Here is a 72,089-nt window from a genome sequence, read left to right as displayed (position 1 = left end):
GCGTGGAGCAAATCGTGGGTGGCGATCGGCTCTGCGCCCACTCCCGACTGCCCGCCTGACAAGGAGAAAATTCTCCCCCTGGTGTTTGGGGTCAGTCTCATGCCGTCGTAGGCTTTGATGAATATGTCAACTATCTGTTGTACTTCTCCAGAGTGTGTCATCAACATACTGTAGTTCTACAGTATTACAGGAATGGTTGTTGTCTTGATTTTGGCCTACAGCTGGTTGAAGTTGAAGAGTTTACCATTCGTGCTGTACATTGTTAGCACACCTGGGGGGAGCCAGTCAGTAATAAAACGCAGCTTTGCTGTAAGAAAGATTGAGAATAGTGTGGTGCAATGACTCAGCTCTGTTTGACACCTGTTTTGACAGGGAAGGGGTCTGTGAGGGAGCCATTACATTGTGCCATTATTAGTGTATTGTCATATTGGAGACAGATGATGTTTGTGAACCTAGCTGGGCATCCACATCTCTGTGGCACCTTTCAAAGAGTAGTTCAGTTCATCGGGTTTAAGACTTTCGTGAAAGTGAAGAAAGTCATGTACAAAGGGACATTATGCTCTCTGCACTTTTCCTGAAATTGCTGTGCTGTGAAAATCATGCCGGTTATTCCTCTGACTATGAAATGATTAGCTTATGCAGAGTTGATATTCAACAACAATGTCCCCTTCTTAAAAATGAATGTGCATGGAGTTCAGCTGAGGATGATCCAGATGTGACCTATATCACTGGTGTATAGCCCACATAAAGCTCAGATATAAGGAATGCCACTTATGCAATTTACCAGAGGGTTGCCCCTATGAAGATGTCACCAGCATTAGCCTGAACCTCCAGAGAAGGAAGATGGAAATTGGAGGGCAATAAAATAGCAAGCCTAATATTTTCCCCTTCTTAGCTGACAGACACTGAAGCCTTACTGTTGATCTGGCTGTAATATCCAGTACAACACAGATTAGGGATTAAAATTGGGACATCCCAGTCAGTTTGGCGTGATATCAAATCATGCAGTTCACTTATCCACTAAGCCATTGGAAGTGCCAAAGAATGTTGTTTTATCGCCTTTGGCCCATTTCAGTCAATTGTGAGGACTTATCTAAAATCCATGTTGTGTCCTGTCTCCCAGGCAGACAATGCTGAAGTAGGTAAATTGGTTCTGATATCTGATCCCCTCAATCAGCTCAGTAGCAACAGCAGGTCAAACATGCTAGACTTTTAAAATATCCTCAAAGTGATCCCACTCATGGGCTCTCAGATACCTTTCAGTTAGTGAAGTTGTTCTGCAGTGGCAAACACCATTTTAAAGGCAATACTTTCAAAAGATGAGAAAAATTACTATGTCAATAATTGTAATGCAACTTAACAGGAAGTGCAGAGAACGAATGTACTGGATAATATTAACAGCTGGATAGGGAGTTTGCCTTTAAATTTCTAGCTACCAGATGGGTAGGTTTTGTCCTGAACATTAATCATGACCTGTGTAGAACACAGAAAGGAAAATCTAGCCAAGAGAATTAAATGCCAGGAACAGAACATGATTTCTTACACTGAACTGCAAGGAAAACCTGGAAGCTTCTGTAAGGCATGGTGCAACTCTCCCCACTAGGTTTTCCTTTCCATGTTTTGCTCAAGCGGTGCTTAATGCCCAAGAGGTAAAGATGAAAAGCTGAATATTTGCTTTCAAGGCGGGTCAAGAAATTTCCATGAGACCGTAAGACATAGGAGCAGAAGTAGGCCATTCAGCCCATCGAGTCTGCTCCACCATTCAATGAGATCATGGCTGATCTGATAATCCTCAACTCCACTTTCCTGCCTTTTCCCCATAACCCTTGATTCCTTTGCTGATTAAAAATCTGTCCATCTCAGCTTTGAATATACTGAACAACCCAGTCTCTACAACACAGATCAACTACCCTCTGAGAGAAGAAATTCCTCCTCATCCCTGTCTTAAATGGGTGACCCCTTACTCTGAGATTGTGCCCTCTGGTCCTAGACTCTCCCAAAAGGGTAAACAATCTCTCGGCATCTACCTTGTCAAGCCCCCTAAAAATCATATATGTTTCAATAAGGTCGCCTCTCATTCTTCTGAACTCCAATGAGTACGGGCCCAACCAACTCAACCTCTCCTCAAAAGAAAATCCCTCCATACCCGGAATCAACCTAGTGAACCTTCTCTGGACTGCCTCCAAGGCTGGCATATCTTTCCTTAGATAAGGGGACCAAAACTGTTCACAGTATTCTAAGTGTGATCTAACAAGTACCTTGTATAGTTTTAGCAAGGCTACTCCATTTTTAACAAAAACAGAAAATGCTGGAAAAACTCAGCAGGTCTGACAGTATCTGCGGAGAGACAAACAGAGTTGATGCTTTGAGTCCGTATGACCTTTCTTCAGAGCTACTGAGAAGTAGAAATGTGATTAAATTTATACTGTTTAAGGGGGGTGGGGCAGGTGAATCTGGACAGAAGGCCAGCGATAGGTGGAAGCAAAGGAGAGATTGACAATGATGTCATGGACAAAAGGACAAAAGGAGTGTTAATGATTCTGGTAAGGGCCAAAAAAAAGGTGCTGGTTGTGGCATTAAGGGGAGAAAGCAGAATGTGATAATAACAGGACAATTGTTAGCACTGAAAAGAACAACATGAACAAGTAACAGGAGGCACTTGTTGGGATGGGGTGGGGGGAGGGGGTGGTGTTGGGGAAAAAAGGGATCAAAAATGGGATAAGAAGGAGGGATGAAGAAGGTGGATAAAACAATGAATAAATGAATGAAAATAAAAATAAATAAAAATAGGTGAATAAAAAATGAAAATGAATTTTGAAAAAAGGATTAAAAAAGGGGCATCGATACAAGAGAGAGCTCCTGGTCTGAAGTTGTTGAACTTAATGTTAAGTCTGGAAGGCAGTAAAGTGCCTAATCGGAAGATGAGGTGCGTGTTCCTTCAGTTTGCTTTGGGCTTCACTGGAACATTACAGCAGGCCAAGGACGGACATGTGGTCAGGAAAGCAGGGTGGCATGTTGAAATGGCAAGTGACAGGAAGATCTAGTCCATGCTTGCGGACAGACCGAAGGTGTTCCGCAAAAGCGGTTACCCAGTCTGCGTTTGGTCTCACCAGTGTAGAGGAGACAGCATTGGGAGCAGCAAATGTAATAGACCAAATTGAAGGAAGTGCAAGTGAAGCACTGCTTCACCTGAAAGGAGTGTTTGGGGCCTTGGATGATGAGGAAGAAGGAGGCAAAGGGGTGGGTGTTGCACATTCTGTGATTGCATAGGAAGGTGCTGTGGGAAGGGAATGACGTGGTGGGGGTGATGGAGGAGTGGACCAGGGTGTCCCAGAGGGAATGGTCCCTACAGAATGCTGACAGTGGGGGTGAGGGGAAGATGTGTTTGGTGATGGCATCATGCTGGAGTTGGCGGAAATGGCAGAGGATGATCCTTTGAATGTCTATTTTTATACTCCCTTCCCTTTGAAGTAAAGGCCAACATTCCATTTGCCTTCCCTATTACCTGCTGAACTCGTATGCTAGCTTTCAGTGAGTCATGCATGAGGACCCCCAAATTCCTCTGTGTTGCAACTTTCTGCAGTCTTTCTCCATTTAAATAATATTCAGCTCCTCGATTCTTCCTGCCAAAGTGCACAACCTCAGATTTTCCCACATTATTTTCTATCTTCCAATTTTTGCCCACTCACTTAACCTGTCTATACCCCTCCGCAGACTCTTTGTGTCATCTTTACTGCTTGCCTTCCCACCTATTTTTGGCTCTAGTACATTCACTTCCGTCATCTAAGTCATTAATATGAGTTATAAATAACTGTGGCCCCAGCACTGATCCCTGTGGCACTCCACTAGTTACAGGTTGCCATCCTGAAAATGCCCCCCTTAACCCAACTCTCTGTCTTCTATTAGTTAGCCAATCCTCCATCCATGCTAATATACTATCCCAACACCATGGGCTCTTATCTTATTAAGTTGTCTTATGTGTGGTACCTTAACGACCACCTTTTGGAAATCCAAATATATTCCAGAGTATGGAAAACTGCATGGGAGAACACAAACACAAACAATTAGGTCTCTGGCCCTTTCACTCACTCCTATCAATGCCTGCCGTGTGCTTCCTTTTTGCCCGGAGGTGGACACCAAGTTATAGGTCTCCTAACCCCAAATTTCCCATCACTCCGATCTCTCCATCACCGATAGTCTGATCGCCCTGCTCTCCAGCCAGGTCGTGAGCCTCCATCTCAGCGGTTGGCAGGGCTCTCAGGTCTGGCACACCTCTACCCGTCTTTGCCCTTTCCATGATGTGTGGGCCCTTTTCTGCTGCAGTGAGACATGGAGGAGCTAGACATCTCCTTGGACAAGGAGGACTTGGAAGGGGATGAATCTGAAAAGGGCAGGGATTCAGACAAACCACTTAGAATGCTAGTACACAGGCATGATGTGGCAGACTTGCCTATGACAACCTCATAGCTACAAGATTTCAAGAGGAATAAGGTGAAGACAAGTTTTCACAATCGACAATCTCTTCAGTCTTTGATTCTGGGGGCACAACAAAACCATTCTCAGTGTCAACATATCAGGAAAGATCATCAATCTCACAATGATCATGGAGGCGGCAAATTCTCCTTCATCCCTAAAGGTGGGGGTCATCTTTGGAAGGCACAGTAATCTAGGGAACAATGGAATATGATCAGAGCTCCATTAATGCACCTCCTTAAGCAACTGCACATAGTACAGTCCTCTCAACCATGCTGTCAACAAGTCAGTAGCATGGCAGTCTTCAAGCGGCTGAAACACGATGGCACAGACAAATGCACTCATGCTAATATATCAGCAGGAAAAACATTTGTCCATGGTTAGTGCTTGACTATCTCAAGAGGGGGCCACATCCAGGCAGCAACATCTCTCTAAACGGCCGCTCTCGTGCATGAATAATGCAGAGGCCTCATCTTGATACTGAGCCCCAATATGCCATCAGACATCAGGACGCAGTGACCTGTTACAAGACAGTATGCACCCAGAGCTGCGAGTTATGTTAGCATTGTCTTCACAGAGACTGTCTCAGCAGGACCATTATTTCATTAGTTATAAACACTCATGACCCTGTATTCATCGGAAGCCTGCAAAGTCTACACCCTGCATTGCCTCGGCATTTGGAAGAGATATGACACAGTCAATATTGACGCAGCAGTCAATGATAACTTATTCCCTTCAAAGATTCCGCTGAGCACTCAGGAGACGTGCCAGAGCATCGCTTTCATAGCATTTCAGTTGTCAACACAGTCCATCTCACAAAGGCCAATGTTTTCTATCTATTCTAAGTCAATGAGTGCACAGTCATGCAATGTATTGAATATTGATTTGCATACTGTGCCTTTGCGAGAGGATTCCGGAAAGCACTGCTAAACTGCCATTCAGGAGCAAATTAAGATCCTCACAGGTAAGTAGACAGCTTCATCAGGATGAGCATACACCTCTGACACTCATTCCCCTTTAGCAGACATTTCTAATGTCACCGAGTGGCACCAACTTCCATCGCTCAGCATCATGCATGGGAAAAGTGGGAACTAAGAAAGGAATAATATTCAGCCTTAAATGCAGAGACGAAAAATGCTGCAAAGAGGGATGAAAGGCTATGGTGCTGTTCGGAGAAAACTACTTTTCCCAAAAACTCACAGTCATAAAATAAATGCCATCGCCAAGTACACTTGGGAGGAAAAACTCTAACATTTGTCATGACAAATACATGCCACATTCACAAACTACAGACTTCAGTGTGACAGCATCAGGATAAGCACTAACCTTGATAAGCAACTGAGGCCAAACAATGTCTGCCTGACTTGCAAGGGTCACATGAGTATTGTCCAGCCATCATTTTCACAAATGAAGTTCCTTTGTTCATGTTGCAGATGTGGAAATAAAGACGAATCAAAGTGATGAGATTGGGTGAGACTTAATGGAGCTAAGCTACTAGATGGTAGATAATTGGGAGGAGGGGGAAGGGGGGTTTATTTTGACCCTTGAATGAACACAGGACCTTGCATCACACCAATTAACCATTTAATACCTGACACTTGGAAAGGGATAAATATGACCTATATTTACAAGAGTGCAGATTATATATAGTGAATGAACTCCAATGCCACCATTGTGTATTCAAAATTTCTTAATTTTTCTAACCCTACCGCTACATCTGTCTGCTGCCTCTACATCTGCAGCAGAGCTGGGGTCAGCCTGCTGACTGCTATGCCTTTCTGCCTGAGATGACTTTAGAGGGCAGCCTCTGTTGGCCCGAGGCCAGGAGGGACCCGACCTGCCAAGGGTCTCCTGCTTTGGGGCAGGTGCACCCTCCTTGGCCTGACCTGCTGCAGATGGTGGGGTCACAGAAAGAGGATTTGGAGCAGCAGGGCACACTTGGAATGCCCTGGGTGGATGCCTCCAGGGTGGCTGGCACTCCTGCTCTCTCTGGGTGCCTCCACCAAATCCTTGAGGAGAAGGGAAACCTGGAGGAAGGTCCAGGTGATTTGTCCCCCTCTCACCTAGCCACTGCTGGATCGCACCCATGGCTAGAGCAAAGATGTGTAGGTCCAAGGGCAACTCCAACAGAAACTGCTGGGCCTGGGTTTCCTAGGCAGCCGTCCTTCTTCCCATGGAGGCTTCAATGCAGTTGCATGATGGAGCTACAAGATCAGACAGAACATGGATGGGCTCCTCCATCCTTTGTCTGATGATAGCCTCTGACAGCTTTGCCATATGGTCTCTCGCCTGTCTCTGCATCTCCAACATTTCCCTCAGGTCCGATTCCAAAGGCTCACCATTGGACTTAGCAGGGGCCTGGTCTCTAGCAGTCCTCCAAGTGTCAGAGACCTCGGCTGTCACTGCCTCCTCCAGCTGTGGAAATTCGTTGGTGAGGTGATCACCAGATTGTGAACCCGAGCCTATTCGAGAACTAGGACCTACCATTGTGCACGTACTGCACTGGTGGAGGTGAATGCAGTGATGAGGCTTCCTCTGAAGAAAGAGCACTCCCTCCTCACCTGAGGTGGTCTGGGGGATGGCACTGAGGCGCTGGCTGGAGCTCTTCCTCCTCTCCTTGCCGGTAGCTGGAAAAGAGAGGAGAGGTAATTAGTGATTGACTAGGCAGGCTCCAACATAATAGTCAATCACAGTCATTGCACGCGAATGGCCAATATATATTGGATGGACCCTCACTGGCTTGTTGGAGGAGGCCGAACTCACCTTCCACACAGGAGCAACCTCTGTCCTCACCAGCCACTTCTGTCAGCTACTTCTCAGGGGAGTAGATTGTTATCAGCTCTGGGGTCCCTCTCTGGTCTTTGCTCATTCCCTTCTGTTGTGGGAGATCTTGCCCTGTGTAAAAACAGAGGAATTGACTGTGAGCACTATGGATGAGAGAACAGTTCAGAAGCATGCATGCCTGTTGATCTTAGATGAGATGGTGATTTTAAAGTGGCTGTCAGACATGGACCAGGATTTTCAGCTAGGCCCGAGTGTGAAATAGCATGCGATGACGTTGGCCAAGCATCTCGACATCATTGTGCACTCGCGTGCTATTTCGGTCGGCGAGCATGCGCAAGAGTCAGCAGCGCGCCCGCCAACAATTAAGAGGCCTATTCAGTGAACACTCCCCCGCACATGCGCAAAGTTCAGCACTCGCGCTCCTCCTGCCCTGACCCCAGCAGCACTGAGGTTCTCAGTGCGTGTTTCACACTGCCTAGCTGTTAATTGTCCAGCAGCGTGAAATCGCGGTCGGGGCCCGGTCATGGGGGGCGGACCTTTCTGTGGCTGTTCCCAGGCCCACCCACAGGGTTCACCCGACGAGAGGAAGATCCTGCCTATGCAGTGTTGCTGATAGTGTCTGACATCCCTGTGGACTCCAACCCTTAGACTGCCTGATGCCATTATAGAAGTATGAGTTTGAAATAAGTTTCACTTTGCCTGGCGGAGCACATCAGATCATTCATCCTTTACTGTAATGCAAGGGGGTCCTTTTTTGTGCCATGGGCACTGACCACCCTGGCAACCTCCTCCTAGGCTGGCATAGTCAGGTGAGAGGAACACCTGCTCCCATCCCCAGGAAAGAGGGCCTCCCAGCTGGAAGAGAATCCCCAGAAAGGCTTCACTGAACCGTGGCGGGGAGGGCTTTGATCTTTTGGGCACCATGGTGGAGCAGAACCTAACAGCATACCTGGCCTGCAGTGAGTGAAATCTGTGTGGGTGCTATTTAAATATGGTGCCAGGACCTTCGACCTCATGAGATAACGACAGGGCAGACGAATCCCTGCCTGCCCGGCCATGAGATTCAACAAGCTCCTCATTGATACATAATTAATGAGCTGAAAAGTGGAAAATCGCATGGATTAATCCAACCTGCTGCCCAGCAGGAAACATGTGACTTTCCCGCTCATCAGCGTACATAAGCAAGAATTTTCTGGCACCATTGGCATTGGGCATCATGGCGGGCAGTAGGGGGACAATATGGTGAGAAGGCTAAAAAAAGGTTTGACGCCGGCGTGTGCACCCTGCTAATGGGATGCCAAGAAGGGCCTAGCTAGAAATATCCCATACACCTGATTAACTGTTACACCAGCGGGAAAACACGATGGCCCAGAACATGTCTGGACAAGTGTGACGTGCAGAAGTTGGGACTTAATGTTAGGGCCTTGCTCACATTGCAGACCTCAGCGGGGAAGAAGATGCTGGAACCCTACAGTTACCGGATCCTGGAGGAACCCATGCATCTCATGCTGGGTGGGTTCTCCTGGACATGGCTCTGCCGCAAAGCAACTCATGGAAGGTGGGAGGTCTCGCTGATGTCTTAGGTCTGCTTTGGAACATCACAGTCTTGGTCATGGGCTGCTATGGGTAATTGGCAAGTTGGGGGGGAGAGGGAGATCCAGCTATGAGTGGAAGAGGAAGATACACCCGGGGGAAGTGAGATCGGGGGAGGAGGGGGTGAACAAAGGTGTCGGGGGCATGTGGTTGTGGGGGGGAGAACAAAGGTGTCAGTGGGTGTGAGATTGGGAGGGGGTGACAAAGGTGTCAGGGGTTTGAGGTTGAGAGGGGAGAGGAGCGTGCAATGGGGAGAATGCAGCAACTGGGGAGGTTGGTGTAAGGGAAAGAATTCGGAGGGGGGAAGAAGTCCAGGGGCAGGAAGGAGTTTGCAGGGGGGAAGGAATAAGATTGGAGAAGGATGTAAAGAGGGGATGTCCAGATGAACATGCAGGTTGGGGGTCTGTGGAGTCAATGACTGCCTCCTCGGGAGTAAACTGTAGTTAGGCATGGTAGGAGGGAATGTTGAGTATGAGAGGGGACAGACTGAGCTAGAAGCTGAGAGGGTGTCCAACAGTAGCAGTAGAAGCGACAGCGAGGGTGGGGACTTGGAGGCAGGCATGGACCCTGGGGGTGGAAAGGAGGAGATCAGGGAGGTCAATGTGGATGAGGGTTAGATTCTTGGGAAGATAGGAAACGTGCATGTTCACCTGGATGTCCTGAAAAGAAAAGGGCTCTGGTTGGTAGGTGATGCCAGGGGAGGTCAACAGTGATAGGGGAAAGGACATGGGTGATGGGGGAGTGGTTCTTTTGCCTCTGATGACTTCGGCGTGTGTCCTCTGAATAGTTAGGGCCTTGAGGGCCCCAACTTGCTTTGGCTGTTGTCCTATGGGCCAGCTGCTCCCTCTGTGGTGACAGAGGATGAGGTTGAGGGGGTCACAGGTACAGGGGATTCGGAGGGAGAGGACAGCCTCTGAGATTCCTGAGTGGATGAGCTAGGGGTGTTCAGCTGCTGCTCCTCCTCCTCCTTTTGGGTGCCCAAGGGCCCCGGCCTGTCTCTTTGAGGGGAAGGAGCACCTGGAGGGGCATTGAGGTTCCCAGTTTCCCTCTCGCATTGCCACTGCAGGAACTCAGCCATGGCTCCCGCGATAGAGTGCAGGTCTGCACACATCTCTGCATTCTGCTGGACTGGGGTCTCCATGGAGTCTGCCATCTTTCCCATGAAGACCTCCATACACACGCATGTGGCACCACTTCATCAGCGAACAGGCGGACGCAATCCTCCTACCTATGTGCCACTCTGATGAGGGCTTCCAACAGCTCTGTGTGATGTTCCCTTCTGCTAGCTCTCCACGATGAGCTGGAAGGCCAAATCCAGAGGGTCATCATCTGACCCGGAATACACAGAAGCCTCTTCCCCAACAGTCCTCCGAGTACTGGGGAGCTCAGCTAAACATGCCTCCTTCCGCTGCGGGCACATCTTCTAGTCTTCCAGGCTGCTTATTTCCAGCTATTCAACGGAGGAGGTGTCCTCTTGGCTGGAGGTGAGGGCCTGAATGGAGCTGAGGGACTGGTTGGCTGAGGGTGTCAGTCACTTTGCAGAGCTCCCTGTGAACCAAAGTAGAGATAATTAGTGCATGGCAGCAGAGTCAAGAGCAGGAGAGAGAGCACTCACAGTAACATTGAGAGGGGTATGATTTGGTGCAGATCCTCACGTGAGGGTTCACCGCCAACCTCACCATCATCGCAGGCACGGTCCACATCCTCACCAGTCAGTGAGATGGCATGCCCCTCAAAGTGAGTGAGGGGCCTACTGTGGGCCAGTCCAACCCTGTTTGCAACCATTCCCTGCTGTTGTGAGCCAGCTTCTCCTGTATGAAAATGGATGGAGAGACTGTGAGCAGGACACATGGCACTGCATGGACTGTTTGTGTGGTGAGCGGAGCCATAGACAGAATGAGTATGCAAGTTCCAGAGCTAGATGAAAATGTGAATCTGTGTGTGAGAGTTAGTGGTGCTGTCCCTTGGGGCATCTTACACACACCTGCATGATCCATTTGTTATTGTCACAGACCAGCTGAACATAGAAAGAGTGGAAGCCTTTGCAGTTCACGCACTGGGCTGCTTGTTGCCAGAGAGATTTTAGAGCCATATGGGTGCAGTTGATGGCACCCTGCACCTGTGGTAATTCCAAAATCTCAGGAAATCCCAGCACTCTTGCTTCCTGGCTTGCCTGATCCCTGTCAAATTTGACAAAATTGTGTGCCTTGGCAAAAAGGGCATCCATGACCTCCTTGTGGGTGGAGGCTTGTAAGATCTGGTACAGGTCCCCAGTGTAGCCCTGGAAGGAGCCACTTGCGTAGAAATTGAGTGCAGCAGTAACTTTAACTGCCACTGGCAGTGGATGCCCTCCGAGTCCCCGTTGTGCCAAATCCTGCAGAAGGTGGGGATAAAACAATGAATAAAAATGAAAATAAATAAAAATAAAATTATGTGTATAAAAAATAAAAATAAATATTGAAAAAAGGGGATAAAAAAGGTAGAGGAGAGAGTTCATGGTGTGAAGTTGTTGAACTCAATTTTAAGTCCAGAAGACTTAATTGGAAGATGAGGTGCTGTTCCTCCAGTTTCCGTTGAGCTTCACTGGAACATTGCAGCAGGCCAAGGACAGACATGTGGGCATGAAGGCAGGGTGGCGTGTTGAAATGGCAAACGATAGGGAGGTCTGGGTAATGTGTGCGGACAGGCCAAAGTGTTCCGCAAAAGCGGTCACCCAATCTGTGTTTGGGTCTCTCCAATGTAGAGGAGACTGCATTGGGAGCTGCAAATGCAGTAGAGCAAATTGAAGGGGGTGCAAGTGAAGTGCTGCTTCACCTGAAAGGAGTGTTTGGGCCCTCGGTGGGAGGGGGTGAGGTGTTGGGGGTGATGGAGGAGTGGACCAAGGTGTCCCGGAGGGAACGGTCTCCAAGGAATGCTGATGAAGGGGGGTTATGGGAAGATGTATTTGGTGGTGGCATCATGCTGGAGTTGGTGGAAATGGCGGAGGATGATCCTTTGAATGCGGAGGCTGGTGGGGGAAAAGTGAGGACAAGGGGGAACCTATCATGGTTCTGGGAGGCAGAGGAAGGTGTGAAGACAGAGACATCGGAGATGGGTCAGACACGGTTGAGGGCCTATCAACCACAGAGGGTGGAAAACCTCGGTTAAAGAAAAAGGAAGAAATGTCAGAATCGCTGTTTTGGAAAGTGGCATCATCGGAACAGATTCAACGGAGACGAAGGAACTGAGAGAATGGGACAGAGCCCTTCAAGAAGCAGGGTGTGAGGAACTGTATTCGAGGTAGCTGTGGGAGTTGATGGGTTTGTAATAAATATTGGTGGACAGCATATCACCAGGAATTTAGACAGAGAGGTCAAGGAAGGGAAGGGAAATGTCAGTGATGGACCATGTGAAAGAGATGGAGGGGTGGAAATGGGAAGCAAAATTGATAATTTTTTCCAGATCCAGACGAGAGCATGAAGTGGCACCGAAACAGTCATCGATGTACCGAGAAAAAGAGTTTTGGGAGGGAGCCTGAGTAGGACTGGAATGTTCCACATACCCCATAAATAGACAGTCATAACTGAGGTGCATGCTGATACCTATAGCCACACCTTTTATTTTGAGGAAGTAAGATAAGTTTAAGGAGAAATTGTTCAGTGTGAGAACAAGTTCAGCCAGACGGAGGAGAGTAGTGGTGGATGGGGATTGTTTAGGCTTCTGTTCAAGGAAGAAACAGAAAGCCCTCAGGCCATCCTGGTGGGGGATGAAAGTGTAGAGGAATTGGACATCCATGGTAAAGAGGAGGCGGTTTGGGCCAGGGAACTGGAAATTGTTGATATGATGTAGGGCACCAGAGGAATCATGGACGTAGGTGGGAAGAGACTGGGCAAGGAGAGAGAGAACAGAGTCAAGATAGGAAGAAATGAGTTATGTGGGGCAGGAATAGGCTGACATGATCGGTCTACAGGAATAGTCCTGTTTGTGGATTTTGGGGAGGAGGTAGAAGTGGGCTGTCCAAGGTTGGGAGACTATGTGTTTGGAAGCTGTGGAGGGAAGATCTCCGGAGGTGATGAGGTCAGTGACAGTCCTGGAAACAATGGCTTGATATTCAGTGGTGGGATCATAGTCCAGTGGGAGGCAGGAGGAAGTGTCTGAGAGTTGGCGCTCAGCCTCTGCGAGGTAGAGGTCAGTGCGCCAGATAACAACAGCACCACCCTTGTCGGCAGGTTTGATGACAATGTCAGGGTTGGACCTGAGAGAATGGAGTGCGAAAAGTTCAGAAGGAGACAGATTAGAGGAGCAGAGAAGTTGAGTCAACCGATGTCACGTCGACAGTTCTCAATGAAAAGATCAAGAGCAAGTAAGAGGCCAGAGGGATGGGTCCAGGTGGAGGGAGAATACTGGAGGAGGGAGAAAGGATTCATTGAACAGGGGAGAACTCCTGCCCAAAGAAATGAGCATGAAGATGAAGGCAGCCGAAGTAGAGTTTAGCATCGTCCCGAGCCCAGAATTCATTGAGGTGAGGGTGTAAGGGTATGAAACTGAGTCCTTTACTGAGTACTGAACGTTCAGCATCAGAGAGGGGAAGGTCAGAGGATATGGTGGATACATGGCAAGGACCGGGATTAGAAGGTGGATGGGGTCAGAGTGACGGGAAGGGGTGGAGCGTCCAGGATGGGTGTTGGTATCAATGAGTTGTTGGAGCTTGCGTTCCTTAGTGCCTGAAAGGAAGAGACAAAGTTTGTTGTTAAGACGTCAGATGAGATGAAAAATAAAATGAAAAGGAGGGCAAGGGCAGCTTTGAGATAAGGTGAGTCGATGCTGCTGGAGGGAGAGCATGAGTGTGCTCAAATGGTGGTGCGTGGCACTGAGTGTGCATCTCAGGATGCAGCGAAAACAGCAGTCTGAGGAATGTTGTATATCCCAGAGATATCTGTAATCCTGTGTGGATTCGAAGCATGAGGGATGGAACTCCAGTTGGAATCCATATGGGGTAAGTCGGAGATAAAGACAATCTTGAAGGAAGGAAATATGGCTGTGAAAGTGAGTTTTAGTAAACACCTTGTCAAACACCAGGAGAGAAATGGAAAGCAATGAAGGTGAACAAGGCAAAAGAGACTAGCGGAAATCCTGTCAGAGAGAAGAGCAATACTTCTTCAAGGTAGGCATTCCTGGAAGAGAAGTGACAGTGAATTAAACACTAAGATAAAAGCAAAATATTGCGGGTGCTGCAAATCTGAAACAAAAACAGCAAAAACTCAGCAGGTCTAACAGCATCTGTGGAGAGAAAGACAGAGTTAACATTCTGAGTCCGTATGACTCTTCTTCAGAGCTAAAGAGAAGTAAAAATATGTTGAAATTTATACTGTTTAAGGGGGGTGGAGCAGGTGAAGCTGGATAAAAAGCCAATGATAGGTGAAGACAAAGGAGAGATTGACAAAGATGTCATTAACAAAAGGACAAAGGAGGTGTTAATAGTAGTGGTACTGGCTAAAGGAGGTGCTGATGGTGGCATTAAGGTCAGAAAGAGGAATGTGATAAAGCAGGACAAGGGTAAGCACTCTGAAAAGAACAACATGAACAACTGACGGATGGCCCTAGTGGGGGTAGGGGATGGGGGATGGGGTGGGGGGGTGGGGAGAAAGATCAAAAATAGGACAAAATTTGGGGATAAAACAATGAACAAAAATGAAAATAAATAAAAATGAAAATGTGGATCAAAAAATAAAAATTAGAAAGTAAAAATGAATATTGAAAAAAGAGGGATAAAAAAAGGGGTGAGTATAGAGGAGAGAGTTCATAGTCTGAAGTTGTTGAACTCAATTTTAATTCCGGAAGGCTGTAAAGTACCTAATCGGAAGATGAGGTGCTGTTCCTCCAGTTTGTCTTGAGATTCACTGGAACATTGCAGCAGGCCAAGGATGGACATGTGGGCATGTGAGCAGGATGAAATGGCAAATGACAGGAAAGTATGGGTCACGCTTGTGGACGGGCCAAAGGTGTTCAGCAAAGCAGTCACCCAGTCTGCGTTTGGGTCTCTCCAATGTAGAGGAGACGCATTGGGAGCAGCAAAGGCAGGTGTCTGGAGGTGCCTGGCTGCGCAGAGGGAGGAGCAGCACCGTCAGGAAGAAGGGATGGCTAGGGCTCCTGCACACACCACTGAAGAGCCACAGTGAGCTGTCACTGGTCGGCGCAAGCTAGAGCCAGGGTCTATAGATGCTGACTTTCATTCCTACAGAACACCATGAACCATTGTCGCTGAAGACTGTGCATGTCCAGTGAACTGGTCAGTCACATCTTCTACCTGCTGCAGGATTTGGTGCCAAGGGGACATGGAGGGCATCCACTGCCAGTGGCCGTGAAAGTAACCGCAGCACTCAATTATTACACCAGTGACTCCTTTCAGGGCTCCACAGCTGACCTCTTCAGGATAGCTCAAGCCTCCACCCACAAGTGTATCTATGAGGTCACGGATGCCATCTTCTCAAGGGCACACAACTTTATGGATCTTGCCCAGGGCAAGGAAGATCAGGATGCAAGCGCAATTGGATTTGCCCAGATCTCAGGTTTCCCATAGGTGCAGAGTGCAATCGACTGCAGTCACGAGGTGCTCAGATCTCCATTGCAACAAGCAGTCGACTATGTCAACCGCAAGTCCTCCCATTCGCTGAATGTTCAGTTGGTGTGCGACCACTACAAACACATCCTTCAGGTCTGTGTATGGTTCCCAGGGATTGCGTATAACTCCTACTCTCTCAGTCAGTCACAGATCCCTGACATCTTCCAGGATCCACATAGGCTGCAAGGTTGGCTACCCGCAGAGGATGTGGCTGATGACACCTGTGCAGCGGCCTCAGGCTGCAGCTGAGTGAAAGTATAACAGGGCTAATGCTGTGACTCATAACTTGGTGGAGCAAACCATCGGGATGCTGAAAATGAGGTTCTGGACCGGTCTGGTCCACAGAGGGTGTCATGCAACGTCATTGTCTTTGTTCTGTTGAAGGGTCATGAGGACTCGAAACGTCAACTCTTTTCTTCTCTGCTGTTGCTGCCAGACCTGCTGAGTTTTTCCAGGTAATTCTGTTTTTGTTTTGGATTTCCAGCATCCGCAGTTTTTTGTTTTTATGTCATTGTCTGTTGCGCCTGTTCCAACCTAGCGCTGCAATAGAGAGAGGAGCTGGCTGAGGAGGAGGTGGAGGAGCTGGACATCTCCGCCAATGAGGAGGATGTCAACATTGATGAGAGTGAGGAGGTTCTCAAAGGCAAGGATGACGCTGATGAGGCGATCGCACTGGCCAGACGAGGCAGGCATGCTCAGGAGGCCCTCATTTCTGCTTTGTGGAGGATGATGAAGACATGCAGTGAGTAGACACCATGATCCTTACATTGCATCTGTGAACATTTGACTCCTGTCTAGCTGATGGCAGCACACATAAACTCTGTGATAATGCTCCAGTCATGGGGATGCAGCAGGTACACTTATGGTTACTTGATTCCAGGAGGATAATGACACTTCATAGATCTTCACATTGCCTCTGTGAATGTCTGACTCCTGCCTGGCTGAGGGCAGCTCGCTTGTGCTCTGTGCCCAGGGTCATATCATGGAGACGCAGCTGTGAAACTTTAAATGCACCTGATCTTTTGTCAGCCTTCAGCCACTGACCCCTTCAGGAGCACAGCATCACCAGTCACAGATGCTGATGAGATGAGGGCCAGCCCCACCTCAAAGGTGCTTTCTCAAAGAGAATGAGAGAACTCCGTGGTGTATGCGCACTACATTCTGGCAGCAATGACAAGCACCATCGAGGTGCAGACATCAGTAATGTGTCCAGTTAGTGTGAGGTTGGACCATCACTTTGCTCTGAAGGCTGCACAGAGCACAGGGAAGAGGCCTTGGACTGGGACACCTGACTTTATCTTGTGCAGGAGACAAGGTTTCACATCTGAGTGACACGAACACTACTCATCAGAACATGGAGTCATAGGCAGGGAGACATTCTTGAGAGTTTTTTGACAATAGTGAGCATTATGTACAAATGATTTACACCCGTGCCCACGCTGCGCAACAACATCTCAATATCTTAACTTTCCTAACCTTGTTGCTACATCTTGGTGCTCCCCAGACATCCACAGCGGAGGTGGAGGCAGGCTGCTGACTGCAACACCCTGTCTGTGATGGCCTTAACGGGCAGCGTCTTGAGGGCCGAGACCTGGAGAGCCCCAGCCTGCATTCGGGGTCCTGCTGTGTGGCAATGGCACCCACCTCAGCCTGTGGACCTGGAGCTGCTGGGGTCACAGGAGAAGGGGATTTGAATGGGCCGGACACTCACCTGGGTGTCTGGCCTTAGGGCGTGCACCTACTGATCCCCCTCCCAAGGGCCCCTGGCTGACTCCTTGATGAGAAGATGTAGCTGGAGTGAGATTGTGCAGCCCCACACTCCTCTCATGTTGACACTGCTGGAAGCCAACTATGGCATCAGTGATGGAGTTCAGCCCCTGCAGCAGTGTAGGTGTGATGTCCTGGACCAAGGTCTCCATGGCGGCCGCCATCCTACCAGTGTTAACCTTGATGTGTTAGCATGCAGGAGCTATCACCTCAGGCTGAAGGAAGCTGGACTCTTCCACCATGCCTTGCAATCTGAGGGGTGCAACAGACATCCTTTCCTGATGTTCTTGAGCTTGCCTTTGCAGGTGCAGCAACTGAGGTCTGATTGAATCCAGAGACTCCTCGTCTGACTCTGACCCAGCAGATGTCTGACTTCCAGTAGTCCTGCAAGTGCTCGAAACCTAGGAAATTCCTGCCACCGCCTGCTGTGAATAACACTGAGCAATGTGCTCACCAGATTGTGATCCTGAGGCTACACTAGAACTAGGTCGCACCAAAGTTTGTGTCCCTGCGCTGGTGGAGAGTTTGGGTGAGCGCTATGACAGGATTTCAATGAGAGTGCCTTCAGATTCTTCTTCCAATATGTCTTCAGGGCTTGATTGTAGGCCCTGGGTCGTGGCTATTTCCCAGATGTGCCTGAGAAAGCGGGGAGAGATAATTAGTGCATGGCAGTGGCTTGTGAAACAGGCCGCATCACTCACAGCATGGTTGTCCGATGGGTGTTGCACTGCTGGATCCTCACTTGGTAGAGCACTGCCAACCTAACCATCCAGACAGGAATGGTCCAAATCTTCGCTGGTCGGCTGGATGGCTCTATTTTCAAAGTCCTTGAGGACCTTAATTTCAGGCATTCCTCCACCAGTCTGTGACATATGAACATACGAGCAAGGAGGAGGTGTATGCCATTCGGTACATCGCGCCTGCTCTGCTATTTAATAGGATCAGGGCTGATCTGATAGTAACCTGAAATCGGCATCACACCTACACCCAGTAACCTATCACCCCCTTGCTTACCAAGAATCTATCCAACTCTGCCTTAAAAATATTCAAAAACTCTGCTTCCACTGCCTTTTCAAGTAGAGAGTTCCAAAGACTCACTCTGAGGGAAAAAATTTCACTTCATCTCTATTTTAAATGGCAACCCCTTATTTTTAATCAGTGACCCCCTTGTTCTAGATTCTCCCACAAGAGGAAACATCCTCTCTCCATCTACCCTGTCAAGATTCCTCAGGGTCTTATTTGTTTCAATCAAATCACCCCTTACTCCACTCAGCTCATGCAGACAAGCCTAGCCTGTCCAACCTTTCCTCATAAGGCAACTTGCCCATTCCAGGTGTTAGTCTGGTAATCCTTCTCTGAACTGCTTCCAACCATTTACATCCTTCCTTAAATAAGGTGACCAATACTGTACACTATACTCCAGAAGTTGTCTCACTAGTGCCCTGTATAACTGAAGCATAACCTCCCTACTTTTGTATTCAATTCCCCTCGCAATAAATGATAACGTTCTATTAGCTTTCCTGATTACTTGTTCTCCCTCTCCCTCTTGTTGTGGCCAGCTTGTCCTGATGGAGAGAGTCCAGAGACCTGGACATCAGCCAGGCCAGGTGATAAGGATGCCTCACATGTATGGCTGGTGAGTGGTCTCATGGATCGGATAAGGACAATGAAGGTGATGTTCCTTGAACTGGCAGTGAGTGAGATCCCTGTGAATGTATGATGGGTTTGTGAGTGTGTGAGTTGAGAGCGATGAGACCTACCCTGGCGGAACAGAAGAGATAATTCATTCTCTTTTGACGCTGGGTGTATGTCCTCTTTTGTAGGGTGTTGGCACTGACCCCTGTTGCTCCCACCTCCCATGCTGGGTTGATGATGTTGCTGCCCCTCCTGCGGCCAGAGCAGGAGTAGAGGACATCATGGTGGGCCTCCATGGCACCCAAAAGTTGCTCGAGGGACGCATCACTAAACTGGGGTGCTGCAGTTTTCCTGCCCTTCAGGGCCATGTCTTCTTTGCAGCTGTCCTGGACTGGAAGCATTGAGAGGTGTGCGTGCAGCTGGACTTTAAATATGGCATCCGACATGATGAAGTGGTGAGGTGATGGCATGGCGGGCGAATTGGAGGCCGTCGGCCACCGGAATGGCGTGTTTCCCGTGAATGCATGATTAATGAGGTGGGATTGGGACAGTACGGCGTGAAAAACTGCCATTGCGGCTGGAGAATAAAACATTCTTTTTCCCACCCGTTACCATACTTAATGCAAATCAGGGACAATTCAACCCATGATCTGCTTGAAGACCTTAGTGATGAGGGGCTGTAACTGGAGGAAGTGAGAGTCAGCATTATATTGAGCGTGATAATATGGAGGTGATTGATGTCACTGTTGTGACACCAAACTGAAGTGATACTCGTGACTCATGGTAAAGTACAATGCATTTTTATTTAAAAGTTTGATAGCTCGCTCCACCTTGTCTCAGATGTGCTATTGACAATAACAGAGTTTTACTCCAATGTGAAGTAATTTTCCTCAGTATAATTCTGGATTAACAATTTTGCAATAAAATTGCATATTCTTCAGTGAAATTTTTGGACAGTTTTATTATCTTGACAAGTTAAAGGGAGCTTCAAACATTTGAACATGACTAGTTTGACAAGAAAATGATAATGCTTATGTATGGGTAGAGATTTTATGTGAAAAAACAAGTAACAATAGGCAGGAGATGACAATAATAGTTTGATTATTAAATCATAGATCTCTGATGTAAAGAGCAAAGACTAGCACATATGACTAATGATAAAAAAGTGCATCATAATTGAAAGTAGAATTCAATAAATAGAAATTATTGTGCTCCTAGTGTCCACCCTACCCGCCCCTCTCTGCCAACCCCCACTCCACGTCAACTAGAAGAGCGATAACTGGCAGGGTAATGCCATCTGTCAGAGATCCCTCAGGCACCATCTCAGTTGGCCCAATGCTAGGTATGTACTCATGATGCAGGTACACCTACATGCCAGATCAGAAGCTAGAGGAAGTGGAATCCACTTATAATCCTGATTTCCCAGTGGCAAGCACTCCATGCCTGGCCTTTGCTGTAGTTCTTTTAGAGTGCTGGATAGTAGCTATTACTATTAAGTTCCTGCAAACCATCTCAGCAGCAATGATGAAACCAAATGAATTCACTCCACTGTTGTTGGTTCTGAACTAGCCTGGCCATTTCAGTTATTTATATCTCTTTCTGTGACAAGTCACTCCTAGCATTGCATATCCAGCATTTTCTTGGTCTTCCTTGCTGTGTGTCCATGAAAGCTGTTTCCACCTTGAATATGCCCATACCATTGCAACTATCTTCCTTGATTCTCTTGTTTGAACATTGCTTCTTGTCCAATGTTCTTAAGCTTATATTTATGCTATGTTCTTATCATTCTTGATTATTTGCATCTTGGGATCTTTCTTCTCAATGAACTCATCTACACTGTTTCCCTAGTTTTCTCTGAAAAGAGAAGACTGAAGGGTGGCCTGGTGGATGTCTTCAAGATTATGAGAAAACTTGATAGGGTAAATATAGAGAAGCCCGCCAGAGTTAGGGATGGAAGTGGACAGTCCCAGAATTTCCCACTGCTGGCACAGTCCTGCCTCTAGGACACTTTTAAGGAGGCCAGGTCAGGGTGAGACACATGCCCGTTTACAAGCAAACATAGCCAATTGAGGCCATTAAGCGGCCATTAAGGTCACTCTCTCACTCCGATTAGAGTTTTCCAGTTGGCACATGGTCCCACTGCAATGCCAAAACACAGTGAGATGAGGCAGCCTCCCGGTGACAGACTGAGTGCAACAACTGCTATGGGCCTCGGACAGTTAGGCATTGGGATATCCAATGTGGAGGAGCATCTGACTGGGGGTGAGACAGCAACAGCCTGAGAGCCACCAGGGTCTTCAGTCTTTGTGGTGGTGGGGATGAGTGGGGGATAGGGAAGGACACAGGAGGAGGGTGCAGTGGGGCATGCAAACAGCCTCATGTGCAGAAGAGGTTACCCACCAGAGAAGGTCTACCAGCCAAGGCTCAGCTACTTTCCGATGTCAAAGCAGCATTCTCACCAATGACTGCACCTCTCAAGGGAGACTGTCAGAGAGCTGTGTGCCATGATAAAGGGTGAGCTGAGCCCCGAGGGAACAGGTGGCAACCCAATGCTACTGATGTTGCAGGTCACCGTGGTGTTGAATTTCTATGCCTCAGGGTCATTCCAGGGATCTACTAGAAATAAGTATAGGATCTCCTAGTTGCAGCTCATCACTGTATCAAGGTGGTCACCGTTCATGTTGAAGCAGGCCAACCAAAGCATACCCTTCCTTGCCAATCCAGGCAGTCAGGCAGAGAGGGTCATTGGATTGGGAGCTATCACTGGATTTCCCCATTTGCAGGGTGTGGTCTACACACGTGTGCCCATCAAGGCTCCGATTGACCAGGCAATAGTCTTCATCAACAGGAAAGGTTTCCACTCACTAAATATACAACAGGTCTGTGACCACAACAAACAGTTCCTGCAGCTGAGTGGAAAGCAGTCTCCAACAACTGCATACTCAGGCAGTCTGAGGTGCCAGATCTTTTTAGGCCTCACCATGCACCTTCAAAGGTGGATACTGGGTGACAGGGCTACCCATTGAAGACATGGCTTCTCACTCCTGTGAGTAACCCAAGCAGAGGTGAGGTACAATACTTGCCTGAGGGTGACTCGAGCAACTATCAAGCAGGCCTTAGGACTTCTGGAGAAGCGATTCAGATGTCTGAATCAATCCTGTGGAGCCCTTCAGTATGCCCTAGCAAGGATCTCATGTGTCATCATGGTGTATGAGTTCTGCACAGCCTGGTACTACAGAGGGAAGAGGCTTTGATCAATGAGGACATCATGGAATCCGATGATATGGATATGGGGGAAGATAATGACTAGGCACTGGCATGAGGAAGAACCATAGGGAACACTGGCAAAGCGCAATGAGATACATGCATGGGAGACTCTCATCATGCTAATACAGGTATGTTTCAGATAAGCTTTACTGACAGATCCATGCAATCCAATAAATCTACAGCATGCTGCAGCTCTATTGCTATTTCCTTAATTGCCCTTACCATGTAGCTGCACCTAGTAAGACATCAGACATCGGCATGGGAAATGCATTGATATCATGAAATGTGGTCCTTCCCTTCACACTTTTTGACAGAGCTAGGATACTCCTGAAGGCCCAACTGCTTGCAAGAAATGGAAGGATTCCTCCTGTTTTGCCACATTCCACATTTATTGGAGATTTATTGAAGAACAAAAAGATTGCAAGGCAGAATGCTTGAGCAAAATATTAACCTGTGTGCACCGAGTACAACTCAGTGCTCATCTTAAATCCCCAATGTGTGCTTCTACATTGTACACCCCTGCCCTGCCAGCTGGGGTGGAGGCAGGCTGCTGACCTTGCCGGCCTTTGTGGCCTTTGTGGCCTTTTTCTGGCTGCCTGAAGCCAGGAGGCCTCTGGAATATTGAGGGCCCCTGCACAAGTTCCAGAATCTGCTCTGTCATCATGGCTATGGGAGGCTGGTGTCACTGTCAGATGAACTGAGGAGTAGCTGTTCACATCAGGAATGCCCTGGCAGAATTCCCCCAATGCATTAGGCAGCCAGCCCCCATTTCAGGGGGCACTTGTCCTTCCCTGCACACCTGAGAAGTGTGAAGACCTGGCAGTGGTTCCAGGCACCTCACCATCCCACTCCCACTCCCACCCACCACCCCATCTTGCTCAGCCATTGCTACTCAAATCTCAATGCATCTGGTATCCTGGATCTGATTCTCATTCAGTGTTGCCAATGTCTCAGTGGAGGAAGCCAAGCATACACATGCCAGAGGCATGATGGCACTCATGGCGGGGATGGACTCCTACATCATCCATGACAGGGTGTTGTAAAGAACATTTCATTTTATTTCTGTTGGACCGTGGACTAAAATTACAATGGCTGCCGTTGAAAGACATGTCAATTGGAACAGTGTGAGGGATATATACGATGTTGCTGTCCTGAAACAGCATGTGCCATGAAAGACAGGATGGTGCTGAGGAGGAGTCCAGTCTAATGGGGAACTGCCTGGCAACAGCATTGTTAATTGATTCCTAGCCAGGTGACCAGGGTTTGTGTGAGAGCAGTGCAAGAGAATAGCTTCTAGCCTGAAAAGAAAAAGACCTAAATTCTCTCTCTCCTGTGTATGTAAGATTCCAGTAATTCTACAATAGTAGCTCGCTGACTTTTTCTCCTCATATCTCAATAACTTGTTCTCTCTCTGAAAACCCCTGTTAAGAGATAAAGGGGAAAATCACTGTTAGGGACATTGAAAGGCATGTGTTCAGCCAGTGAACTAAAGACTGAAATTGCTGGAAGACTACCTCATTTCATCAAAAAAGAACTGAAAGAGAGAAAGACATCGATCAAAATCAACTCATTGAATCCTGTACTCTGGAATTGGTGTTATTGAACTGTTTTGTCCCATCTTTAAAATCCATATTTTTTTTCAGTATGTGTGTGTATAGAGATTTAAGGCGGGTTAGAGTTTAGGTTATAGAGTTATAAATTAACAGGTTATACTTCTTTCTTTTGCCACTGGCTAAAGACAATTTTTTCAATAAACAGTTATTTACTTATTAAGTTTACAAACCTGGTGCTCATATTCTGTTCACCTAAATTAAGCAGTTAGACAGGTTGATCAAACCTTCTCACATTTGTCGTGGCTAGGGGAGCAGTGGGGCTTGATATTGCAGCCTATTATCCCCAGAGAGTTGTGACTCAGTGTGCATAGCCTATTGAAGCACTGCCAGATGTCCCCATGCCTCACACTGCAGCTCCAGCATATGCCACCATGCTAATGACTCGAGTGGCATGTCACCAGCTTGGGGTTTAGCATGGGCCTGCCTTCGCACAGCACTCTGACTATCGGTGTTGGCTGTCACTGCATTGGTCAGCTGCTCGGCCAAGTCTGTGCTGTGCTTACAGGTTGTGATCCCGATACCCACTGATGTGAGTGTATCTAAATTACTGGAGGGTACAGGGTAATTATATGGCAGTGTGCCCTCTGAGTGCTCCTCCTCAGGGGTGGAGGGATGACCCCAGTCATTGAAGTTGCCTGCTCTCCTCTTTGACCAGCGTGTGAGAGATTACTTAGAGAGACTACTACATCCTTGAGACTACTTCTAGAGTGGAGCTCCATGCAACAGTGCCTCATGTTCACCAGAGGCTCCCTTGTGTCCATCCATTACCTACTTATTCTCTCGTGTTTCCACTCTTGTTGCATCATCTATAATTAAATGGCCCCCATGCTGGGCTCCAAGTTTGAGTGGCTCCTCCTCTATCAGGGTCAGGATGGCAAGGTAGGGAACCCCACTGCCAGTCTTTGACATTGTGTGAAGTCTTCTCCTGAAAACTCATAAATGTCCATTATTAGTTATCTGACAAAGAGAAGCGCATTGCCTATGCTGGTGGCTGCCTGACTGTCCATGATGATGCCACAGGAATTTTTTTATTATTATTCATTCACGGAATGTGGGCTCGTTGGCTGGGCCAGCATTTAATGTCCATCCCTAGTTGCCCATGAGCAGGTGATGGTGAGCTGCCTTCTTGAACCGCTGCAGTCCACGTGGTGCAGTTACACCCACAGTGCTGTTTGGAAGGGAGATCCAGGATTTTGACCCAGCAACAGTAAAGGAATGACAATATATTTCCAAGTCAGGATGGTGATGACCTGGAGGGGAACTTCCAGGTGGTGGTGTTCCCATCTATCTGCTGCCCTTGCCCCTCTAGATGGTAGTGGTCATGGGTTTGGAAGGTACTGTCTAAGGAGCCTTGGTGAATTTCGGCAGTGCATCTTGTAGATGATACACACTGCTGCAATTGTGCGTCGATGGTGGAAGGAGTGAATGTTTGTGGATATATTGCCAATCAAGTGGGTTGCTTTGTCCTGGACAGTGTCAAGCTTCAAGTGTTGTGGGAGCTGCACTCATCCAGGTATTAGAGACTATTCCATCACACTCCTGACTCATGCCTTCTAAATGGTGGACAGGCTTTGGGGACTCAAAAGGTGAGTTACTTGTCACAGGATTCCCAGCCTCTGACTTGTTCATGTAGCCACAGTATTTATATGGCTAGTCCAGTTCAGTTTCTGGTCAATGGTAACCAGGATATTGATAGTGGGGAATTCAGTGATGGTAATGCCATTGAATGTCAAGGGGCAATGGTTAGATTCTCTCTTGTTGGAGATGGTCATTGCCTGGCACTTGTGTGCCATGAATGTTTCTTGCCACTTGTCAGCCCAAACCTGGAAATTGTCCAGGTCTTGCTGCATTTAGACATGGACTGCTTTAGTATCTGAGGAGTATGAATGGTACTGAACATTGTTCAATCATCAGTGAACATCCCCACTTCTGACCTTATGATGGAAGGAAGGTCGTTGAAGAAGCAGCTGAAGATGGTTGGGCTGAGAACAGTTCCTCAGTTCCCTGAGGAACACCTACAGCGATGTCCTGGAGCTGAGATGACTGACCTCCAACAACCACAACCATCTTCCTTTGTGCTGGTATGATACCAATAGGTGGAGAGTTTTCCCCCTAATTCCCATTGGCTCCAGTTTTGCTAGGGCTGCTTGATGCCACACTCTGCCAAATGCTGCCTTGATGTAAAGGGCAGTCACACTCACCTCACCTCAGGAGTTCAGCTCTTTTGCCCATGTTTGAACCAAGGCTGTGACGAGGTCAGGAGCTGAGTGGCCCTGGCGGAGCCCAATCTGAACATCAATGGGCAGGTTATTATTAAGCAAGTGCCACTTGATAGCACTGTTGATGACCCCTTCCATTACTGATGATTGAGAGTAGACTGATGGGGCCATAATTGGCCAGGTTGGATTTTTGTGTACAGGACTTACCTGGAAAATTTTCCACATAGCCGAGTAGATGCCAGTGTTATAGCTGTGCTGCAATATCTTGGCTAGGGGTGCAGAAAGTACTGCGTGCACAGGTCTTCAGTATTATTGCCGGAATATTGTCAGGCCACATAACCTTTGCAGGATCCAGTGTCTTCAGCAGTTTCTTGATATCACGTGCAGTGAATTGAATTGGCTGAAGGCTGGCACGATGATGCTGTCGTTTGTTTGAAGACAAAAGGTTTACCCATGCTTTTCAGTTTTGGCAGGCTCCCGCTGCAATGTCGCATGTGTTCAGCCTTGAAAAAAGGTTTAAACAATGGCTGCTGGATCGATTAGCTACAGACGTCTCTGTCTCAGTGCTATGCTTTAGGGTCATAAAAACATTGAATCATGTCCTTTGCTGATCTTTAAAGCTGACTCTTTACTTGTGATTTTTCCAAATTAATTAATGTATTTATTTTTCCTTTTTGGAGCAAGCTTGAACAAGTTCAGGTGCTGAGTTGGGAATATGGTTTTTCAGGTGTAGTTTTTAAATGGCAATTTATGATCACTGAACTACTTAAAAGTTTCTCAGGACTTCTCAAGTCTTCCAAGGGCGAAATATTTCACGCCCGCTGGCATCGGGCATCATATCAGGTGTGAGTGGACAATATGACTGGAAGGCCAAAAATTGGTTTCACGACTTTGTGAAACCGATTTGCAATCGTCTGCTCTGCCCTTCAATAGTGGACTGCATTTCCCCCGCTGCACAACAGGAGCTTCATTGTAATACTGCTGCATATCATTATTCGTCCAGCTTGACGGAATCATCTCCCCACACGGGATCATCCAAGCACGTTGGCATCATTGCACACCGACATGTTTCGCAACTATACATAAGCAACATGCACCTGGCGAGCTGCACTTGGCTTGGGACCTCAAGGCTTATTTGCCTACCTTGTTCCAAGCAGCACTTGTGGTCATCAGCGCCAGGCCACGCAGGCAGCACCACATCACTTTTGGGGGGTACTCATGAGCCGGTCTCTACCTACCAGCCCAGCTGTAAGGTGGGGGTAGCTTTTCAATGGCTGCAGGGCTAGGGATTGCTTGGGAGAGGGTTATCCCAGGGTGTTTGTGTGTGCGCACATGTTGATCTGTGCAAGTGGCCTCAAGAATGTGAGGGCTAAGGAAGCAGTCTCCAGATGAGTTGAGACCAGATGGAGATGTGAGGGTATGTGTGTGAGAGAGTGAGTGATGATGTCCCTTGAGCTGGCAGTGAGTGAGATGCCTGTGAATATGTGATGGGCTTGAGTGTGGGAGTTGAGAGTGATGAGACAGTGGCCTTACCATGGCTGCACGGATCAGATCATTCATCCTCTTTCTGCACTGGATGGCCAACCTCTTGTGTGCAGCATTGGCACTGACCACCACAGCCACTGGTCCCCAAGCCGGAGTGGTGAGATTGCTGGGCCTCCTGCGGCCAGAGCGGGGGTGGAGCACATCAAGGCGGGCCTCAAAAATAAATTCCAGGGATGGGTCACTGAAGTCTTCTTGGCTTTCATGGCCTTGTCTTCAGTGGAACAGTTTTGGGCTTCAAGCATAGAGAACCACGTGGGCACCTGCAGTTTAAATATAGCACCCGAAGTGAGGGAACAGTGAGGTAACGGTGTGGTGGGCAATTCAGAGGCCACCTGCCAGAGAGACGATGTGTTTCCTGTGGCTGCATAATTAATGAGGCAGAATTGGGGCGATACAGCGTGAAAAGCTGCCATTGCAGCCGGCAGGTAAAACATCCTTTTTCCTGCCCATGAATGTACTTAGTGCAAATCTGGGATGATTTGTCCCTTAGTCTTAAGTAGGTTAGCTATATGTATTTGTTACCTACAAGAACTATGTACATGTATACAGTAAAGAGTTCAAGCTAGGAGCTGTCTCTACGTTTGTTGGTACACACGGATCTCTCCAACACTAGATTGACCCCCTAGGTGTGGGTCATATGTTCTCTTACGTCACTGTGTTGTCGGTACAGTACTCAGGCCCACATTAACCCTATATGTGCCAGACCCTTATACTACAATAATCAGAATTCATTTCTGACTTTAGTCCTAAATGTAGTTTTTAATGTAAGAAGGATTATGGAATTGAAATACATAAGATCTTGACTTGCAGCTGGTTTTAACATTAACACTACTGCCTCCTGATTTTTACCATCTTCCCTTTCAGACAAAAGGTTGTTACAAGGCTTATAGCATGTTGACTAAGGCAGGGTGTGGTGCTTGGAGCCACTCATGAGAGCTGGGTCAGCTGTGAGCAACAACTACAAGTAAAACCTTCTTTCTGGATGCAGTTGTTTACCATAAGGAGGGTTACTTTTAGGGGTCACCCCATTCACCCTGCTTGATTCTAACAGTAGATGGTAAATACAGAACAGTGTTGCTGTCAGGCTTCATCTTCAAAAGGAGAAAATACAACAGGAAAATATGAATTAAAAGGATTGTGGTAAGATATAATAGCAATTCTGATTAAATTTATCAGTTAGATCACATCCTGTGTCAGGAAGGACGATTGGTACAGGAATATTATGCAGCTACTCTGCAATATATTTAATCTGCTTTCCCATTGAAATTTCTCACAGAAACATAAAACATATTTCAAAATATATACTAAGCCCTCAACAGTGTTGATACTCTTATATTCATGATAACTCAAAACATTAAAAATCATTCAGTTAAGGTCAATTTAGAGACAATTTTGTTTTCCTATTAAGAGCAAGTAAGAAATATCAGATCACGGCAAATTCAAGTTCAGAAAGGAAATGTCTCATAACAAATTAAATCCAATATTATCTGCAGACCTCTTTTTTATGCAGTGGATTTTGTACTAATAAATCAATAATATTAATTTAGTAAATTATAATCCAGTGCCCTACCTTTCAAAAGATCATCATTCATTCAGACAGCATCTCAGAAGTCTGAATGCAGCATTAAAAATGCACAAATCGTACCCTCAGAGTTATCTGTGTGCCCTAGGCAAGTCTCAAAGTACATGATATTATCACAGCCATCTACTCTGATGAAATCACCAGTTTTATGACTACATTGTAGAGACTCATGTTGAAGACCATGGTCCAAAAATGTAATACAACTCTACCCTGGAGATAAAATCTTGAAAGTGACTGGCTAAAGTGTGTTCTTAATAGTTTTAACTGAATCATGTAAAGGTGTAACAATGCTGAACATTATTGTCCTCTGACCTCGATGCAGCTATATTTTGTGTGTTCTGGAAAAAAACCTGTCAGTGATTGTCAGCTTTTCCAGCCTCCTCCATATCCTCACAGGGCTAACAAAATGGTATTATATACATATATGTAATGGCAGTTGTCCGAGAAAGGCGTTACATAAAAGTAATTGCAACTGGTGATACTTCACAGAGCTACAAAACAAAAAACACAATAAGCACTCTATTTGAGCACTTACATTTTGTGAGATATTTTGTGCATCCTCACACTGAACAGGAAGAACATGCCTTCTAAATAGATGCCATGAAGATTGATATGACAAATTAAACAGTTTGCTTTTCTTTTACAGCCATGATATGAAGCCTGAATATATATTTATTGCTCTTTATTGATTTTTGCCTTGTAAATATAAATTGCTTTATTATATTTTCTATAATGTGGAAATTACTCATACCAAATTTTTCTCTGCATTATTTCAAAACTGGTGTCAAGTCATTTAAAAGAACCAGGTTTACCTCCATTTGAACTGCAGAGAGAATAAATAGTGCAATAAGCGCCCACATCCTATAAATGAATAATGAAAAAATAATAATTTCAAACAGAGATTTATACCCTTTTGCACCAGGAAGTAAATAATTTTCTTATTGCTCATGTGCTTCTACCAAATATCACCTCTGATATCATTTGCTGAATGATAGGTCCTTGGTCAATCGACAAGGGTAGTGCTAATAGCACTCAACTTTAGTGAACAACTTTATACAAACTCAGCTGGATCTAGGGATGATGACACTGGTAAAGGAAAATAGCATTTCAAGCAAAAAAGAGATGGGGATAATTAAAGGGGACACAAATTTAGAAAGCATCTGGAGATTATTAAAGTGCTTCTCACAATCAGCAATTTTTGCCATGGCTGAAGAAATGAGCAATTAAGACGTGGCAGAAAATGAAGGGAAATAGATCCATTGGTGTAGTGATGCGTCTACAATAAGTGACATTACAGCCCAACACTTAGCCTCCTCTTTGATGGCTACTGAAGTTGAGGTTCTCCTGCATTAAATAATTACAAGGAGAATTTTCCACTGTGCTATACCACACCTCTATTCCATAATTTAATATTTCAGTGTTCCAGCAAGAGATTAAGCCATGTTTCAGGTCACAACTGACTATTACAGTCTCTATGCAAGTGCAAGTTCGATGTTGCTGAGAGCTCCTGGTATCGGTTCAGCAGATGACAGAACTCAGCATCTTCCAGTCTACTGATCAAGACATGATGAAAGCACACCAACGTAATCATTCACAGCTAGATTTGCCAGGATCTGCAAAAATGGTTGGTGTCATCCAGATAGGTGCACTCTGGCATGCCTTTTACACGCAATGCCAGTAATGGATGACATGCTGTGGTTAAGATGTTTCTGAAGAATCTTCCAGTAGTACAATCTTTGTAGAGACTAATAACTTTAAAAAGAGATTTGAACTTCCCATCATTAACTGAATGACCCGACAAGATTTCACATTTTAAAACATTTACTGTGACAAATGACGAGAAAGCACTATTGACTAAGCACTACTTTCTTTTTGTAAGCAACTTAGACTTTAACTACAGAAAGTGTCATTTCCCTTGCATACTTATCATCCATCATACTCTTCAAAAAATTATAGTCCTTTTAGTAAACAGTCCACAATTATTCCCAGCTTCCAATAGGTTTTTGTATCCCCATTTCACTGAGTAGTAACTTTGAGGGACCGTCTTCAGGCATTTTCCTCAGTTTTCAAAGAGCTTCCTTAAATCCACCACAGGCAGTAAAGGCAGAGCTGATGATTCTTCTTCCACTGGCCATGCCAGTATAAATCCCAAGAAATCCATACATGGCTGCTGGATGTGTCTCTTCAACTAGAGGCCATCTCCCTTCTGCATCCCATGGTAACTTGCAAGGTCAAACAGCCTTTTCTCTCTGAGATAAAAACAAAAAAACTGCGGATGCTGGAAATCCAAAACAAAAACAGAATTACCTGGAAAAACTCAGCCTTTTCTCTCTGCTTGACTAAACCTCTGCTGACGGTGGCATTCATTGATTTGTAGGAAAGCCTGTAACCTAACCTCAAAAATGGCTTCCTCTGCCCTCTTCCCATGGCTTAGCATTTTTGCCGAGATACATTGCTTTGTATGATCTCAGCTCCCTTTCATATTAGAAGTAAATTGATGGCTTGCAGTGCAACTGTTTACAACCCAGTACCTTCAAGTCCTTTCTGGGGCTTTGGCAGACTCAGAGTCTACTCATTGCAAGCTCCATTGTTTCTAAGCATAAATATCTTGCACCCCCTACCCAGCAAAATAATCCAAACCTTCCTTTGATCTCCAACAATCAAACCACCAGACTTCCTTGTCTGGCAGACTGCAGAACCGGTCACATGACACCTTTCATTTACCCTTAATTTAAAGCTACAGTCCCAAAATATAATAATCTTATAAAGCTCATAATTGTAATGCCAGTAAAATGGTAAGACAGGTATCTCATTGCGATTGCATCTAAGGTCTAGTAGTGCACTGGAAATGAGTCTCTACCAACAGCATCCGCCAAGGTGAAGTTTGTACTTCTCCCTGTAGATTTTGGGATAAAGGTGTGAGCATGGGTAGGTACAGGCAGGACCTCTCAGACAACCTGATAGGCCTGGCATCCTTACACTGGTCCCCTTTTCTAAACATGTCTGTGCAAGAAATTCCAGGTAGTAAAGCCTCTACTGTAAATTAAGACAATACACAGTCCTGAATACTTATGAACTGCATATGATTACATAGGATATATGGCACAGAAACCAGGTCATGTCAGTGCTTATGATCCACTCAAGCTTCCTCCTATCTTTTCTTATTTAAATCTACCATTGTAATTAACTATTCCCTTCTCCTCCATATGATTGTCTACTTTCCCCTTAAAGTTGTTTATACTACTTACTTCAACCACTCCCTATGGTACTTTGTTTATTTTAAATTCTTTCATGGGATGTGAGCATCGCTGGCCAGGCCAGTATTTGTTACTCATCCCCAGTTGCCCTTGAGAAGGTGGTGGTGAGCTGCCTTCTTGAACTGCTGCAGTCCATGTGGTGTAAGTACACCCACAGTGCTGTTGGGGGAGAGATTGGGGGGAGTTCCAGCATTTGGATCCAGCAAAAGTGAAAGAAAGGTGATATATTTCCAAGTTAGGATGGTGTGTGGCTTCGAAACATAGAAGCATAGAAAATAGGAACAGGAGTAGGTCATTTCGCCCTTTGAGCCTGCTCCACTATTCAATATGATCGTGGCTGATCCTCCATCTCAATTCCATACTCTTGCTCTCTCCCCATACCCTTTGTCACCTTTAGCATCTAGAAATCAATCTATTTCCTTCTCAAACATATGCAGTGACTTTGTCTCCACAGCCTTCTGTGGTAGAGAATTCCACAGGTTCACCACCCTCTGAGTGAAGATGTGTCTCCTCATCTCAGTCCTAAATGGCCTACCCTGTATCATGAGAAAGTGTCCCCTTCTTCCAGGCACCACGGCCAAAGGAAACATCATCCTTGCATCCAGCGTGTCCAGCCCTGTCAGAATTTTATATGTTACAATGATATCTCCTCTCATTCCTCTAAACTCCAGTGAACACAGGCCTAACCGGCCCAATCTCTCCTCATACGACAATCCTGCCATCCCAGGAATCAGCCTGCTGAACTTTCACTGCACCCCCTCTATGGCAAGTACATTCTTTCTTAGGTAAGGAGACAAAAACTACATGCAATACTCCAGGTGTGGTCTCACCCAGCTGCAGTAAGACACCCTTATTCCTGTATTCAAGTCTTCTCACAATGAAGGCCAACATACCATTTGCCTTCTTAACCACTTGCAGCACCTGCATGCGTGCTTTCAGTGATTGGTGTACAAGGACACCTAGGTCCCTTTGTACATCAACATTTCCCAACATATCACCATTTAAATAACACTCTGCCATTCTGATTTTCCTACCAAAGTGGATAACTTCACACTTATCCACATTATGCTGCATCTGCCATGTATTTGCCCACTCATTCAACCTGTCCAAATTGCCTTGAAGCCTCTTAACATCCTCCTCATTGTTCATATTCCCACTAAGTTTCGGGTTCCTCATTTGGCTCCCTCATCCAAATCATTGATATATATTGTGAATAGCTGGGGCCAAAGCACTGATCCCTGTGGTACCCCACTAGTCACCGCCTGCCATTCCGAAAAAGACCCATTTATTCCTACTCTGTTTCCAGACTGCTAACCAATTTTCAATTCATGCCAATATATTACCCTTGAATGTTAAATGGGGGATCTTTTCTGTAGTTTAGAGTATATGTTGCCTAATAGGATTTCCTCTCAATTTTTGTTTAACCATCTTTTTGGACTCCCATTCCACCCTAGCTATCACTGTCCTCCTTTTATTCTTTTTTATGTTCTCCTACTTAAATTTCTTGTAGATCGTTCCCTCCACCTCTTTACTAATTTCAAAATTTTACCACCTCTCCATTTAATCTTTCCACCAGGACACAGGTCCCATCCCAGTTCAGGTAGAGTCCATCCCATCAGTGCAGCTCCTTCCTGTCCCAGAACTAGTGCCTGTGTCCCATGAAAACAAACCCCTCTTTAACAAACCATTACTTCATGCACGTGTTAATTCTCCTGATCTGTCTGTTCATATGCCCATTTGCCAATTATTCAGAGATTTTTACACTCAATGTCCTGCATTTTAATTTAGAGCCTGACTACTTTCCAAATTCCTCTCCAGAATCTGTGAGATATTCCTTACACTGGCATTGAGCTGGCAGCACACCCTTTGGGATTTTCATTCTTGGTTGCAGAAGACACTAGCTATCCACCCTACTTATAGAGTCCCCTATTATAACCACATCTCTATTCTTTTACTTATTCATTCAGATGATGTGGCATTGCTGGCTAGGCCATCATTTATTGCCCATCTCTAATTGCCCTTCAGAAGGTGTTGGTGAGCTGCCTTCTTGAACCACTGAAGTCCATGTGGTGGAGGTACACCCACAGTGCTGTTAGGGAGGGAGTTCCAGGAATTTGACCCATCTAGAGTGAAGGAATGGCTCTTTCCCCCACTGGACATCCTTCTGAACCAATGTGCCTTGACCTGCATTGTGGCTGTCCTCCCTACAGTCTTTCTCCTGTCGTACCTGTTGAGCAAGATCAGTATCTGCAGGATGTCCTCATCAACCCCTCCTAAGTCCCCAGTTCCCCTGTCGGCCCCACCCTCACTTTTCCTGAACCTGTGTTTTCCCCTGTGGTGCGGCTACATTCTGGATGATATTGTCCAGCAACTTATCCCCTTCCCTGATGTTTCGGAGCTTCTCCAACTCACTGTCCAGCTCAATCTCTCTGAGCCAGCGATTCAAGTTGGAGGCATCTCTCACAGATGTGTTTGCTTGGGGCAATTTTGCCATCCACAAATTCCCACATTCTGCAATCCAGATACACAACCCACGCTGCCATATCTTAGACTAGCCTTATTTTATTTAATTAACCTAAGCATTATTCAACGACTATTTGAAATGATATCAAGTAGCTTAACTAGTTAAGCTATAAATTTTATACAGAGCTTAATCCTAGTTTAAGCTGCTGCCCTAGTTTAGAGAAATAAATGAAAATCTTAAAAACTTGCCAACCAAACAACTACTGCTTATCGGTTTAATACCTCTGGACTTCAGCTCTCAGGTCTTGCTACCTCGCTTCTTCTCTCAGACCACTCCCTTGTAGAAGACCAGAACAGTACTAATCCCTTGCTGCACAGAATTCCCTCACTCACCAAATTCCCCAAGTTAAGTAAATACTCTCACCCAGGTTTTCACCACAGCCAAGAATCTCTCAGTCATGGTGAAGATAGTGAAGTGGCCAAAATACCTCAGTCCTGCCCCCGAACATGGTAATTCACATTTTTGGGGAGGTGGGAAAGTGGGGGAGCAATTTTTATGCATTCGTATCTTACAGAGGCAGCTGGCCATTTACATCATCAGTTGCCTCCAGTGAAGTGGAATTTCAAGCATGAAACCTGAAGTGTGCGGAGTAGACCTGATAAGAGCAGTTTTGAATTTTGTGGATTCATTTGGATAGCCAGGGTACCTGTAATGACTTGATGTACGGGACAGGTTTCTACCAGAAACAGATAACTTTGTTACATAGCTCTTTCAGAAGCTACATGCTTGAACCAGGTCCATGACTAGAAAGCCATGTCCCCGCAGATTACCCCCACTTAGATTCACTTTCAGGAACAATCACGTGACCCCTAATAGGCAGTAGGAAAAGCTACAGCTTCAATTAATACATTTCATTCCACTTAAGTTTTCTTACACTTCCTATTTACAAAGAACATTTTAATCCACAACATATATACACAGGTCATGTGATTAAAGAGTAAGTCTCTGAGGTGGTTTTCTTATTCGGTTAGAGTGGTGTAGCTCTACCACTTGAGCTTCTCCCACTGTATCGACATGATCAGGAACTGCAGCATCAGGTACATCATTTGAAACTGGCAGTTCAGGGTTTGGCATCTCTAGAGAGACATCGGGCATGTCTATTCTAGGTCGATCTGTCACCTCAGGGACTAATGGTTCGACGTTAATCACAGGTGGAATAGCTGGATGTTGGAATGTCTCTCTACTCCTAAGATGATCCACATGTTTTCAAACAATTCAGTCTTCCATTTACACCTGGAAGGACAAGGGACCGGTTTCTGAGGCAACTATACCAGGAATCCAGCAAGGTTACACTTCCAAAATTCCGTATGAAAACTGTGTCTCCTACAGTAACTCTTTGAGCTTTGCTATGAATATCGTGATTCACATTTTGATTACTCTGATTCTTCTCTACCTTCCCCTCTAAGTTTGGAAACACCAGACCTAACCCTGTAGGCAGCGCTTCCTCAATAATTCAGATGGTGTTGAACCCGTAGTTGAATGAGGCGTAGTTCGATAATTGAGACGAAAGTGGGAAAGTCGAGTTTCTAGATTGCCATCGGTTAACCTCTTCATTCCCAATTTGAAAGTTTACACAGCTCTTTCAGCTAAGCCACTTGATGAGGGATGATATGGTGCTGTTTTGAGATGTCTGATTCGATTTAAACTCATGAATCTCTGAAATTCTGTACTAGTGAAGGCTGTACCATTATCTGAAATGTCGACTTCCATAGGCCGTGTGTACTAAAACATTGACGCAGCTTTTCAATAGTTGCGCTCTATGTCAGTGATCTAACTTCATACACATCCATCCACTTAGAATGCGCATCGACGATCAATAAAAACATGATACCTAATGATAATCAATATGTAGTCTAACCCAGGGTCAAGCAAGCCACTGCCACGGATGCAGTGGAGCTGAAACAGGCAATTTCTGTTGTTGCTGACACTGGAGACAATGCTTGACCATGATGTCAATGTCACTGCCTATGCTTGGCCGCCAAAGATCACTTTGCACAAGCATTTTCACCTTTGATGTGCTTGGATGTGCACTGTGAAGCTCTGTCAAGAGCGGTTCTCTTCCTTGCGTTGGGACGACGTCTCTTTGTTCCCATAACACTATACCATCTTGACACTTAACTCTGTTTTCCGCGCATAGAATAGTCTCATCTCTTCAGACACTGGTGCATTCAACCACCCTTGCAATACAAAGTCTCGTAGTTTCGACAAAATTGGATCTCTATGCGTTCAATTCCTTATTTGCTTTGCACACAAAGGTGAAGAGTCCAAGAAATTCAAAACAAGCTCAATTTCTTGCGGCATTGGAGCATGTACAATGCTATCTGGTAATGGGAGATGACTGAGTGTGTCCACGCTTGCAATATGCACACCTGGATGGTGCATAAAGGTATAGTAATACGCAGATAATACCAAAGCCCAAATGCTGAATTCTTGCTGAGCCTATTGGCTGAATGGCTTTATCCTCACTGAATAAACCTATTAATGGTTTATGGTCCAACACAATGGTGAAATGTCGTCCATGCAGATACTGGTGGAATTTCTTCACTCCAAATATCACTGATAAACCTTCTTTTTCTAGTTATGAATATTCTTTCTTGGCTTCAGAGAGGATCCTGGAGACATAGCCGATTGGCCTTTTGGAACCGTCTTCCAGCCTGTGTGATAACACAGCTCCCACACCATAAGGAGATGCATTGCAAGTTAGTATTAATTCTTTTGATGGATCATAATGTAACAGCAAACCTGATGAATGTAATAGCTTTTTAAGTTTCCTGACCTTCACTCAGGTGTTTAAATGTGTGCTCTCCCATCACTGTGATTGAGGCTCCCGCATCTACCTCCATTACTAGTGACTTCCCATCCACTTAATTGTGATGGTTACTGGCTCAGTTTTTACTGTTTTAAGATTGTCCAGGAAATAGATATCGGTATTGGCAGCTTCAAGTTCTGTTATATTATTCACTTTAATCATTTTTGTCTGCTGCCTTGTGGGCTGTTTTGATTTCGCCTTGCATTGCTTTATTATATGCCCTCTCCTCTGGCAGCATTGGCATTCTGCTTCCTTAAATCTGCAGGTGTCCAGTACATGATTACCCTCACATCTGTAACCGATTAACTCCGGAGTCACTGCTGAAATATTTTGTTTTTCGAATAGCAGAGCCTGTCTCTCGCTCCGCTGCTGTGTCTCTGGTTTTGGCGTCATGCCCGGCGGTAGATTCCCGCCTGTTATGGACTTGATTTTCCAGACAGGTTTCTCCTAAGAAACAGTGAACTTTATTGACAGGGCTTCAGTAGCAGTTACATGCTTCCATCAAGATCCACAACCAGACACAATCTCCACCCCTAAGGTTCCCCGTGCTTAGGACTGATTCCTTCACACTAACATGCGATACTATATAGTACAATAAGCCTTAAAGTTACAGTCACCACATTCCTTAATGCTACAGTTCCTACACCACCCCACCTGAAGAACGGTGCCATGTTGCATATTCTGTAAAGGCTGCAAGTCCATTGAAGCACTTTCTATGGCTAGCACTATTTCCATGTCAAATTGATTTTGACTTCTGTGAGCAAACAGTGCTAAATGGCATCAGCGTGAACTCCACAAACTAAGCGGTCCCGCAACATATCATTGGGTGTGTCTCCGAAGTCGCAGTGCTCAGTCAACTGCTTCAACTTCACTATATAGGTTGCGATGGACTCTCCTGGGCCCTTACTCAGGAGTTAAATCTCTGCATAATTACCAATGACTTTGGCTGAAAATGCATCTTCACAAGGTTTACCAATTCATTAAAAAATTTAGAATTGGGCGCATTTGGGGCCATCAGACTGCGGATGAGGTTATGTGCCTTGCTACCACAGATATTTAGAAGAATTGCTTTCTGCTTCTCCTCCGCGGTAATTTAATTCACCATGAAATAAAAACCAAGGCGTTCTACATACTGGCTCCAGTCTTTCATGGACGCGTCATAACGGTCAATTCTGCCAAAGAGTAGCATGACTGGTGAATATATTTTTCTTTTTTCCCTAAGAACTGATGTATTCACATTCACAAGGCGAGATGCTGCATTGGTGCTATTTTACCTTTATCGCCAAATGTAATGGCTTGACCAGACAAGTTTCTACTTGAAACAGATAACTTTGTTACAGAGCTCTTTCAGAAGCTACATGCTTGAACAAGGTCCACGATTAGAAGGCTCTGCACCTCCCCCCCCCACCCCCGCCCTGGATTACCTGCGCTTAGGGCTCATTCATCAAGAACAATCACAGGGTCTGTAATAGGCAGTAGGAATCAATCACTACAGTACCTCTCTGGAGAGGTAAGGTCCCTGGACATCCTTGAGGGAGGTAAAGTGCCATTTGGTGGAGATCCTGTACCCTTTAGGGTAGGCCAGGTGCCCTTTGGGCAGGTAAGATAACCTTTGGAATCATTAAAAGTAGGCATCAATCTGCACCAAAAAGTGCATTAATTTATTGGGGTAAAGCTCATTGGGACTGTCAACAGATCAGTCAAAATCAACTGCAAAAACTGTCAGAAACACATGTCAAAGGTAGCTGTCAAGTTGTAAAGGAATTTAAAAGTCCTGTCCTTTAAATATTTGAAAAAAAAGTCTGAAGCATTAAGAAAATGATTGCTTGCTATTTCACTCTGTTGACATAAGCCTGGGGGTTTCCATAATGGGGTCAGTGCTGTATGATGGATTTCATAACCATCCAGTATCACATTAGTGTGCTTGCCATTTCACAGATTGATTGACAGCTACAAGTGGTTATAGATTCTTTGATGTGGGATGATTTCCAATTCTTGTCATTATTTTATAGAACTTTTTATGATCTCTGCTTGGGCTCTGAGATCTGCCCATGGTGAATACCAGGTGAGTTGGCAGGTAGGCGTAAAGGCAAAGACTGGTGGGTGGAGGACATGGGTTGACGTGATTTGGCACTAAATTGGCATAGGGGCTATAAAGGGCTATGGGGGTATTGGTGAAGTGGCATATCTTGGCATGGAGATATGAAGTGACATGGGGGCTGGGTGGATGGGCATAGGTTAGTATGGAGTTTATGACGGACAATAAGGAGTGAGTGGAGAGGCATAGGTTGGCATGAGGGCTATAAAGGGCCATAGGGGTTGTTTGGGGGGACATGCATTGGCATGGAGGCATGTGGTGCCATGGGTTGGCATGCATGGGTTATGGACAGTGCATGGATGAGTGAGGGGGGAGTGAGGAGTGAGGTCTGGAGGGATTTTTTTTATTATATCTTGGACACAGTGCTGGAGCATGGGCAGGCCAACCCACCTCCACAACTGGCATCCTCCTCAGTTTTTCCAAGGTCACCCACCCCGACTTCTAACCCAGCCCGACCCACCCCCCAACCTCACCCCACCCCAAACCCAGGACTGGAAACTTGATGTTCGGGCAACTTCATGGAGCTGGGAATTGTCCAGTCTCTGCGCATTTGACCCAAGAGTGAAAATCTGGGCCTCTGTCTAAAGTACTATGTTGAGCTGTGTTAAAAGTCGAAGTACAGCTCAAAAGAAAACAAAAGTTACAAGAATTGCTTTTAAAGGGCACATTGTCCACCCACTTGCCTGAAGTTAGCACAAAGTCCTTCCCCACTCTCTTCTGCATGTGTTAACTGGCTCCTGGCTGTTTCAGTGGGAGCTTCAAGTGCTTGTCTGGCAGGATTTCAAACTACTGGGAATCTGGTGGAATAGATTTCTGGTGGATTTCTATACCTGAACCATCCCACAAATGCCCCAAATCGGGGTCATAACAAGACAAAAATTCCCCCCAACATCTATCAATGGGACTGATAATGTAACAATATACAAAGAGAAATAAATCATTCGATGGAAAAATCACTGTATACTGTACTAAATAACCAGTGAGTGTTAGCTAGTCTCCCCTCCTTTAATTCAAATCATCAAGTGAATCACTAAAGATTTATTTTCATTCTTTACGATATATCCTAAACCTCTTCTTTGTGTTACTTTCTGGCAATATACTAAATGCCATTTGTCCCTGTCATCTGAGTGCATATCTGGTTGGTGATTCAGTAATGTAATAGTTACCAGAGTCATTGAAGGCAAAATGAAATCGCTCCTGAAAGTGGGTGAGGGATTACCACGCATGTTTAGCCAGGACTTTTCTTTCCAATGCAAGCAAAATGCAAACTTTGAGCTGCCTGCTGATTTAAATGTTAGCTGTGTGCTGCACAGTGTTAAACATGCTGTTGAGTTGCTGCAACCTTCAGCAGGAGGTCAGGTTCGTGCAAGGCTAGCAAAACTGGAGTCAATGGAATCAGGGGGAAAACTCTCCGCTGGTTGGAGCCATACCTAGCACAAAGGAACATGGTTGTGGTTGTTGGAGGGCAGTCATCTCAGCTCCAGGAAATCACTGCAGTAGTTCTTCAGGATAGTGTCCTAGGTCCAACCATCTTCAGTTGCTTCATCAATGACCTTTCTTCCAACATAAGGTCAGAAATGCTGATGATTGCACAATGTGTTCAGCACCATTTGCAACTCCTCAGATACTGAGGTAGTCCATGTGCAATTGTAGCAAGAGCTGGACAATATCCAGGCTTGGGCTAACAAGTGGCAAGTAACATTCACGCCACACAAGCGTCAGGCAATAGCCATCTCCAAAAAGAGAATTCCAACCATCGCCCCTTGATGTTCAATGGCATTACCATCACTGAATCCTTCACTATCAATATCTTGGGGGTTACCATTGACCAGAAACTGTACTGGACTAGCCATATAAATACTGTGGCTACAAGAGCAGGTCAGAGGCTAGGAATCCTGTGATGAGTAACTTGTTTCCTGACTCCCTAAAGCCTGTCCACCAGCTACAAGGCACGAGTCAGGTATGTGATGGAATACACCCCACTTTCCTGGATGAGTGCAGCTCCTACGACACTGAAGAAGCTGGACATTCTCCAGGACAAAGCAGCCTGCTTGAATGGCACCACATCTACAAACATTCATTCCCTCCACCACTGATGCACAATAGCAGCAGTATGTACCATTTACAAGATGCACTGCAGGAATTCACCACGGCTCCTTAGACAGCACCTTCCAAATCCATGACCACGACCACCCAGAGGGACAAAGGCAGCATATAGCTGGGGACACCACCACCTGGAAGTTCCCCTCCAAGTCATTCACCATCCTGGCTTGGAAATATATCGTCGTTCCTTAACTGCCACTGGGTCAAAATCCTGGGACTCCCTTCCTAACAGCACAGTAGGTGTACCTACACCACATGGACTGCAGCGGTTCAAGAAGGCAGCTAACCACCACCTTCTCAAGGGCAACAAGGGGTGGGAAATAAATGCTGGCCCAGCCAGTGAAGCCCACATCCCATGATTGAATAATTAAAAATAGTCTGACACCATTTAAAACTAGCTTGCACTACTGAGAGTCAGCCTGCACCTCTTAAAGGCGAGGCAAATTCTGGCTGCAGCAGATGCTGGAAGGAGCTGGGAAAGTCATTTTGAGCAGGTAGAACACTGACTAATCTTGCAACAAGGCAGAGAGTGTGTTCCAAGATTTTCAAAAGCAGCTCTGGGAGCCTTGGAGTTAGGAGTCAACAGGAGGAGAGATGTCCTCTAACCAGAAGGCCAGGAAGCCCTCTAGACAAACTCTGAAAAGGCAATGTTTTCAGATAGCTATCTCATTCAAAGCAAGCAGTGTAGCTCCAAGAAACTGGATGCAGTGCCACATTTTAATGACCTCACGCATATGTTAATGTCAGAGAATTCATCTTCAAATGCCATCTCTTACAACAGAACTAATAGCTTCAGATACCTCTCAGTTCACCAGCACACCTTCACTGACCTACCAAAAATGCCCATCAATTATGACTCATATCTCACATTTGTGTCTTCACCTCATAATTAAACACTTAGATCCATTGCAAAACTCAAGCCCACATCTTGCAGTGTGCACTCTTCACACACTATTCACCATGACAGGCACATGACCCAAAAATATTGTACCACACTCATTGTCACACTTTCCTCTCTCCTGCAGGACAAGATGGTGCTCAACTGGAGGCAGCAGCACCTAACCAGCAGGGGACAAGCACCAATTCATGTCCTTACTCCTATGGAGGAGATGGTGGTCTCCATCATTGAGTTGATCTTGATGGAGTTTGTGGCCAGCAGTGACGGAAACCATTGAAGATGACAATATGCTCATAGCTAATCCTCTTTCTCTCATTCCATTTCCCCATTGTCCCACAATCTCTTCTGATTTATAAGCTGCACATGATGTACACTTCTTGATGTCCCCCCATTTCAGTTATCACAATGCTAGCCTTGTGTTTTTATTCCCTTTCAAATTTCCAAATTAGCCAGGCAGTTATGGAAGGGAAAGAGGCGGAGGAGCAGGAAGACAGTGATGAAGAAACACCATCACTGGCTCTCACTCACACTACCAGCTCAGTTACTGACACTGCACACATTTTAGAAGATAGCTTAAGAGGTGGGACCTGTATATGGTGAAACACCAGCATAAGTAGCCTGCAGTCATGGAAGAGAACAAGTGTAGTGCACATGCCAGTGTACAGAGGGTGATATTGCACACAGGTTCTGCAGCAGAGGATTCAGATGAGGAATTTAAAAGGGTGCAGTCTTCTTGAACACCCTAGGAAGATATGGCCTCCAGTTGAGAGTCCTTCTTTCTCCTTATCATCCTTTCTCTTCTAGCTGCTTGTCCTCCTCATTATTGCCTCTGCTCATTCTTCCTGTCATGCTGCAGGCCAAGCAGGATAGAAACAACCGCACCCATGTATGAGACCAAGTGGTCTGAGCAGAACCCTTGAAGTCAAAACCAATGCTTTCAGCATATGTCACACCACTCCCTGTACACTTCAGCAACTTTAAATTGCAACACAAAACACTTGTACAAAATCAGCAATGCCAATAGAAACTAATCAGCAACTAACCTGAAAGTAGTAGATGATCTGTTTAATCTCTTTAATTTGGGACATGCTTCCTGCTACTGAATGCAGGTTCAGCTGTGTAAGGTTAAGAAGGGGCATCAGCTGGAGCACTCAGGTCAAAAATAACATTACTGGTGTTAAATCAGCATTACACATTGACCAATGTCACAACCTGCCTAATCTAAATATTTCTGGTGCTTGCTCCTTGCTTCCACACTTACCAAAATTTAAGTGCTCTGCAGTTGCAAACTTGAACTGAAAATGGAGGCCCTGGTGCCAGAAATTTAGGCATTATGCGGCCACATTTTGTGGCAATTTTTTTTTAATGGTTTCAAAATTAAACATGAAAGGCTGCCTCTTGAGCAAGATACTGGAGAGAGCCTGGTACACCTGATCAGTACCCCACTGTGAATCAGCACCCTCAAAACACAAGGGGAAACAATTGAAGTAACAAAACTACTTTTGTTATTTGGAGCATTGAGATATTGTGAAGCAGCTTATTGTAATTGTGGGTACCCAGTTGCTTTGATAAGCAATAATTCGTTGTTTAGTTAGGGGAAGGTGCAGAAGATTCTGGATGCTTTCAAGTAAAATTCTAATTGCTTCCTATTTTCCTTTAGGTCTGAGTTCTATGACATAGGGTGAAAAATGTCATTGTTTCATGTATGATGATTCCAAGTGACAATTTAATTGTGATAGAACTTAGAATCTGTCCAACCTACCAGATTATGGAAAACAAAGCTGAGCAATTTAGCCTCTCTTGAGTGCACATAAAGAGAGAGTTAATAGGAATATTCAAGCTGTTTAGAAAACTCAGTCATACAGATCAAGTGACTCTTCTTAGGAGATCTTGAATTAAATCTTAACACTACAACAAATTTATTGCACCTTGTTGATTATTTTTCTTCTTTCCTGGGGCAGGCATGCACCTTTTTCCTGTTGTGCAAATAATGTGATGAGACCCAGCACTTGCCTGAACAATTCATACATGAACCAATCACTATAACACAAAAGTCAAGTCTACATAGAACAAAATTGGGATGGAATTATTTTCAACTAACAGTGTAATTGTCCCACATAATAGAAGGTTACTCATATGACAGTGTAATTGTTACATGTGATATAAGGTATTAGTGTTTCTCTTCAGATTTTGTTTAGTCTAACAGAGTAACAGAATGTATCGCTACCAACACATAAGTTTTGATCGTCATTACAGGTATCATGAAGATCAATAATAAATTAGAGAACTATAATAATTTTACATTAAAGTTTTATTTTTCCATTTAAAGAAAATCAGCAAAATCAAGTGAATAAGTGAAATATACAGAAGCTAGATTATAAAGGATAACCCAAGTAACCACTTAATATTCATAGGATTTTGTATTTTTAAATGAACATTTATTTCCCTGTTCTTTCAGTGGAATGCAAAATCTTCCTTCTTCTGCAAAATATTGGTGTATTTACTGCACTGCCTAAGGTTTCTATCAAATACATCTCAGAGTATATTTCCCAAATTTCCCCAAACTTATGAAATGTGAATTCTTATAATTTATTTATATTTACCAGATATTCAAGAATATTGACTGACTATTAAAAAGGGATATCAGTACCTCAATATCAAATTAGGGAACATATTTTTCTCTAATGAAAAATGGCTGAGAAGGGACATAAGGGAGGCTTCTTACCTGTTGGTTGATATCCATGATGTTACAGGCGTAGGTGGGTGGAAGGTGAGTCATTCGGACCAGAAAAGGTTTTATACCATTGTAAAATTGTAAACTTATCCAATTTTACATGGAATGGCAGTCAGGCAATTGCTACCAACATTCTTAAGGCAAATAAATTATAATGACACATCCTTTAATTGAATGTTATTCAGTGCCTGGACTGGAATTGGTGGTTGATGGACAGAAGTATTGACACTGTTGGATTCAGCTCTGATGCCCCCCAAAGACAAATATACACCAATATGGGTTGTTCAGGCCCATCCCATGAATAACAGTAGTTTGGATGAAGGTTGCTTTTGCCTGTAGAACTCCACATCAACTTCAGTCACCAGCTTCAGAGGTATAGAGTAGTATAAAGGCATTGTCCCAGATTTGCACTAATTGTGGTAGCATGCGGGTAAAGGATGTTTAACTGCCGGCCGCAATGACAGCTTTTCATGCCATATCGTCCCAAACCCACCGCTCTAATCATGCGTTCCTGGGAAACACACCATTTCCATGGTGGGCAGGCTCTCATTCACCCGCTGCTCCATCACCTTGACATTTCATCATGTTGGGCACCAGTAAAGTCCAGCAGCATGCACACCTCTCAATGCACCGGCCCACAACTGCTGCACGGAAAACAGGATGGCCCCCAAAAGGCAAAAAGACTGCAGTCGAGTGATACATCCCTCGAGCACCTTTTGAACGCCATGGAGGCCTGCCATGGTGTCCTGTACCCCACTCTGGCCTCAGGATGGGCAGCTGCATCACCAATCCAATGGATGACAGTGACAGCAATGCTCAGCACCAATGCCCTGCAAAAGAGGACAGTCATCCAGTGCAACTACAGGATGAATGGTCTCATCCGTTCCACCAGAGTAGTTCACTCTTCTCATCACTCTCAACTCACACACTCACAAACCCATCTCACATCCACAAAGATCTCACACCTCAAGGGGCAACACCACTAACTCTCACACACACCCTCACATCTCCATCAGGCTCATACCTTCTCGAGCTCACGTCCTCATCCCGTCTATGGCTCTGCTCACCACACAAACATTCCGGACAGTATCATGTGTCCTGATCACACTCTCACCATCTGTTTTCATGCAGGAGAAACTGGTTCACATCAAGAGGGTGAGGTCCCAGACTGGGAGTGGAGTGGCCCACATTAGGCCCCTCACTCACTTTGAGGAGTGCGCCATCATGCTGACTGGTGAGGACATGGGCCATGCCTGTGGTAACGGTGAGGTCAGCAGCGAAAACCCTCATGAGGATCCTGCACCACATCATTCCTCGCTCAATGCAGATGTGAGTGCTCTCTCTCCTGTTTTTGGCCCTACTGCCATGCACTAATTATCTCTACTTTGGTTCACAGAGAGATTTGTCAAGTAACTGACACCCTCAGCCAGCCAGTCCCTCAGCTCCATCCATGTCCTCACTTCCAGCCAAGAGGACACCTCCTCCATTGAAGAGCTGGAAATAAGCAGTCTGGAAGATCCATCACTGTGTTTACACACACCCTGCACCAGCACAGAGACACATCTTGGTGGGACCTAGGTCTAGAGCAGGATCACATTCACAATCTGGTAGTCACTGCATGGCCACGCATCAGCAGCAGGAGGAGGCAGGCTCAGCCGAGCTCCCCGGCACTTGGGGGACTGCTGGGGAAGAGGCATCTGTGAGGCCTGAGTCAGATGATGAGCCTCTGAAATTGGCCTTCCAACTCATCGCCATGGAGGCCCTGGTCCAGCAGAACGTGAAGATGTGTGCAGACCAGCAGTCCATTGCAGGAATCATGGGTGAGTTCCTGCAGTGGCAATGTGAGACAGGAATTGGGCATCTCGACATCCCTCCAGGTGCTCCTCCCCCTCAATGATTCAAGCCAGGGCCCTCAGACATCCAAAGGGAGGAGGAGCGGCAGCTGAACATCCCTGGGTCATCCACTCAGGAATCTTAAAGGCTGTCCTCCCATCCTAGTCCCCTTTGCCTGTGAGCCCCTCAACCTCCACTAGTGACTCTGGAGAGAGAGATGCGTGTGTGACAGGGCCTTTCGGAGCCTTGTGCAAGCACTCTCCCACTCTTGCGGATCCTTCCCATATCACACTCACCTCAATGTCCTGAGCATTTTCAATGCTGCTTGCTGGGGTTCACTTTCAGTTGACCATCTGAGCTGACCTACATCTCCATCCACCCACTGATCACACTCCGATGCAGTACCTGATCTCCCCCATCACAACTCTCGTTTCACTTTCGATTTGGACAGTATGGTGCTAATTTGGTTTTACTTTTGCTCCCCCATCCTTTCCCCTCCCCCAGTCACCCATTCCTTTACCCATCACTGTTGATCCCCTGGCATCTGCTTTCACCTCCCCTCCATGACCTACGGCCACAACCCTTTTCCTTCGGGGATGTGCAGGTGAACGTGCACGTTCCCTTCCTTCCTGAAAATCCCATTCCCATCCACATTAAACCCCCCCGACCTCCTCATTCCCACCCCCAGGGTCCATTTCTGCCTCCAAGGCCCCACCAACCACCATCGCAGTCCCTTCTACCGCTACCGTCGAGCTCTCACTCTCTCACCCTACCGCCTCACTCTGCCCTTGATCATTCTCGCCATTTCCTCCATACCACACCCACTCTCAGTTCATTCCCCAGGAGGCAGTCATGGACTCATCAGGTACCTCACTTGCACATTCACCTGGACATCCCTCCCTCCGGAAACCTTCCCCCCACAGAATCCCTTCCCCCCCTTAGTCCTCCCACTACCCCTGCCAAACTACCCCCCCAAGGCTTAGTCCCTCCCCCTGCCTGACTCCTCAGACACCCATCCCTCTTCCACCACCCTTAATCCTTCACCTCTCCTGACTGCTTCCACCGGCCTTACCTCTTCCTTACTTCTTTCTCCAGCCTTACTCCTTCCCATTTCCTAAATCTTTCCTCCACCCTTACTTCTTCATCCACCCTTAATCCCTCCCCTCTCTGCACTCCTACCCACCCAGCAGACTCCCTCCCCTCTCGCACTCCTTCCTCCCCCCTGGACTCCATCCCTCCCCTCTCTGCACCCCTTCCTCCCCTGGACTCCTTCCCCCCTCTGAACTCTTTCCCTTACACCTGCCACCACCTTACAACTGCCTCCCCAGTTGCCATCTTCTCCCCCATTACCCCTTCCTCCCCCATACACTCCCTCCCACACCTCCCAACCTCGCACCATCCTGACGTCTTCATTCCCCCCCAATTCACCCCGCCCCCACCGACATCTTCGTTCTCATCAACCTCACCGCCAACACCTTCATTTCTACCCTCTCAACCTCACCTCCCGACACCTCTTCCTGTCCCAGTCAATCTTACACCTTTCTCTCCCACCCCTTCAACCATCATCCATTGTGAGCATCAACGGTGATTTTCCACCGCTTCGCAGCAGAGCCATGTATATGAGAATCCACCCAGCATACCATGGATGGTCCTCCAGTGTGCCATAGCTGTCGGACTCCAGCATCTTCTGCTCCTCGGATGTTCGCTATGTGAGCCCTGGCAGGAAGTCCCGACTTCTGCATGTCACAGTTGTCAAGATGTGTTCTGCTCTGCCGTGTTTTCCTACTGACATGGGCAGATGACCCAGCAGGGGGTGTATGAGTCTGGCGGGCTGGCCTTAAAATGATAAGCAGATGTATTACAATGAGGTTCCCAACGTCCGAAGGCTGGGAATGCGGCCCGCCATTGACGGGCTGAGCGGATGGTGGCAAACTGGTTTCATCATGTCATGAAACCGATTTTTGACCTTCTCACAGTATTGCCTACTCACGCCACCAAAGACACCCAATACCAGCATTGTCTAAAAGTTAGGGTCAGACCTTTCAAAATGAAATTAAGGAACACTTTTACATTTTTTTTATTCATTGATGGGATGTGGGCATTACTGGTAAGGCCAACGTTTATTGCCATCCCTAAGTGCCCTTGAGAAAGTGGTGGTGAGCTGCCTTCTTGAACCGCTGTAGTCCAGGTGGACTTCTGTATGTAAGGGTGGTAGAAGTTTGGAACTCTCTTCAGCAAGCAACATGCTAGATCAATTGTTAATTGTAAATCTGAGGGGCTGAGGCGCTGAATGGCCTTCTTCAGTTCCTATGTTTAAAAAGTCATGAGAAAAATTGGAGAAGGAAAATAAAACATGTGATGATGCAGACATTTTGATCACAAATAAAATCCAACCTCTTCCATCATAGCAATCCTTCCTCTTCATGCAAGAAGGCTTAAATCACCAATTCATTATAGTTCATATTGTGGAAACACCTCTTAGACTGAAGAAGCCCCGTTGATTCACCATATTGGAGTGTTAACTGATTAAGAGGTATTTAGATGAGCACTTGAAACGCCATAGCATATAGGGCCAAGTGATGGAAAATGAGATTAGAATAGATAGGTGCTTGATGGCTGGCATGGACACAGTGGGCCGAAGGGTCTGTTTCTGTGCTGTATAACTCTATCACTCTATGATTGTTTTATACTGTAGTCTGTAGAAATTATGATATATTTTATGTAAAACCAATTGTTTTAAAATCATTCTGTGAAGTGAAGATTAAAAAAAAAACATATTTAGTGCATTTGATCAGAGTTTCACTGTTTTATTGGCTTTCCTTTATTCCACACTTCAGTATGGTACTCAAATACTTGATGGAAGAAAAATGGATCTATCCACAGGGGTAATTATTCAGACATGGGCGTATTGTTAACAGGATGAGTACAGAGCAAACTATGCACCCAACTTGTTGCAATAGGACAATATCCTTTTGCCCACTCAATGGGCTGCCTTTGCATGCACAAAACAAGAATGTTAAAGCACTGCTGGAGCTAATTAAAGCACAGCAGCAGCAAAGCACTCCATTAAACTAATTGAATCCTTAGTTATTTGTTGGAATCAGTTGCAGTGCAACTATGTGCCAGCTTACAATATGGGCAATCTCAATGATAATAGTTTAAAGATAAGGATTGAAAATATTTCATAGTCAATAGAACATCATATTTATTGATGGTGGACTGCATTCAGCTGCCTGCATTCATTTTACAAACATACCAATTAGGAGCAGGAGTAGGCCATTCAGCCCCTCGATCTGACCCCAGCAGGGGTCTGTGCTGGGGCCTCAACTTTTTACAATTTACATCAATGACTTAGATGAGAGGTACAAAGGCTTGGTAGCTAAATTTGCAGGTGACACAAAGATATGTAAGAAATTATGTTGTGAAGAAGATATAAGAAGTTTACAAAGATAAAAACAAAAAACTGCAGATGCTGGAAATCCAAAACAAAAACAGAATTATCTGGAAAAACTCAGCAGATCTGGCAGCATCGGCAGAGAAGAAAAGAGTTGACGTTTCAAGTCCTCATGATGCTTCAACAGAACTGTTGAAGGGTCATGAGGACTCGAAATGTCAACTCTTTTCTTCTCCACCGATGCTGCCAGAACCGCTGAGTTTTTCCAGGTAATTCTGTTTTTGTTTTGTGATAAGAAGTTTACAGATGGGTATAGATAGTTTGAGTGAGTGAGCAAAAATCTGGCAGATGGAGTATAATGTAGGAAAATGTCAAGTTGTTCACTTTGGCAGGAAGAATAAAAAAGCAGATTATTACTTAACCAGAGAACAGCTGCAGAATTCCAAGGTGTAGAGGGATCTAGGTGTTCTAGTGCATGAGTCAAAAAAAGTTAGTATGCAGGTATAGCAAGTAATCAAGGAGGCTAATGGAATGCTACCCTTTATTATGAGAGGAATTGAACATAAAAGTAAGGATGTTATGCTTCAGTTATACAAGGCATTGGTGAGCGCACATCTTGAATACTGTGTGCAGTTTTGATCCCCTTATTTAAGAAAGGATGTAAATACTTTGAAGGCGGTTCAGAGGACATTTACTAGATTGATACCTGGAATGTGTGAGTTGTCTTATGAGGATAGGTTGGACAAGCTGCGCTCGTTTCCATTGGAGTTTAGAAGAGTGAGGGGTGACTTGATTGAAGTATATAAGATCCTGAACAGTCTTGACAAGGTGGACGTGGAAAGAATGTTTCCTCTTGTGGGGGACTCTGGAACTAGGGGGCACTGTTTTAAAATTAGGGGCCGCCCTTATTGAACAGAGATGAGGGAATTTTTTTTCCTCTCAGAGGGTTGTGCAACTTTGGTAATCTCTGCCTCAGAAGGCAGCAGGGGTAGATATTTTTAAGGTAGAGGTACATAGATTCTCATTAGGCAAGGGAATCAAAGGTTATCAGGTGCAAATGGGAATGTGGATCTTGAAACACAAATGGTTAGCCATGATCTTATTGAATGGCGGAGCAGGCTCAAGGGGCTGAATCGCCTACTCCTGCTCTCATTTCGTATTTGTTTGAGACTGCTCCACCATGGCTGATTATGGCCTCAAGTCCACTTTCCATCCTACCCACTAAATCCTTTGACTCACATGTCAATCAAGAATCTATCTAACTCAGCATTAAAAATATTCAATAAGCCTGCCTTCACCGCTCTCTGGGAAAGAGAGTTCCACAGACTTCTGACCTTCTGGGAGAAAAGATTTCTCCTCATCTCTGTTTAAGTACGAGACCTCTTATTTTTAAACTGTGTCTCCTGGTCTATTCTCTCCCACAAGGATCCACCCTGTATAGTCCTCTCAGGATTTTATATGTTTCAGTAAGATCGCCTCTCATTCTTCTAAACTCCAAAGGATAAAGGCTTAGCCTATCCAACTTTCCTCATAGGATATCCCCCTCATTCCAGGAATCAGTCGGCTGAACCTTCTCTGAGCTGCTTCTAAATCAATTATGCCCTTTCTTAAATAAGGAGGCCAAACTGTAGACAGTACTCTGGATGTGTTCTCACCAATACTTCATACAACTGTCATAAAACATCCTTACTTTTACATTATATTCCCCTTGCAATAAATAGCAACATTCAATTTGCCTTCCTAATCACCTTGCTGTACTGCATACAAAATTTTTTGTGATTCATGTACCAAGACATGCAAGTTCCTCAGTATCTCAGAGTTCTCCAATCTCTCAGCTTTTAAATACTGTGCTGTTTTTTCATTCTTTCTGCCAAAGTGGACAAATTCACATTTTCCCGCATTTTCTATCAAAATTTTTGCCCACTCACTTAGAGTGGCAAATAGCTGGCAAACAAGGATAAAAGGGTTATGCAGAAAGAAATTGTTTCCAATGTTTACACGTGTTAAAGGCTAAGAATATAGTGAACCAAGGCATCTGTATTTCAACAATTCTGAACGTTCTACATTTTTTAATTGGTTGACATCAAAGAAGTGATTTTATGCAATTGCTTTTCTGGTAAGGAGCCTCACCTGCTGAAAGCTTATATCTGGAATCTGGACTGGCCACAATTCCTCTCCAGAAATTGATGGAAGATTGTTGTTAGCACCTGTCAGGATTTCCAACTCACCATGCGCTCACAATAGCATAGCACCCTGTCAGAAGGAAAGCTTTGAAATTAGCCTTAAACTCCTATGCATTTTGCAGAAGCAAATTCAGAGCTCACAAGAAATATTTAAGACAGTATTTATAATTAAAAAGGAACACGAATAGTTTGTCACTGCAATGATCTGTAAGCTGGAGAAAATGGACAAAATTTTCTGTGCCCTTTGAAGATGGGCTTGGAGGCAGGGGTGGCTGTCATCACACATGGGAAAGTGTCGGAACAGGACTATCACATCAGTTCCAGATTTTGCAAGGGGCAATAGCATGACAGGATGAATAGGCAACTTGAACTGCCAAAACGGTAATTGAGTCAATTGAACTGCCGCTAGATTGCTATTTTATGGGCAGTCACAGGGGCACTGACAGGTACATAAAGACAGCAAAGATACGACAGCTCACCTTTGGCTTCAGTTGGCAGCCATTGGGTGAGATGGCGTGCCTTTACACAAAGGGCATAGAAGCATAGGCACATTGCCTTATGGTTACAGGGGTTCAGGTGTCAAGGCTTTGAGGTGCATGCCACCAGAGTGCCATCTGGCAACTGGCACTTGCATGGGTGGAAGGGGGCGTAGGATGAGGTGGTTGGAGCAAGAGCCTGGGTGAGAGGTCCTGGAGACAGAGAGCGTTCACCAGGTGCATTGTGAACTGGTAGCTGGTCCCCAGAGCCAGTTGGAGAGACGGCCTCAGGCTGAGGAAGCAGGGGAAAGGGCACAAAGTGCAAGGTGAGCACCATCCTGCGTGCAGAAACAAGTTGCCTACAGCAAGTATCTACAGGCAGAGGGTGAGCTACCTTCAAATGTCTGAGAGGCAGTGTTGGAAAACTGTGCCTCTACAAGGTGGCTATCACAGATCTTTATGCCATTATAGCAGACGAGCTGAGCCCCATTGATATTGGTGACCTCCCAATGCCAGTGGCAATGAAGGTGACCATGATGCTAAACTTCTAAATCTCCATTTCTGACAGGCTGGGAACGTAGAGTCAAAACCCAAGATCAGCCATGATCACATGGAATGTTTGAGCAGGTTTGACCGATCATATGTTATACCTTTGCTCCTATATCTTATGATCTTATATTCAGGCACCCATGGGAGATATATGGGATCTCCATGACTTGCACAATAATTGCATCAAAGCGGTAACCAATACCCTCTTCAGGACAGACAGCACATCCATCACAAAAACAAAACCACCTAGAAAAACTCAGCAGGTCTGACAGCATTGGCAGAGAAGAAAAGAGTTGACGTTTCGAATCATCATCACCTTTCAACAGAACTAGGTGAATCCAAGGAGAGGGGTGAAATATAAGCTGGTTTAAGGTGGGGTGAGGGGGGAGAAGTGGAGGGGGGCTGTGGTTGTAGGAACAAGCAAGCAGTGATAGGAGCAGATAATCAAAAGATGTCACAGACAAAAGAACAAAAGAAGACAGAGGTGTTGAAGGTAGTGATATTATCTAAATGAATGTGCTAATTAAGAATGGATGTTAGGGCACTCAAGGTATAACTCTAGTGGGAGGCTTAGCCTAAATAGCCAAGTGGTTATGGTACTGGGTTTGTAACCCCAAGATCAAGAGTTCAAATCTCACAATGGCAAACTATGAAACAATGTAACTTCATCTGAAATAGATGGAAACAGGTTTGTACTCAAAAGAGTTATAGCTGGAGTGGGGGGGCATAAAAGATTTAAAAATAATGGAAATAGGTGGGAAAAGGAAAATCTATATAAATTATTAGAAAAAGGAAGGGGTAAGAGACAGAAAGGGGGTGGGGATGGAGGACGGAGCTCAAGACCTAAAGTTGTTGAACTCAATATTCAGTCCGGAAGGCTGTAAAGTGCCCAGTCGGAAGATGAGGTGCTGTTTCTCCAGTTTGCGTTGGGCTTCACTGGAACAATACAGCAAGCCAAGGAGAGACATGTGGGCAAGAGAGCAGGGTGGAGTGTTAAAATGGCAAGCGACAGGGAGGTTTGGGTCATTCTTGCGGACAGACTGCAGGTGTTCTGCAAAGCGGTCGCCCAGTTTACGTTTGGTCTCTCCAATGTAGAGGAGACTGCATTGGGAGCGATGAATGCAGTAGACTAAGTTGGGAGAAATGCAAGTGAAATGCTGCTTCACTTGAAAGGAGTGTTTGGACGGTGAGGAGAGAGGAAGTGAAGGGGCAGTTGTTACATCTTTTGCGTGGGCATGGGGAGGTGCCATAGGTGGGGGTTGAGGAGTAGGGGGTGATGGACAAGTGGACCAGGGTGTCCCGGAGGGAACGATCCCTACAGAATGCCGCCAGGGGGTTGAAGGGAAGATGTGTTTGGTGGTGGCATCATGCTGTAGTTGGCGGAAATGGCAGAGGATGATCCTTTGAATGCGGAGGCTGGTGGGGTGATAAGTGAGGACTAGGGGGTCCCTATCATGTTTGTGGGAGGGAGGAGAAGGCGTGAGGGTGGATGCGCGGGAGATGGGCCGGACACGGTTGAGGGCCCTGTCAATGACCATGGGTGGAAAACCTCGGTTAAGGAAGAAGGAGGACATGTCAGAGGAACTGTTTTTGAAGGTAGCATCATCAGAACAGATGCGACGGAGGCGAAGGAACTGAAAGAATGGGATGGAGTCCTTACAGGAAGCGGGGTGTGAGGAGCTGTAACCGAGGTAGCTGTGGGAGTCGGTAGGCTTGTAATGGATATTGGTGGACAGTCTATCACCAGAGATTGAGACAGAGAGGTCAAGGAAAGGAAGATGGTCTTCAGAGATGGTCTTGAACTCCCTCCTCCATCCCAACCCCCTTTCTGTTTCTTCCCCCTTCCTTTTGTTTTTTCCAATAATTTATATAGATTTTTCTTTTCCCACCTATTTCCATTATTTTTAAATGTTTTATGCCCCCCCACCCCCACTAGAACTATACCTTGGGTGCCCTAACATCCATTCTTAATTAGCACGTGTTTAGATAATCTCACCAACTTCAATACCTCTGTGTTCTTTTGTTCTGCTGTCTGTGACATCTTTTGATTATCTGCTCCTATCACTGCTTGCTTGACCCTACAACCACACCCCCGCATCCACATCTCCCCCCACCCCACCACCCACCCCCCCACCAACCCAACACCGGCGTCCCCCCCCCCCCCCCCACCTTAAACCAGCTTATATTTCACCCCTCTCCTTGGATTCACCTAATTCTGTTGAAGGGTCATGAGAACTCGAAACATCAACTCTTCTCCGCCGAAGCTGCCAGACCTGCTGAGTTTTTCCAGGTAATTCTGTTTTTGTTTTGGATTTCCAGCATCTGCAGTTTTTTGTTTTTATTTTTTAGCACATCCAACTTGTCTATCTGAGAGAACCACTGGATTCCCCCAGGTGCAAGGTGTAATCAACTGCATGCATGTGGCCATCAAGGCTCCCTTGGGCTAACCATCAGTCTTCATCAACAGAAAGGGCTCCCATACCATCAATGTCCAACTGGTCGGAGACCACCACCAACAGATCCTGCAGGCACAAAAACAAATACCTCAAGAGACTGGAAATCTGAAATAAAAACAGAAAATGCTGCAAATATTCAGCAGGTCTGGCAGCATCTGTGGAGAGAGAAACAAAGTAAACATTTTAGATCGCTGATTCTTCATCAGAGCTGAGGAAATATAAAAAGGTAATAGGTTTTGAGCAAGTAGATGTAGGTGGTTGGGGGATAAGAACAAAATGGACGCTCTGTGAGAGGATGGAGGGCTGGAGGGATTAAATGACAACAGCTTTCACATTACAAGAGCCGAAGGGAGTGGTAATGGATATAGTAAAGAAACAAAAGGTATGTCCAGATGAAGTGCGAATGATTCGGCACTTGGCAGCTTCTGAACGCAGCATTGAGTTCATAATCTTGACTTGCATTCTGTTTCTTTTTTATTGCTGGTTCAGCTTTGTCTCGTTCCTTCCTTCACTCCTTCACAATGTATTCAAATGGCTACTATGCAGCCATTCACAACTCTTTTGGACACACCTTTTGTTTCTTTACTTACCCATTACCAGCTTGGGTCCTGCAGGTGAGTGCTTGGAACCCTGTAAGCAGCCGTACCACTGCAAAGTACCTGAGTTTTCCTGCAATCAATCCCCTAGCCCCACCTTCATGGTTGAATTCTGGGTGACAAGGGCCACCAATTAAAGAGATGGTGGCTTAATCCTGTGAGGAAACCAAAGATGGAGGCAGAGGAGAGATACAACTTCTGCAACTAGGAAACCTGTGCGACCATCGAACAGGCCCTAGAACAGGCTCTTGAAGACGTGATTCGGGTGCTAGGTCAATATGATAGTGCCTTTCAATATGCCCCAGCAAGAAAACACATATTCTAATGGTCAGCTGTGTACTGCATAACCTGGCACTGCAGAAGGTGGAGGCCTTCTGATATATAGAGGCCCCCTCAGGCGAGGAGGATCTGCGCTGATGCATCATGAAGAGCCCCAGAGACCACATGAACGACACAATGCAATAACTGATAGGAAGATTCAGGATGTGCATATATAAAGGCATTTCTGATGATCCTTGCTACCTCATCCTTCCAACCCATCCTTCCAGTCTATCTTCCTGCTGCACTGTTGTTGTTTCCTTTATTTAAAAAACCAAGGCCCTGTGCCCAGTAACACCTCGAACATCAACATAGGCAAAGCAATGACCTCATGCGCTATGCTCCCACTCAAACAGCCCTTGGGATGAGTTTCCAGAGGGCCACCAGTTGTCAGCAGAATGCAGTATTCCTTTATTTCAAATATAAACAGACACAAGCAATAACTCATTAACATTTATGCATGCTGAGGGCTTTTGAACTGGTGCAGGAGCTTCCTTTGTTGTCACAGCTATTTGAGGCACTGGGCAAATGAAGTGCAGCTGAGGTAACTGAGTTAAAACTTGGAGTTTGGTGAGAGGGGGAGTTTGGTGAAGGGGGGAAGGAGGTGTTTGTTTCCTTTTACTATCTTTCTCACCCTGTAGGAATTGGTTCTTGCTCTAGTACAGGGAAAGGAGCACGCTGTTTGGTGAGTACCTGGTAAGTGGATAAACTCTATTTTACCCCTAATGTTTAAAATAGTGCAAAATTTGGTGGTAAAGTTAATAAAATATATAAAAATAACTAACATAAATAAGTGATTAATACAATTAAGTAATTATTTAAAACACATTAAGGATGGCAGGACAGGTTATGAGTCAAGGCTGTAGGTCCTGGATAATGTTGTGATCCCAGAGTAAACATATCTGCAGGAAGGGCGACTTGAGGAACTTCGGCTCAGAGTCATTGAGCTGGAGGCTGAGCTGCAGACTCTGTGACACATCAGGTAGGAGAAATTACCTGGATGCTTTATACCAGGAAGTAGTCACACCACTTAGGATAGGGTCTTCTGATTTGGTCATTGGTAAGGGGCAAGAGGATGTGACTGCAAGTGAGGCAGTTAAGGGGACCTAAAGGGCAGGAGTGCAGGAGTGTTGGCCTTTGCAATTGTTTAATAGGTCTAAGGTTCTCTCAGCTTGTTTGGATGAGAGTGGGGGGCCGCAGGGTGAATGAACAAACTGACAATGTCACCAGGTGCAGGAAGCCATCCAAGCGGAGGAGCGAAACGGAATGTAGTGGTAGTAGAGGACAGTATAGTGAGGTGGATCGACACTGTTCTTTGTAGCAAAGAGCGAGAGTCCAGGCAGCTGTGTTGCCTTCCCAGTGCCAGGGTTCTGGACACTTGCTCAGAGCTGGAGAGGCACGTACAGTGGGAGGGGGAAGATCCAGTTGTCATGGTCCCTGTAGGTACCATGTAGGTAAAACTAGGAAAGAGGTTCTGCATAGAAAGTATGAGGGGCTAGGCAATAAATTCAAAAATAGAACCTCAAAGGTTATAATCTCTGGATTATTACCTGAGGTAGGAAAATGTGTTGTGAAGAAAGTGTAAGGAACTTGCAGACAGGTATAGATAGGTTGAGTGAGTGGACCAAAATCTGGCAAATGGAGTACAATGTGGGAAAATGTGAAGTTGTTCACTTTGGCAGGAAGAATGAAAATGGAGAGCGTTACTTAAATGGAGAACAGCTGCAGAATTCCAAGGTGCAGAGGGATCTAGGTGTTCTTATGAATGAGTCACAAAAAGTTATTATGCAGGTACAACATGTAATCAAGAAGGCTAATGGAATGTTATCCTTCATTACTAGAGTAATTGAACATAAAAGTGAGGATGTTATACTTCAGTTATACAGGGCATTGGTAGGACCGCATCTCAAATATTGTGTGCAGTTTTGGTCTCCTTATCTAAGGAAGGGTGTAAATGGGTTGGAGATGCTTCAGAGGACTGGTCTTATTTCCACTGGAGATTAAAAGAATGAGGGGTGACTTGATTGAAGTATATAAGATTCTGAATGGTCCTGACAAGGTGGACATAGAAAGGATGATTCCTCTTGTGGGTGACTCCAGAACTAGGGGGCACTGTTTTAAAATTAGGGGCCGCCCTAATTGAACAGAGATGAGGGGAATTTTTTTCTCTCAGAGGGTTGTGCGACTTTGGAAATCTCTACCTCAGAAGGTGATGGAGGTGGGGTCGCTGAATATTTTTAAGGCTGAGGTAGATAGATTCTTGGTGGCAAGGAATCAAAGGTTATTGGGGGTAAATGGGAATGTAGAACTTGAAACATAAACAGATCAGCCAAGATATTATTGAATGGTGGAGCAGGCTTGAGGGGCCGAATGGCCTACTTCTGCCCCTATTTTGTATGTTCGTATATGTCACTGGCAGAGGCACTGAGGAACTGCCGACCACAGCAACAGCATCCTGAGAGGAGTGCCCACAAGCAGAAGGCACCTGCTCCTCTTCCCTCTCAAGGCACACATGCACCTCCGTACTGACCTGAGTAGTTCAAAGGCCCAGTGAAGAATCCAGTGCCTTGTCCTCTTCTCACTCTGCAACTATTGAATTAAGGACAAGGCTTGCAGGTCTGCACACATCTCCAGCATCCACTGACTGGTCTTTTGGATCTAGCTCTCCATGTGGGTCACCAATCTCTCCATGGAGAAAGCCTCACACAAAACCGAAAGAGAAATGGCAGCACTTATGACCTGGATGGAAGGTCCAATGTCTGAGCCAGGGCACAGATAGCCTCTGGAATCTGCACCAGGTCTTCACGCAACTCATGCTGAATGTCCAGGATTTTCTGCCTTACTGACAACTCAAAAGGCACAGCATCAGCCTGGGGCTCAGGATGGGCCCGGTCTTCCACACTTCACTGAGTCTTGGTGGCCTTGGCTGTCACAGCCTCTGACAGCTGGTCAGGTGCATGTGTGGTGGTCTCACCAGGTTTGACCCTGAATCTAAAGATGAATGGACAGTCACCAACATAAGAATACCTGCATTGTGGAAGGTGTGGAGCGATGATATGCTGGTGTGCCCTCTGGCCCTCTTCCTTTTCAAAGTTGGGCGACTGTCCTGTGGAGACACCAATTCTTGTGTCTGACCTGCATGACAAGACAGATAGATAAAGGGCTGTTGTGCTTCCAAAGCCAGAAAATATCAAACCATATGTGTGCAGGGGACAGCACAGGGGAATAATGCTTTGTGTTCGACAAAGGCTCCCTTGTGCCCAGTCATGAAGATACTTATTCACTCTCTTGTGAAGGCACTCCTGTTTCACTGTCCATGATGGAGCACCTGCCATGCTGACCTATTAATTCCAGTTCCTCCTCTTCCATTGGTGTAAGAATGACGAGAAAGGGCACCCCACTGCAAGTCCTCGGGCCTATCTGGAAAGTTCCAGCAAATGTCTTGTTTAAGACTTTCCCTACAAAAGCCCTACAATTGAAATAGTAGTTTTTTCAAGACTTTAGAAATCAGAACAATTACAGCTCCCACCCCTTACTCTGTCCTCACTCATCCTAGACAGTAGTCTCGATTGGACAAGAGATGTTACCCATTTTGCTTTACTATGGCATCAATTACAAAGGCTCGCCTTACTGCTTAAACCATATTAAATGGGCTAACTGCTTCAGGCAATTCAAGCAGCTACTCACATTTCATTAAAGTGTGATATTGAAACAAAAATCCTGCTGGAAATGGTCAGCAGGAAGGAAATTACAGAGAGGTGCAAAAATTAGAGAATACTTATAATGGGGGACTTTAGTTATCTAAATATAGGCTGGGGTAGTATTAGTATAAAGGGCAGAGAGGAGCAAAAGTTCCTAGAGTGTGTTCAGGAAATTTTTCTTCGGCAATATGTTTCCAGTCCAGTTAGGAAAAAGGCACTGCCAGAACTCGTTCTTGGAAATGAGGTGAACCAAGTGGATCAAGTGTTGGTAGGAGAACATTTAGGGGACAGTGACCATTGTATCAAAAGCTGTAGGCTGACTATGGAAAAGGACAAAGAAAAGTCCAGAGTAAGAAAAATTAACTGGGGGAAAGCCAACTTCAATGGGGTAAGGACAGACCTGGGCTGAATAAATTGGAATTAAAAATTGGCAGCAAAAACAGCAGCTGATCAATGGGCTACCTTCAAAGAGGAGATAATTCGAGCACAGTCAAGGTATATCCCCTCGAAAAGGAAAGGTAAAGGAAACAAATCTAGAGCTCCCTGGATGAGAAAGGAGATAGAAATAAAGAAGAAAAAGTGTGCTTAAGAAAGATATCAGGTAGATAATTGAGAACTAGCCTGAATATAGAAAGTTCAGAGGGGAGGTGAAAAAGCAAATAAGAGAAGCAAAGAGGAAGTATAAAAAGCGACTGACAGCTAAAATATAAGGGAATGGCAAAATCTTCTTTAGGCATATAAATAGTAAAAGTGTGATAAAAGGAGAAGTAGGGACAATGAGGGCCCAGAAAGGGAATTACACATGGAGGCCAGGGTCTAGCTGAGGTATTAAATGAATACTTTACATCTGTCTTTACCAAGGAAGAAGGTGTTACCCAGGCCATGGGAGAAGAAGGGGAAATTCAAGCACTAGAAGGGTTTAAAATTGAAGAGGAGAAGGTATTGGATAGCTTAGCTGTACTTAAAGTTGATAAGGCACCAGGACTGGATGAGATGCACCCAAAGATTCAGCAAGAAGTGAGAGTGGAAATTGCTGAAGCACTGGCCATAATTTTTCAGGTTTCCTAAGATACAGGGGTGATGCCAGAGGACTAGAGAATTGCAAACATTACACTCTTGTTCAGAAAAGGGTGTAAGCATAAGCCCAGCAATGACAGGCCAGTCAGTTTAACTTTGGTGGTGGGGAAAATTCTAAAAACAATAATTAGGGACATAGTTAACAGTCCCATGGATAAATGCAGGTTAATTAAGGAAAACCAGCATGGATTTCTTAAGAGAAAATCATGTTTAACTAAATTTCTGGAGCCTTTTGAAGAGGTAGCACAGAGGGTTGATGAGGGCAATGCTGTTGATGTGGTGTACATGGACTTCCAAAAGGCATTTGTACAGCGCCACACAACAGACTTGTAAGAAAAGTAATAGCTCATGGAATAAAAAGGACAGCAACAACATAGATATTGAATTGACTGAGTGGCAGGAAACTGACAGTAATGTTTAATGCATGTTTTTCAGGCCGAAGGAAGATTTGTTGTGGAGCTCCCAGCGGTCAGTGCTAGGACCCTTGCTTTTCCTGACCTATTAATAACCTAAACTTTGGTGTACAGGTCACAGTTTCAAAGCTTGTGGACAGTAAAAAACTTGGAATCATGTGAACTGTGAGGAGGATAGTGTAGAACTTCGAAAGAGCATTGACAAGTTGATTGAATGGGTGGACAGATAGCAGATGAAATTCAATGCAGAGAAATGTGAAGTAATTCATTTTCATAAAAGGAATATGAAGAGACGGTTTAAAAAAGAGGGTACAACTCTAAAGGGAGTGCAGGAGCAGTGGGACCTGGATGTATATATGCATAAGTCATTGAAGGTGGCAGGACAGGTTAAGAGAGCAGTTAATAAAGCATACAGTATCCTGGATTTTATTAATAGGGACATAGAGTACAATGTCAAAGAGGTTATGTTAAATTTGTATAAGACAGTAGTTCGGCCTCAGCTGGAGTATTGTGTCCTGCTCTGGACACTGCATCTTAGGAAGGATGTGAAGGCTTTGGAGAGACTGCAGAAAACAGTCATAAGAATGGTCCCTGGAATGAGGAACTACAATGATGAAGTTAGGTTGGAGAAGTTAGGACTGTTTTCTTTGCACAAAAGAAGGCTGAGAGGAGATTTATAGAGATATTCAAAATCATTAGGGGTCTGGACAGAGTAGGTGGGGAGAAACTGTTCCCATTCATAAAAGGATTGAGTATCGAGAATGAGAGGATACAGGTTTAAAGTAAATAATAAAAGAAGCAAAAGTGATTTGAGGAGAAACTATTTCACATAGCAAGTGGTCAGAGTCTGGAATGCACTACCTGAGAGTGTGGTGGAAGCTGTTTCAATTGAATAATTAAAAAGGGAATTAGACTGTTTATGTGACATGAAAAAATATGCAGTGTTATAGGGAGAAAGTGGGAGAATGGAATTAGGTGAGTAACTCTTTAAGAGAGCCGGTGAAGATACAATAGATCAAATGGCCTCCTTCTGCACTATAACAATCCTGTGTTTCTATGATAACATTCCTAAGGTCAGGCAGTATCTGTGGGGAGAGAAACAGAATTAATGGACGGAATCTTGTGCCTCACCCAAGGTGAGCTTAATGGCAGGAAGATTTAATCAGGCTGGAGGATAGGGACCCCACCACCTTCCCGCCTCTATCCCAGTTAAGAAGAGCAGAAAGATTGGGGGTCAAAGGGGACATCAATGAGAGGGCCAGAGAATTCAGGGAAAGGGGTCATTGATGAGGGGGTTGGGGAGACGGTGTCGGAAGGATCAGGGGCCGGGTGGATATCAACTGGTGACCCAGAGAGATGCTCACTTAAGGGCCACATTCTGCTGGCACAAGTATCAACCCAGCAATGGGCAGTTGGCTCACCATGCAGGCAGCAGAATAAGCAAACTCTGGTGGGTTTGCTTGTTGGCTCCCATGAGGGGCGTCCTGCATTCAAAGGCACTCAAGTGCCTGATCAAGTTTCCTCATGACCCCCTTCCCACAACCACCTTCATACCATAACACACCTGTGCCTGTACCTCTCCTCCATCCAAGGGCTTGGGTGGGAGTCATACAGGCAGCAGCCACTGCCTTCCCAGTGGCACTACTGAGTACAGAAGAGCTGCCAGCCTCTGGTTGGTGAGCAGCTGGTGGAATTTAAATTCAATTCAAAAAACCTGCAATTGAAAGCTAGTCTCCGCAATGGTGACCATGAAACTATTATTGATTGTTGTAAAAACCCATCTGGCTCACTGATGTACTCCAGGGAAGGAAATCTGCCATTCTTACTTAGTCTGGCTTACCTGTGACTCCAGGCCCACATTAACGTGTTGACTCTTAACTGCCCTGTGAAATGACCTAGCAATCCATTCAGTTCAAGGGCAATTAGGGATAGGTAATAAATGCTGGTCTTGCCAGTGACACCCAAATCCCACGAAAGAATTTTAAAAAATGAGAAGTTGATGGTCACCGCACAGAATTCAACACAAATGCTGGTGCAGGTTTTTCAGTATTATCTGAAGAAGTAAAGTGGCTGAAAAAATACCACATTTACAGCCATCCTCCATCCAGTTGCAAGGTCCAGGAGGGACTATACTAAAAGTAACAGGCTAACATTTGGCAAGATTAAGATACAAGGATAAAGAAATTATTGAATCCCTGTATGTTATACAGAACCAGAAGTCATCATTATTGTGCAAAAAAGCATGCTTGCAGTTGAGGCTGATTTACAAGGTTGATGAAATTGCTGTTGAGCAATCCAATAAATTATTCAGGAATGAAGTTCCATCACTATTTTCAGGCTTAGAAAAACTGAAAACAGAATATCTGTAACTGTAAGGACAGCTGCTGAACCTATGTGTCTCTTTACAGCAAGGAATGTCCCTCACCCACTCTTAGACGAAGTCAAGAGTGAGATTGAACACATGTTGAACACAAGGCATCATCTCTTCAGTGACCATACCAAAAAAGTGGTGTTCTGGAATGGTGACAGTACCAAAGTCTAATGGTTCAATGAAAATCTATGTGGACTTGACTTAATTAAACAAGTCAGTAGAACATGAAATCAGTGGATGAAAACCTCACCAAATTAGCAAAAGCATCCTCTTCACAAAACTGGATGCTAACAGCAGCATTTGGCAGTTGCCTCTGGACAAAGAATCCAGATTGTTAACGACTTTTATCATCCCATTTAGTCATTATTATTTTAACAGGTTACCATTTTGCATTACTTCTGCACCTGAGATACTCCAAAGGATTGTGCCTCAGGCCCTAGGAGGCATGGAAGGTGTAATATGCCATATGGACAATGTTCTTGTACATGGTTTATTGAGGGAGAAACATGTATGTTGAGTGAGAGCTGTCTTCAAGGTTCTACAAGAAGCAGCTTTGGCATTGAACGACAAATGTGAATTTGCAAAGCCGATGATAAAATTCTTAGGGCACATTATGCAAGCTTCAGGAATTACAGCCAATCCTCAGAAAACCAAGATCATTAAAGAGTTCCCACAGCCTAATAACACTACAGAATTCCTTGGGATGATCAATCAATTGGGAAAGTTCCTACCAAACTTGGCAGAAATCATTGAGCCATGAAGACAGCTGTTGACACAAGGTTAAAAAATAACTCCCAATTTCACCAGAATTCTAGTGCACTATGTTCCAGAGTTACCAGCAATTGTAGCAGCGGACACATCATCTACGGGCTTGGGTGCAGTGCTGTTTCAAGTTCAAAAAGATGGACAAAGAAGACCCATTTATTACACCTCAAGATCTCTCAGAGAAAAGTAAATGCAACCATTGAAAAAGAAGATTATCAGTTACATGACTATGTCATGGGATTAAGGTTTAAATTTGAAACTAACCACAAATCTTTGTTTACTCAAAGGAAATTGCAAAAATGCCACCTAGTATTTAACATTATAGACTCAGACTCATGAAATGTTATTCATTTACTGAGTACATTCAAGTACCAAATAGCAGCAAATGCATTGTCAAGAATATCAGTGGAAGGAGTCAAGCTGGAAGATTTTTTTTTTGTGGAAGTGGAATCATATACTTCACTCATTATCGAACACTTACCAGCCACAGAGAAGAGATTACAACAAATTAAGCAAGCACAACAGCAGGATGATGATGCATCAAAATAAAAGAGCATTGCCATAAAGGGTGGCCAAGTTTTATTCCTAACAGCCCAGCATTTCACCAATTCCTTGAGAAAATACCTCACAATCATTGATGATTTCTTAGTTTTTAATCATCGCTAAAACACTTCAACTCAACATTCTCCAGGAAATCCTTCAAGGTCACTTGGGAATAGCGAAATTCCAAGCAAGCAAGAGCCCAGCAGTCAGTCTGGTGGCCAGGCATCAGTCATTCCATTGATGAGTTAATCATAATGTGCCTTACATATGCAGTGAATAGCCAATAGCAGAGCGAACCACTGACACCCTTCACTTTTCCTTTGAGGCCATTGCAGCATCTGGGAATGGATTTATTTGAGTTCAAAGGCAAAGTTTTCATTATCATCATTGATTACTACTCCAGATGGCCTGAAATGAGTAAACTGCATAGTACCATGGCAGAGGAGGTCATTACATCATTAAGAAGAATTTTCACGACATATGGCATCCCAGACATTGTGCTGTCAGACAACATTCCTCAGCTGTTCCATAACTTTGCGCAAGAATATGGTTTAATTCATGTGACTAGGTATCCTCAGTCGAATGGAGAAACAGAAAGTGGCGTTTGAACAACCAAGGATGAAAAAGAATGAAGATATTAACTTAGCTCTTCTTAACTACAGAAACTTCACTGCTAGAAGGTGGGTTCGCACTGTCAGAACTATTGATGGGAAGACGACTGCGGACACAACTTCCAGCCCTACAAACAAACATTACAATCTAACATTACCTCAGCTGAGCATAAGAAAGTTAAGAAATGTGAATAGCCACATCTTTGTCAAGCTCATAATTTCAACTTCAGTCACAGAGCACGAGGCTTGAAAGTGCTACAGCCCGGGGGCAGAGTGTGAATATAAGATCAACAGAAAGAAGACATTGTAACAGAAAGAGCTCCATAACCAAGGTCTTATAGAATTGAGATGAACTGGGGAAATGTTGATAGAAACCAGAGAGCCTTGATATCATTTGGGAGGAAACCAATGGAACCCTTGGGCGTACTATTTTGATCCGGGTGGAGACAAGGAACCAGAAACAAGTGGAAACTCTACAACCACCCAGGTGGAAGACACACCCATCGAGCAAAAGAGTGTAGTTCATCCTCAACCTCAAAACAAAATCAGGACCAGATCAGGGAGATTGCTCAAGGCACCACAGAGACTAACCCTGTGAAGTCTGAGACTTTGTGGGGATATGTACAAGGATGTATATAGCTGGAATAAAGATTTGGGGGGAAGATGTGTAGTAAAATGTTAACATCAGGAGTGCCTGATATTGATGTAACTATTGATGGAACTATGATGCAATGTCATATAACTAAGAGACTGAGATTTGGTGGGAAGCAGAAGTACAACCTCATGTAGTGTACTGAGATGTGCATAGGTCCGTAAATAAACAACAATGTTTTTTACGAATAATAGTCTATGATAGAATTCTTAGGGTAAAAGGCAAACCTTAAAGAAACCTCATCCAGACCTCAAACTCAAGACAAAACAATCACACTTGAATATGCCTCCATCAAATCTTCAGGCAGTGCATTTAAGTCCTACACACAAGCTGAATAAAAAAGAACTTTTCCTCATGTTTGTTTTTTTTTGTCATTCACATTAAATTGCTGTGCACTGGTTCTCGATCCTTCCAACAATGGAAACAATTTCTCACGATCTACTCTGTCAAGATCCCTCATGATTTGGAACACCTCTGCCAAATTTCCTTTCAACTTTTGCATCTCTAAGAAGAGAAGCCCAAGTTTCTGCAAACCACATAACTTAAGTTCCTCATCCCTGGAACCATTCTCACAAATCTTTTCTGCATCTTCCCCAAAGCTTTCACATTGCCTTCCTAAAGCATGGTGCCAGAATTAGACACAGTACTGCAGTTGATGCCAAAAACAGTGTTTCAAAAAGGTTCACCATCATTCCCTTGCTTTTGTACTCTTGTTTCTAAATCCCAAAATCCCATATACCTTAAGAACCTTTCTCAATCTGCCCTGCTGCCACAAATGATTTTTGTACATGCACCTCCAGATTCACTGCTCCTGCAGCCCCTTAAGAATTGTATCCTTTATTTTATATTGCCTCTTGAGTTCTTCCTACCAAAATGCATCACATCACATTTCCCTGCACTAAATTTAATCTGCCAATTGCCCACCTATTCCACCAACCTGTCTAGATCCTTTTGAAGTCCATCAGTATCCCCCTCATAGTTCACAATACTTCCAAGTTTTATGGAAATTGTGAAAGTGTACCCTAAACAACTAAGTTTAGATCATTAACATGGATCAAGAAAACGGTTCAAGAAGGCAGCTCACCACCACCTTCTCAAGGGCAACTAGGGATGGGCAATAAATGCTGGCCCAGCCAGCAAATCCACATTCCATTAATGAATAAAAAGAAAAGAAAAACAGTAGTCCTCATCCAAACATCTGGGAGCCCCACTAAATACAATCATTCAGTCCAAAAAACACCTGTTCACCACTACATTTGATTTCCTGTCAGCCAAGTTCATATCCATGCAGCCACTTTCCCTTTTATTTCATGGACTTTAACTTTGCTGACAAGCCTCTTATGTAGTACTTTATCAAATGCCTTTTGGAATTCCATGTGCACTCTTACTTCCCTCAATCTCCATAGATGCATCTCATCCAGTTCTGATGACATATCAGCTTAAAGTATGGGCAGCCTTTCTGATACCACCTCTTCATCAATTCTAGCCCGCCTGGTGTCTCAACTACCTCCTCTTTCACTATAACTTTGGCAACATATTCCCTTAGGCAAAGACAGGTGCAAAGGATTCATTTAGTGCAACAGCCATAACTCTGCTCCACACATAAATCCTCCTGTTGGTCACTAATAGACACCACCCTCCTTTTACTACCCTTTTCCTATTATAAGTCTGTAGAAGACTTTTAGATTCCCCTTTACATTAGCTACCAGTGACTTCTCATATTATCTCCTTGCGTCTCTTAGTTCTCCTTTCATTTCCTCTCTAAGCATTATATAGTTTGCTGGGTTGTCACTTGAATTATCAACCAGATCTGTCATGTTACCTGTTTGCTGCTTCATTGTCCTCAAATTCTCTTTCATCATCCAGGGAGCTCTGCCTTTGTTGGTCCTCCATTTCACTTTGTGGGATGTACCTCAACTGTACCCAAACCATTTCCTCTTTAAAGGCTGCCCATTGTTCCATTACGATTTTGCTGCCAATCTTTGATTTCAATTCACCACAGCCAGATCCATTCCCACCGCACTGAAATTGACCATCTTCCTATTAGTTATTTTTACTCTGGATTGCATGTTGCTCTTTTCTATAGCAAACCTAAACCTTATGATACAATGATCTCTATTCTCTAAATGTTCCTCTCCTGACACTTGACCCACCTCATTCCCCAGAACCAGGTCCAGCAATGCCTACTTCCTCATTGGGCCAAAAACATACTGACCTAGACAATTCTTCTGAATGCACTTCAAAAAGTTCTGCTCCTCTCTGCCCTTTGAGCTATTAGTATGCCAGTTTATATTAGGATAATTGAATTCCCCCAAAATAATCCCCTATCATAAGTATTCTATAGTTTTTCCCCTGTCTGTAATTTCTTAATATATTTTTGTGCACTAGTTAGTTGAATGCACTAGGTAATGTAATGATGCCTCTACTGTTTTAGTTCCAACAAATAGATTATGTCCTTGACACTTCTAGGCTATCCTCTCTCTTCAGCATTGTAATAGTCTCCCTTTTCAATTCTGCCATCCATCCGCCTTTCTTTCCTTCCCTGTAATTCCTGAACTGAATTAAGCTGCGAAACATGTTCACTGAAACTTTCCAGAATTTAAGCAAAAGATTTCACATTTACTTTCGCTGTATTCATTGGGGAATCAATATGAGTACCTTTGATGTTCAGGACTTTTTAGGGGGGAAAGGATTTGACTTTTAGTGCCTTGGAACAGTTGGCAAAAGATAAGTTGAAGGCAGTATCAAAGAAGTGTGGTTTGCTTAAAATCAGGAGCTAAGAAAGGCAAAGATTGTTGAAGAAATGGATCAACACTTGAAGCTCAAGGCAGAAAAGGGCATTTCTGCTCAGGTAGAACCAGCCAAAATGAAATAAGAAGAAAGGGAAAGGAGAAAATATGAAATGAGAAAACTTGAATTAGAAAGAGAAATTTTTAAAAACTTGAAATCAAAAGAGAAAAGTTAGGAAGAGAAGAATGGAGTAGAGCAAAATACAGAGAATTAGAAATAGAAAATGAAAGAGAAAAAACACACTTAAAAAGGGAGAAATTAACATTGGAAAGAGAAAGGCTCAAATTACATGCATTGGAGCGGAAGTTAAGGATGACCCAGAGCAACCTCCTTGGAGGCTTGATTTGGCAAAGTATATTCACTTGGAACCTAAATTCCATGGGGAGGGAGTAGAAATGTAATTTGTGTCATTTGAGAAAATTGCCACAAATCTGAAGTGGCTGAAAGAAAATTGGACTTTATTCCTACAGAGTATTTTCATAAGGGAAGCTTTGGAGGTGTGCTCTTCTCTTTCAGAAGAGCACTCACTATGTGGCTATGACAGAGTAAAGACTGCTGTTCTTAATGCCTATAAGTTAGTACTAGAGACCTACAGGGAGAAATTTAGGAGTCTGAAAAGAAATCAGGGTCAGGCCTTAGTGGAATTTGCTGGAGAAAAGGAAATGAAGTTTTAAAGGTGGTATAGATCAATAAAGGTGGAACAAGACTTTGAGAGCCTTAGGGAAGTGATTCTGATGGAAAAATGCAAAAATAGTGTTCTTTCAGAAATAAGCTCCCACCTGAAAAAACATAAAGTCCATTAAATAAAGGATGCTGCTGTTGTGGCAGATGATTACTCACAAAATTGATTCACAAACATTAGTAACAGGATCAGTTTGGAAACTCCTGGAGGAACTGGGGAGATAAGAGGCTTCATAGAGAAAAGAAATTGGTTCCAGTGAGGAAAATGGCCAAGGTGAGGGTGCAGACACTCCTCAGCATAATAAAAGAGAGTCTGGAGGACAAACTTAGTTCAAGGACACTGACATGCTACTCTTGTCATAAAAAAGAACATGTGAAGGCTGAATATTGGATGAGGAAAAACAAGCCCATAGTGTTTATACAGTCGGAAGGTGCCCTTCCAAAAAGCACTGTCCTAGCAGGTAAAGCTCACAAGAAACAGATGATTTCTCCAATCTTTGCTGATAATGTGAATCAGAATACAGAAAGCTATAGAGGTTTTCTGCTTAAGGGTTAAATGTCCCCACATTTGACCGATGAGCCAGGCAAGTCAATTGTAACCCTTAGAGTTGCACTGACAGCACAGTCACTGATGTCTGCAGTTGACATGAATTTCCCTCCAGACAGTTCACTGAATGTGAAGGTGTTAGTTCAGGGTATTGATGAAAATTATTTACCTGTTCCCTTGTATAGGGTAAATTTAATATGTGACTTAATTGCTGGTCCTATTACCATTGGTGTCATTCTTAATTTGCCTATTGAAGGTGTGGATTTTTTGCAAGGAAATGATTTGGCTGGGGATAAGGTATTGGCATCTTCAATTGTTTCTAGAAAGCCCAATAAGGCTGCTGAAACTAAGGTTTTACGGGAAAAAAATGGATGACTTGGAGGTACTGATTACTCTATGAATTTGCTGTTAAGATTTGTGTTTTTCCTAAATATATGTCAGAAGAATTAGAAACTCAGCTTGCTAGTTTAAAAAATATATTGAAGCACCAAACTAAGAAGGAAAAATATAATGGCATTTGGCGAGACTGTAAAACAACTTGAACTAAAAGTGCAGAAAAGGCAAGTTGTGGCAAAGCAAATGGCAATAGTACTCAAAGGCAATGACAAAAAAGTGGAAGAAACAAGCATTG

Source organism: Carcharodon carcharias, chromosome 1 (assembly GCF_017639515.1).
Source record: "Carcharodon carcharias isolate sCarCar2 chromosome 1, sCarCar2.pri, whole genome shotgun sequence".
Taxonomy (NCBI): Eukaryota; Metazoa; Chordata; class Chondrichthyes; order Lamniformes; family Lamnidae; genus Carcharodon; species Carcharodon carcharias.
Note: the sequence above shows the minus strand (reverse complement) of the source record.